At 39.8% G+C, this 72,089-nt stretch overlaps 1 pseudogene; it reads right to left on the reverse strand.

The window, feature by feature from the left end:
* Positions 1-25,398: 25,398 nt before the first annotated feature.
* LOC132373756 (thymidylate synthase-like) lies at positions 25,399-37,368 on the reverse strand (annotated as a pseudogene).
* Positions 37,369-72,089: the final 34,721 nt, after the last annotated feature.

The raw sequence follows: 72,089 nt of genomic DNA on the forward strand, positions 1-72,089 counted from the left end.
CAATTTCATTGGTACCTAAGTCATTAACTGCCTTGATTGGAGTCTAAATTCAGGGCAGTTTTCTCAGACAGTGAATAGAACTTCCTCAGGTTGTGGCCACACAATGACAGGCAAGTCTCTTGTGTGATCCCCTGACTCCATGTGGGAAAAAGGAACAGAAGGAGGTTGTTGTTCTCACAGTGTTGAGGAGTTAAGGTAAACAACTCCAGATAAGGTGCTGTTTCCATACAACTCTCCCTATACTCTTGGATGGATGGTCCCAAAGGGGGAGGTGTTTATTCCAGTGCCCAAGGTCACACCCTCCCACAACTGAGGGGAAATCAAATAACACTTCATAGTAGTTCTGCAGCCCCAAGCTCAGCATGGCCCATTGAGCCAAGGGTGCCTCTTCCCAACCTGAGGGGTTCCTGACCAAATGGTCCTTCAGCTGGTGGCTGTAAGACTCTTGATCTACAGATAGGAAGGCACTCAGAAATTAGATTTAGTAGGATAAGCCTGGGAGAATGTGTGGGCCAAATGAATCTGCTTGTTCCCTTTTATGGTTTTCTTTCACTAGGTACTGAACGTGTTTAGTGGGTCCTTGGCCATCTCCATTGTACCTCTCCTAGGCTATTTCACTGGACTACTCTGTATCCAAATGCTTTCTAGTCCTTCCATTAATACCGCCTTCCCTGGGCCTTTTTGACCAATGTTTTGATGGATGGATGCTGTGATGGTTAATTTTATATGTCAGCTTGGTTGGACCATGGTGCACAGATTTGTGGTCAAACATTATTCTGGATGTTTCTGTCAGAGTGCTTTTGGATGAGGTTAATATTTAAATCAGTAGACTTTGAGTAAAGCAGATTGCTCTTCATAGTGTGGGTGGGCCTCATCCAATCAGTTGAAGGCTTGGCAAAAGACTGACCTCCCTCTGTCAGCAGGTGACCTTTGGCTGTGAACTGCAACATTCCTGGATCTCTAGCCTGATGGCCTTGAACTGCAATATTGACTCTTCCTGGGTCTCCAGGCTACCTGTCCACCCTGCAGATTTTGGACCTGGCAGCCTCCATAATGACAAGAACTAGTTCTTTAAAATCTCTTTCTATGCTATTGGTTCTTTTTCTCTGGATAACCCTGACTAGTACAAATGATGATAACTTAATGGCCTTAAAACAACTGCAGTTCATTGTAGGGGTTAAGAACATGGGCTCTGCATAAAAAAGAATGAAATAATGCCATTTGCAGCAACATGGATGGACCTAGAGATTATCATACTAAGTGAAGTAAGACAGACCGAGAAAGACCAATACCATATGATATCACTTATATGTGTAATCTAAAATATGATGCAAATGAATTTATTTACAAAACAGAAACAGACTCACAGACATAGAAAACAAATTTATGGTTACCAAAGGGGAAAGGGGGTGGGGTAGGATAAATTATGAGTTTGGGATTAGGAGATACAAACTACTACATATAAAATGGATAAAAAACAAGGTCCTACTATATAGCACAGGGAACTATATTCAATATCTTGTAATAAACCATAATGGAAGAGAATGTGGAAAAGAATATACAGTAAGTTCCTTACATACAAACCTTCAAGTTGTGAACTTTCAAAGATGCAAATGTGCATTTGCATGTCCAATCACGATAGTTCACATGTCTGGCGTACATTGTCACATGCGTGCATCCTCTAAAAGTAGTTGTGCTTTTGTGTACTTTACTGTACAGTACTGTATAGAGTACAGTAGTACAGTATCTTCATTTCAACCCCAGGATGTCCGGAAGCAAGCGTAAAAGCAGCAATTATGTAGCTGGTACTACTGTACTTTTCAAGGTACTGTAAGGTTAAAAATGTTTTCTTTATTTTTTGTGCTTGTTTTTTACGTATTATTTGTGTGAAAAGTATTATAAACCTATTACAGTACAGTACTGTAAGGCCGATTGTGTTAGTTGGGTACCTTGGCTAATTTTGTTGGACTTACAAACAAATTGGACTTACGAACGCGCTCTTGGAATGCAACTCATTCATATGTGGGGACTTACTGTATATATATGTATAACTGAATCACTTTGCTGTACACCAGGAACTAACACAACATTTGTAAATCAACTATACTTCAATAAAAGAAGAAAAAGAGAGAAAAAAGAACATGGGCTCTGAAATCAGATGCTGGTGTTCAGATCCCCGCTCTTCTGTGGGATCTAGAATAAGATATTCAACCTCTCTGTGTCCTCTGATGATTAACTGAGACAATACATGCAAGGCACTTAGCACATTGTTGGCAGATAGTAAGTGCTTAATAAATTACATAGCTGGTTAGTGGTGGAGCCAGAATTTGAACTCAGGCAATATGCTCCAGGATATATGCTCTGTCCCTTACATGATACCTCTTCTCTTATTATTGTGATATTATTATTCTTCCCTTGGGAACTTCTTGGTAACTTGAACTGGTTGGGGTCCACTTTCTCCTTACTCCCCTCAATTTCAGTAGTTCTATTTTAGTCTGCTTTGGATTTCCTAAAATATTTAATTTAAATAAAAGTTTCTGTGGCTAAAAATATTTGAAAAATGCTGGCATAAAATATTATCCTCTTAGATGACATAGTTGCATTTTAAATTTTTATCAGTTTTCCTGACTTCAGTTACCTCTATTGCAACCTATAAAATGTAAGACTCAGTGAGGCAGGTTAAGACCAATCAAGGCTGAACTTCCATGGGCTGAAACTTAAGGGCATTGCTGTGGATAAGCCCCCAGCTTTGCAGGCATGGAGCACCTTTTCTATCCCTATGCCAATCAAATAAATAAAAGAAATTTGTTATTATATAACAATACATGTTCTTTATAGGAAAACCAAAAACAGAAACATTTGCAAAAATCTCACTAACACTAATATTTTGGCATGTATCTTTCCAGACTTTTTAATTTAAAAAATGGAATCATACTATATATGCTGTTTTGAGACTCACTTTTTCACTTAATAGCTTATAACCATCCTCCAAAATCAATAAACACAGGTCTTCATAATCATTTTAATATCTTTATGGTATTCGGTTACATAGGTGTTCCATACTTTATTAAACAAATGCCCTTTTGGGAAATTTAGATGGTTTCATTTTTGTTATTAATTAGGACAATTTAAGGATGTACATTGGCTGTTACTTTTCCATCTCCTTTCCTAGCTTTTCCATTTCTAACTAGCCTCTAATTACTGGAGACTCCTGATCCTTGGTCTTGCTCTTCTTTCTTTTCTCTCTATATCCCTCCCTTGGGAAGAAAGTGGGAGAAGTTTTAGCATAAACTATAATTATTTTGGCGCCAATAAAACACGGAACAGAGGTTAAGTAAGAAAGGCCATTTTCAACCATAACAGTAATATACAGAAGTAGAAAGTCAGTGTGTTTTAGCAAGAATAAATTATTTTGTATGGAATTTAAAATATGGACTATAATGCATAAAAGTATCCAAATCACTGAATGTTTGTGAGGAATCCATTGCACCTGGAAATTGAACTAGGTTCTCTGCATTTAAAAGTAGAGTAACCACTAAACAGGCTAAAAATATTATCCTGGCCCCCTGCCTTCTGTTAGTCTTACATGAAGCTTTTAAGGAATAGTCAACTGCACAAAAGCAACATCTGCCTGACAGATTTCCTTTTATCCTGGAGCCCACTATCCTGTTCTCTCCCATTGAGCATGTTTATCTGAAAGTATGAGTGAATTCCATAGGAAACACAGATGCATTTATTTAACCGGAGGCTTGCTTCTTTGGACTTGCCTGTTCAGATGAAGGCAACCATCTAGGACTGGACATGATGTGTGGCAATGTCCACTTGGGGGACATGTTGAATGATGGATAAAGCAACAGCTGCAATGAGTATTTGGCAGAATGGGAAATATTCTAGATTTAACTCTCTTGCATGCAAGGCCAGATTATGATCGGCACTTCAGCATGATGAGGTCAGAAAGTCATTTTTAGCCAAAATACTCATGAAAGTCAGAAAGTTAATTTTTGTTAGTCATTGTGATTTTAAGGGCTGCACAGGTGTTTGGTTTTTCCTTTTGAAGGTCACTTTCTGAATTCATGGATTTCTAATTGTGTATATGGCCCAAGATAATGGATTTTAGTGAAAATCAAGAAGTTTACATTTTAAAAAAGACATTTATTGATTTTTTTCAGTAACTATATCAATTGTTACGGCTCTTTTCTTCTCCCAAATTAGCAGCATCTATTAGGTTAAACATACATAATTGCCAATATTTGACCATTTTGACCTTAAAAAGGCAATTTTTTAAAAAAAAATTTATTTTTATTTTATTTATTTTATTTTTGGCTGTGTTGGGTTTTCGTTGCTGTGTGCGGGTTTTCTCTAGTTGCGGCGAGCGGGGGCTACTCTTGTTGCAGCACGTGGGCTTCTCGTTGCGGGGCCTCTCTTGTTGCGGAGCACGGGCTCTAGAGCGCAGGCTCAGTAGTTGTGGTGCACGGGCTTAATTGCTCCATGGCATGTGGGATCTTTCCGGACCAGGGCTCGAACCTGTGTCCCCTGCATTGGCAGGTGGATTCTTAACCAGTACGCCACCAGGAAAGCCCAAAAAAGCAATTTTATACGGTTCAATTGAATATATACTAGATTTCAATTCAATTGAATACCTTAACAAATATTTACTAAGTTTCTACTGAGGCACTATGCTATGTGTTGAAGTTACAAGGATGAACAAAATAGTCATGTATTTTGTCCTCACAAAGCTTACAGTCTAGAGGGGGTGGCAGACAATTAAACCACAGCTTTGATAAGGGAACAACAGTTTCAAATTTAGAGCAAAGGAATTTAATCCATTCTAGAAAGGTCAGAAAAATCTTCCCAGCAGAATGAAAGCTAAGGTGAACCTGAAGGGTGAGTAAGAGTTAGGTGAGTGGGACGGGAATGAAGAGATTTAAGGTAAAGGTCATAGCAGGCTATGGAGTAAGAGCAGGATGCAGTGGGTGTGTGTGGTGTGTCAAAAACCGAGCGACATTCGGTGCGGCTGAAGCCAAGAGTGGAGGGAAGCTGTGTAGACAGATGACGCTGGAGGGGGAGGAAGGACGACCGCGGTGAAGAGAAGAATCTGGTAATTCTATGGTAGAAGTTTAACCTTTTTAATAAGAAACTGTTGCGCAGGGAGTGACATGATCATAACGGTGCTGTATAAAAAAGACCACACACAAAGGATTACTTCCAGTGGAAAATAGACTGGAATCTGGGAAATCCCTTAGGAGACTGTTCTTGGAATCCAGGTGATAAAGGTGGTGGCTTGTACTGAGGCAGTGAGTATGGGGATGAAATGTGGAAGACGGAAGACTCTGAGAGCTGTTTAGGAAGCAAATCGACAGGTCTTGGTTATTGGGGGGTTGACCGAGAGGTGGGAGGGAGGATTGCCCTTCCATATGAATGTAGGACTGCTTTTGGGACACTGGATTTTCACTGGCCTCACCGTCCATTTCACTGAACGACCCAGTGGGCTGCAGTATCACAGTTTGCCAGCAGGTGCCGCTCTCTAACATCTTCTGAATCCTAGCTTAAAAGTCTCCAAGGTTTCAGGCTATGTAATAGCTATTAGCTTTTTAGCTTTATCAATTCAAAAAGGTGTGTTGGAGTGTACTTAACGCTGAGGAATACCAGCAGAGTTTTTTTTTAAACTTAAAACTTGATGATACAAGTTTCAGTTTATAGTTCAGTCCTATGGACGTGGTAAGACTTTGTTGGATTTTTAACTCAGTTCTATTCTGCTTCGGCATAGTCTGGACTTAATTCAGTAAAGACAGGCAAGGGGTGCAGCTGGTCCATTAAAAAGTTCTGGATTTTCATTTCACCAGTATCAGCTCAATTGCATCACTGCGTTCAAGATGGGTATTTCCCCTAGACAGGGAGGATACATGAAGTGAACATTCACTTATTGAGTGCCCCCCTCCCCCTACCCCACTTTATTGTCATCTCTGCTATACCCCACACTCACTGCATGTAATCATGAAAGACACATGATTAAAAGGAAGCTTTTTGATAACCAAAAAGATTTAGATGTCAGTCAGCTATCTTCTAAGACAGTCATTTAATCACTTATGGTAGCTATCTTAAGTAAGATTAATAGATTCATGTTGATAATAATCTTGATAAATGAGTTGATAAAAGCATACTATTTCAACTTAAGATATTTTGAAGAGGTTATTTGCATGCTTTAATGGATAAAAACCTACCGTTAGTATAAGACCTTTTTTGGGGCCTTGCTACGCAGAGCAGATGGAACCTCATCAATGCAGCTTTCAGACAATGATAATTTGGCCACCAGAGATAAAGGAGCAATGCTTACATTCATAATATAGTGGATGTAGGCATAATATATTGCTATAGGGCCACTGAATGGAAGCTTGGAGGAGGAAAATCTGCCGTTTGCTCTTGTGGCAAAGGTGATTATTTGAAAATGCTTGCAAGGAAAATCCACCTCTAATTCATTTGGAAGCTATCATGCTGTAGCAAGGGAAGGAAAAGGTGCTGGAGTCATTTGGGCCTCTTGAAAAAAGAGACTGGGACATGGCTACCATTTTCAATTCCTTACATAGACAGATAACTATAATAAAGTTCACAGAATCAGGAAAAGATGATATAGTTATAACAAGTAAGACAAAAGAGACTTTAAGAGAAAGAGTATTATTAGAGATGAAGAGTGTTGCCACATAGGGACTTCCCTGGTGGTCCAGTGGTAAAGAATCTGCCTTTCAATGCAGGGGACGCGAGTTTGATCCCTGGTCGGGGAACTAAGAGCCCACAGGCCGCGGGGCAACTAAGCCTGCGCGACAACTACTGAGCCCGCTCGCCACAGCTAGAGAGAAGCCCGTATGCCACAACTAGAGAGAAGCCTGCGCGCCGCAGCAAAGAGCCTGTGTGCTGCAATGAAAGATCCCACATGCCACAACAAAGATCCCGCATGCCTCAACTAAGACCTGATGCAGCCAAGAATAAAATAAAAACAAAATAAATAAAATAAATATTAAAAAAAATTGTATTAGTTTAAAAAAAAGAGTGTTGCCACATAATGACAAAGGTTCAATTCACCATGGAGATATGAAAATTCTAAGCTGGTATACACTAATAACACACTTTAAAATATATAAAGCAATAATTGACAGAGATGCAAAGAGACAAGAGGTGGAGCTTCCAGGCATATCTGGTAGCTGAGTGGGAGATTTTAACCTATCTCTCCCAGTAATCAATAAATTAAGCAGATAAAAAAAATCAAAAGGATATAGCAGATTTTAGTAACATAATTGACAATCTTGGTCTAATGGACATAGGTAGAATACTGTACCCACAATATTAGAAAAATTTAAAACATAAATCTAAATCTAAATAAATCTAAAAAAATTAATACATCTAAAAAACTTATGGGGCTTCCCTGGTGGCGCAGTGGTTGAGAATCTGCCTGCCAATGCAGGGGACACGGGTTCGAGCCCTGGTCTGGGAAGATCCCACATGCCGCGGAGCAACGAGGCCCGTGAGCCACAACTACTGAGCCTGCGCGTCTGGAGCTTGTGCTCCGCAACAAGAGAGGCCGCGATAGTGAAGAGGCCCGTGCACCGCGATGAAGAGTGGCCCCCACTTGCCGCAACTAGAGAAAGCCCTTGCACAGAAACGAAGACCCAACACAGCCAAAAATAAATTAAAAAAAAAAATAAATAAATAAAAATAAAGGAATTCCTTTAAAAAAAAAGTTATGGATTAAAGAAGACATTATAATAAAATAAAAATGCTAAACAATAATATAAAGCAAATAATTTGTTAAGATGAAGCCAAAATAATACTTTGAGGAAAGTATATAGTCATGAATGCACACATGCTTTAAAAATATAGCGTATAGCATGTATTAATGAAACAGAAAACAAAGATATCATAGAAAGTATCAAAAGAGACAAAAGTTGTGCTTTTGAAAGATTAACAAAATTGACAAGCCTTTAAGAAGAATGTTAAAATAGGAGAGAAGGCACAAATAGCAATTATTTGAAAGGAAAAAAGAGACCATCACCACAGATGACGTAGAGATTAAAAAGAAAATTTAAGAATATGATGAACAACACTTTGCCTACAAATTTTTTAGCAGAAATAAACACATTTCTTGAAAAATACAAATTCCCAAAAGAGTCTCATGAGAAGATAGAAAACCTAAATGATCTTATAATGATTTAAGAAATTAAATCAGTAGTTTAACATTGTCCCTTAAAGAAAACACCATGCCAGGTGGCTTCACTGGCAAGTTCTACTGAACATTCAAGTAAAAGATTACTAATCATATTCAGACTATTCTAGGAATAGAAAAAGAGAGAATATTCTCAACTCATTTTATAAAGCTTGTATATCTTAATACCTCTGAGTGAAGCCACCTTCTGGCTCATAGGGGGTCCATACAGCCAGTGATTGTGAGGTGGTGCTGCAGAACTAGTGCTTTGCTCTCTGAGGGGGCACCCTGGGGTTTGGTGCTTGAGCTGTCAAAAGTCTTAGGTAGGGGCTTCCCTGGTGGCGCAGTGGTTGAGAATCTGCCTGCCAATGCAGGGGACGCGGGTTCGAGCCCTGGTCTGGGAAGATCCCACATGCCGCGGAGCAACTCGGCCCGTGAGCCACAATTACTGAGCCTGCGCGTCTGGAGCCTGTGCTCGGCAACGAGAGGCCGCAATAGTGAGAGGCCCGCGCACCGCGATGAAGAGTGGCCCCCGCTTGCCACAACTAGAGAAAGCCCTCGCACAGAAACGAAGACCCAACACAGCCATACATACATACGTACATACATACATACATAAAAAGAATGTAAGCAGACAAGAATAGCATTAAAAAATTTAAAAAAAAAAAAAAAAAAAAAAAAAAAAAAAAAAGTCTTAGGTAGATGAAGCTGTTTGTCTCTGTATGAGGAATGTCAATAGGAGGTAGAAAACAGGAAGTCCCATCTCCCCTTCTCTTGCCTTCCAATCTCCCATCAGTACCTTTCATTGGCAGAATCTAAGAAGAAGCTGGTATCTGGGAAATGTAATATGTAGGTTCCCAGCCTTGGCATCACAAAGCAGAGTATGAAGGGGTGGATCTGGTGAAGAACTGACACAATATTTAATGATGAATGGTTAAAAACATTCTGGTTAAAAGACAAGAATTATGCTATTACACTTCTACTCACCTTTGTACTAGATATATTATCCAGTATAACAGGCCAAGAAAAAGAAATGGAAAATACAAAATTTGAAAGGATGTAGGAAAATTGTAATTATTTTCAAATGATATGAATTTTTAACCTCCAAGAATCTATGGAAAATTATTCGAGTTAAGAGAGTTTTATAAGTTTGCTGGATATAAAACTATTATACAAAAATCATATGTGTTTCTAGACAACAGCAGCAAACAGTTAAAAACCAAAGTTTTAACATCTAACATTTATATTAGCTAATAACAAAATAAAATGTACCTAGATATGAACCTCACCGAAGATATGTGGGACTTTTATGGAGAAAATCATAAAACTTTATTGAAAGACATTTAAAAATGGAGAGTCATATTATTGTCTAGAAGGAATATCATTAAAATGTAATTTATCCCCAAATTGATCAATAGATTCAATAAAATTCCAGTAAAAAACCTAAAAGGAATTTATGTGAACCTTGAAAAACTTACTCTAAAATTTAAATTGAGAAGCAAAGAGTCAGGAATGGCCAAAATATTCCTGAAGAACAATGAGCTGGGAACAGATTCTACTAAAAATCTTATTGTGCAATGTATAGTATTTAGACAATGTGGCATTGGTGCATGTGCAGATAAATAGGTTAATGAAACATAAAAGAGAGTCCAGAAACAGACCCATCCATACATGGAAGGATATAACAGAAATGATATATTTCAGATCCATAGTGAAAAATGGAGTATTCAAAAGAAAGTGTTTGGAAATTGGCTGTCTTTATTGGAAAAAACTGGATCACTACTCATATCATACACAAAAAATCAATTCTAGAAGAATTAAGGACTTAAACGTTGAAGGTAAAAGTTTAAAACTTTAGAAGAAAATATTGGAGAATGTCTTTATGTCTTCAGATTTGGAAAGGATTTTAAAACAAGACACAAAGAGCATATACTACAAAGGAAAAGACTGATAAATTCAACTCCCTTAAAATAACTTCTGTTTATCAAAAAGCACATAAATAACATGAAAAGATAAGCCACAGCCTGGGAGAAGATAATTTCAATTCTGTATAACTGATAAAGGCTTAGTTTCCAGAACATATATAGAATTCCTAAAATCAATAAGAAAAAGACAAACATAGGGCCCAGCTCATTCAATGGTTCTGGAAATGTCCTTGGCAGGCCCCATATACATAAATACTAGAGCAGACTTTGGGTTTCTGAACAAAGCTCTGCCATCCTCTCCAGATCACTATTCCTTGTGAGAAATACCTTCTGGCCTGCTAGTCAACTGTAATAGAGACTGAACAGTGAACATGACCTGAGGTGCCCAGCATGAACACTATAAGGAAGAGGCTGCACTTTTGCCATTTCTGTTATTTTTTTCCTGGCAAGCATGGTCCTGTGGGTGGAATTTTTTCCCTCATGGTAGCTGTAGTGGAGACTCTTCCCAAACTTGGTGGGTGTTGAGAAGCAGGATGCGGTGGCTTAGATGGGTGGTTCTTTGAACACAGCTGTTGAGGTGGGGTCTACCCAATTCCCTGACTTCCTGATCGTGGCAGCTGCGTTCCTTTTGGTGGACCACTTCTGTTGCGTCGCTCTGGGAGCTGTTCCTGGAGGCCCAGAGAGTCAGTTCAGGTAGGCTGGGAAGCAGATGTCAAGATGGAGTTAAATGTGTCAGAGATTTACTGGGGGAAGTGCTTGTGAAGAACCAAGGGTGAGGCAGCCGGAGTGGGCAGGGAGAGCTTCAGACCATGATGAAGTTCTGACATCTAGAGGGAAGGAAGGAGGAGCTTTAGACTGCAGCATAGCTCTGAGAGAGTCTCGGCCAGGCCGATGGGGAGTCCCTGAGCAAAGACCGCTCATTAGAGGAACCAGCACCAGGCAGGAGGAGCCTAGTCTAGAACCCCACTGGGCTCAGTCAGGGGCTGGGAGCAGCCTGGAGAATGTGTGGCCTCCTGTGCACACTGTGGTGGACCCTGCAAGTGGCAGCTGTCGGCTAACTACGCTCCTCGAAGTCAGTTTTTCTCAAAGAGAGATCTGAGCACACACTCCCTTGGCTGCCTTGCTCAGCCTGGAGATTTGCTCCAGCCTTGCTCTCTTGTCTTTCCAATGATGTTTTAGCGGAGCATCTAAATTCTTTTAAAAATTATTCTCTGTTTAAACTAGCTGGTATAATTTCTGTTATCTGCAGTTGTATACCCTGACCAATACAACCCCCAAGCTTATCAGAGTATCTGGCATATTGTAGATGATCAGTACGTATTTCTTTATGAATAAATTTAAGTGGAGTGGCTAATAGTCTTTTAAGAACAGGATATTTAATATTTAATAGCCGACTGTTTGGGTTATTGCAAACAATACTTTCAGCAAAATGTGACAGACTTGTAGAACCAGGTTGAGGGGTGATGCGAGGGAACAAAGGGGTGGGCAGCAAAGGGAGATGTCCCACTCCCCAGCCCACTGCTGCTGTGTTGAGCAGCAGGAGAGGTTGAAGTCCAGGGGTGCAGGCTGTGTCTGGCAGTGAGTGACAGTTGCTCCTGGTGTACAGAGGAGCTGCAGCTTGAATTCCATGCAGGAGCCCATGAAAGGAAAATTATACTGGAGGGAGGTCACTTTTGAGCGGGTGGGCGGGTGGCAGAGACTGATATCTGGGTTTATATGCAAACCCATGAATTCCGCATATATCTAAGTGTATAGCTCTTCCTCTGAGATTTAAAAAACCAACTATAAGAGCCACCCTCTTTTCTCTCTCTTGCTGCCATCCCAAGGGATCTTCCACTTCTTATTACAGCTGAGCAGCCCCCTTAAAAGGAACGATTAGGGAAATCACCCCAATTCAGTCTGCCCTTGGGAAGGCTTGATGTGTTTATAAAATCTCAGCTATTTCTTGAGAACTAGGTTTAGTAAACTTTGACATCTACTCTCAAATTCCCAAAGAACAGGGAATATCACACAGAAAAATATTTCTGAAAGAGGAAGATGTCAATGATGTTTTGCTGAAAAATTCCTGAAGAAAGGAGAAAACATACTTAAAACACTGAGACTTCTAAAATTAAAATTTAGTCAGCACTTCCCTAAAAACACTCACCTTTTTTGCTGAGAAAAACCACAAGAGACTTAGGGGGAAGTTGTAATTTGTCCAGATAATAAACACTTAAGAACAGGAGTGGTAATCGAAGTTTCTCCTCAACCATATCTCAGGCTAATGGAACAGAGTGTTTTCTATTTGGACATTCTTCACTCCTGCATACCTGGAACCACCCAGGCTGATGAAAGAAACCTATCTAGTATTTAGCTTTGCCAAGTGTTTAATATTTCAACTGGAGAGCTGTGGAATCTCACTGGAAGAGGAGGACAATTTTAAGCCGGTGTCTAATTCTCAACCTTCCTGTTTTCTTTTCCTTATGGTGACCAGGTGCTCCCTGCAGGCCAGGGCTTTTGTTCATTACTGCGTCTAATTACCACAATTCAGGGACTGTGCCCTCTGTAGAAAAACACTTAATTTAAACACTTAGGAAGATGCCATTAATATACTTCAATAGAAGTATTATACATATAAAATTTGGACTTTTAATTATTTATTTATTTTAAAGTTAACATTAAAAAAAATCATAAGATATCCCATGAGTGTTAAAACCCAATTATCTCTTAAATCCTATAGGATTTTTAGTCTTACAGTTTGTTCAAATCAGGATCTAAATAAGGTCCACGCATTGCAATTGGTTGATTTGTCTTTAAGGCTCTTTTTATCCACAGATTCCCCCCATCCCTCTCTGTCTGTGTCTTTCTTTGCAACCTATTTGTTGAAGAAATGAAATCATTTGTTCTGTAGATCTTCCATTGTCTGGATCTTGCTGATTGCACCCCTGTGATCTATCTCAGCCTATTCCTCTGCTCTTTATTTTCCTATAAATTGGTTGTTGGATGGAGGTTTGATCACATTCACAGCTGCCTTTTGGCAAGACTCACTCATGGATGGACTTATGCTTCCACCAGGACGTGTATGATATCCAATCATCTGTCTTTTTGTGATGTTAGCAGCCACTGGGGATCCCTGACTAAATTCATTAATTCATTAGGTGGACCCTGAGTTTTATTTTGAAATAATTATAAACAGAAAGTTGCAAAAATAGTATAGAGAGTCACATGTATCCTTTATCCAACTTCCCTTAGCTATTTAAGTAACATATAAACCTAGTTCAATATCAAAACTGAGATATTGACACCACCACAATAATAATACACTTTTAAATGTGCTCTAATAAGAACATTTTCCTTTTAAAAGTCTAGTGAAAGAATCAAAATCAAAACTGTTCATGATCTGGTTAATTATATATGAGTTTCACAGTTTTGTTTCAGCTCAAAATACAGGTTTTTCTCTGAAAGTTAATTTATGAACCTAGGTTAAAAATACATCAAAGCTAGCTTTATTTTGGGCTGAAGATAGCATTGGCACTGTCTGATCCTGTTCCAGGAGATTTATTTGTAATTCAGCAGTATAAATTTGGATTTTGGGTCTCCAGGAAAAAAATACCAAAGGCCCACTTTCTTTTCATTAGATGCAAAAGAAACAGCTTTTCAGAGGTGAGATCACCTTCCTTTCCCTTGAAATTCAGGGAATGCACTTATATAATGACTTCATGGAAAAACAGCACACACTTAACAGGAATGACAGAAACGTTTTTTAGTGCTTTCTAATTTACAAAGGACTTTAGTTAAATAAAGCTACACCTTAATTAGGTGTCGGAGTTTAAGAGTCAGTGGAGGGCATATCTTGCTTGGAATCTGGATCCTTAAGTGATGGCAAAAGAAAACTTGGCAATTTTGACATGTTCACAGTGCTGCTTACAATAGTTTAAACATCACTATTTGTTGGGACATTTCTGAGGACTCTTTCTTCTCTACTTTGGCAATTTAAAAGTATTCTTCAGATTCATAACTTGCAAGAGTTGGGAGAAATTTTAGAGATCACGCGGGCTACCTAGTCATGTTATAGATGAAGGACTGAGGCCCGGAGGGGTGAAGTGATTCCCTCAAGCTCACCCATAGCCATTGCCTGGGTCAGCCAATGACCCAGGGCAGATGAGGAAGCAGGTGTGGAGGTAGAGAGGCCAAGGAGAGCGTGCTTCTTTCAGGCTCCTGCAAGGGCACTCTAAGTTCCGTGAGGACTGGGCCATGCCCTCTGGTTCACCCCTGTGTCTCTGCGGCTCACTACAGCATTTGACCCAGCAAAGGTGCACATGGTTCTCAGAGTTAGAATACGTGTCTAGGATAGGATTTGTGTGTAGGGAGTGACGGGACATGATACCAAAAAGCCTGGCAGAAACAGATCATCACACACCTTGTTCACCATGTTAAAGGGTTTGAACTTTGTGTTGGCAGATAATAGCACTGAAGAATTTTAATATAACATAATCAAATGGCCATTTTAGAAAGGGCATTCAGAAGTAGTAGAAAGATGGACAGCTAGAGGCTGATGAGACTGGAGCAGAGACACCACAGAATGCTATTGCTAAGGATCTGAACAAAGGCAGCAACCAGGACCATGGAGTTTGCAGAGTGGCAGTTGAAAGATGCTCAGTAGGTAGAATTGGTCAAACGGGGACTCACTGTAGAGAAGTGAAGGCTGACTCCCCTGTTTCTGGTGAGGGTAAAGTGGCTGTTGGTGTTTTATTTGCTAAGATAAGGAAGGCAGATTTGCTGGGCGAAGATGAGAAGATTAGCTCTGGTGATGATGGATGTAGGTCTGGAGCTCAGTAGAGAAGTGCCAGCCCCGCAGGAAAGAGATAGTATAGTGGAAATTCACAAATTTAACTTAATGCTTTTAAAAAGTATTTTGTCTACATATTATGGACTTCAGTGTGTTTCTGGCCTTAACAAGAAACTCACTTAGTTTGCAGTTCCTTTGTAGCAATGATTAAAATAAAAGTGCTTCTCAGCAAAAGAAACCATAAACAAAATGAAAAGACAACCTACATACAGAATGGGAGAAAATATTTGTAAACTATGTGACCAACAAGGGTTTAATTTCCAAAATATACAAACAGCTCAAAAAAACAACCCAATCGAAAAATGGGCAGAACTAAATAAACATTTCTCCAAAGAAGACATGCAGATGGCCAACAAGCACACAAAAAGATGCTCAACTTCGCTAATTATTAGAGAAATGCAAATCAAAACTACAATGAGATACCGCCTCACACCAGTCAGAATGGCCATAATTAAAAAGTCTACAAATAACAAATGCTGGAGAGGGTGTGGAGAAAAGGGAACCCTTTTCTCTTTCGGTGGGAATGCAAATTGATGAAGCCACTATGGAAAACAGTAGGGAGGTTCCCCAAAAAACTAAAAATAGAGTTGCCATATGATCCAGTAATCCCACTCCTGGGCATATATCTGGACAAAACTATAATTAAAAAAGATACCTGCACCCCTATGTTCATAGCAGCACTATTCACAATAGCTAAGACATGGAAACAACCTAAATGTCCATCAACACATGAATGGATAAAGAAAATGTGAGATGTATATGTATATATACACACATGCACACACACACACACACACACAATAGAATACAGCCATAAAAAAGAACAAAATCGTGCTATTTGCAGCAACATGGATGGCACTAGAGATTATCATACCAAGTGAGATTATCATACCAAGTGAGATTATCATACCAAGTGAGGTAAGTCAGAAAGAGAAAGACAAATATCATATGATATCACTTATATGTGGAATCTAAAATATGACACAAATGAACTTATCTAGGAAACTGAAACAGACGCACAGACATGAAGAACAGACTTGTGGTTGCCAAGGGGGAGGGGGTTGGGGGAGGGATGGAGTGGGAGTTTCGGGTTAGCAGATGCAAACTACTATATATAAGATGGATAAACAACAAGGTCCTACTGTATAGCACAGGGAACCATATTCAATATCCTGTGGTAAACCATAATGGAACAGAATATAAAAAAAGAATGTATATATATGTATAACTGAATCACTTTGCTGTACAGCAGAAACTAACACAACATTGTCAATCAATTATACTTCAGAAAAAAATAAATAAACCAAAGTGCTTCTACGACAACTCTCTCTCCTGATGCTTTGTTCCCATGGTTTGGAGGAGAGGCTGAGCTGCACAGAGAGGAGAGCAAAAGGCAGGACCACCAGGGGACAACACCTTCAATCACACACACCACTGAAGGAGACCGCAGCGCGGGTTGGGGGTGGTTGGCAACCCACCACCTGCCCCCAGTCAAGTTGCTTGCTCCAGTTCTCATCTCCTTCTTTGCCTGCCCCCCTTACTCTCCCCAAGTCTGTCTTCCAACCTTACATACTAACCTTGAGAGGAGTTCTGGAAAATACAGTTTTCTGTCTCATTACATTTCCACTCTTTTAAAGCTGGTTATCCATTTGATTAAATTCATCTATTTTTACTTCTGTATCTCTTACCGAATTACAAGCTTTTTGTGGGGAGGAAGTGCAACTTACTCATCTTTTTGGAACCCAGCTTCCAGTTTCGTTCCTAGTTCATCTCTTAATAAATGGAATTGAAATGAAAAGTATTTTATAGTTTCACGTTTATAATTTTTTTTCTAAAATAAATAAGTTTCTATAAGAATTATTTTAAGGACTTTTATAAAAGAAACAAGTTCCCTACTCTTTCTCATTTATTTCATATAGAAAATTTTCTTACATTGTAAAGAATGCTCAGAATATAGAAACACGTTCTATAAAAGCTATTTTTTGAACTATACTGTCTATTTTTCCAGTGATCTTTAGATTTGGTAACATCTTTGATTTTATACACATGGTTTTTAAAATAAAGAATGATTGCATTTGAGGCAGATTGAATTTATACAAAAGTGCCTAGGTCTCCCATGGGTGTTGGCAAGGGTTTGTATAAGAGAATGCATTTACAACAAACAATTCAAACAATAAATAAGCTGGTCTCTGAGTTGCCCAGTTAGGAAGGCTGAGGTGTATGGAGATCAATGCTGGGTAGTCTAACATTCTTAATGAAACTTGTTAACAAGAGAAATAGGACTTTACAAGGGATTTCAGTTTTAAAGGCATGGCAATGGCCAAACAAAGCATCTTGTCTGAGTGGTTTTGTTTTCTTCTTAGGAGCCAGAAATTGATTGGATTATAGAGAAAAATCTTTTTTTCCCTCCCTTTGAATGAAAAAGGACCTTCTTCTAGCTCATCTTCTCTTTCACTGTTCAGTTCTCTCACTTATACAGCTTTTATTTTTTTATGAAAAGTAAATTTTTAAAGAAGTAATCCATAAATTATTGTGTGTTCTTACGAATTCAAACGATACAGAAATTAAGTTCATAGAGCAACTAGAGAAGGTCCTTTTTAACACAACCTCTTCCTAAACCACCTCTTCCTCAGCAGTGACTGCTATGAAAGAGTTTGATGTATATTTTCCAGACCCTTTTCTGTGTATTTACGTATATACGTACGCACCCAAACTTGAATTTCTTATTTTTTAAACAAGTGAGAATGTTATATGTATTGTTTTGCCATTTGCTATTCTTTTTGAATGATCATCTTAAATTTTTTTTCATGTTACTACATATAAATCTACCTTATTCTATTTGACCTTTGCCCAGTATTACAGAACATGTGTGGTAGACAACACAGTTATACACGCTTTGCCAGTAACCCCTTGATTTGTCCATGTAGAGGGCAGATATCTCTTGATCTCAGGGAAGGTAGGCCTTTTCTCCAGCCAGTCTTGGTCCCCTTGGCAGGTATTTACTTCCCACCCTTTGTAATAGCTAGAGTGACCATGTGACACTGTCTAGACTATAAAATGTAAGAGGAAGTTGACGGAGAGGCTTCTGGGAAATCTCTTTATTCCTTGATAAAAAACAAGAGCAACACAAGGAGGTTACTCTCTGCTCTGGCCACTCTTCTCACATTCCCAACTTCCTGCTTTGAAGACAACTGCAATTTCTGCAGCTTGAAACTAACTTGAGACCACAAGACCACGGGCATAAGGATGGAAAGTCAACATGCCAAGTTTATTAGTTAATTTTTCTGTCTAACAAACAACCTTGAAATCTCAGTGGATTACAGGGATAAATATTTGTTTTCTTGCTCATAGGTATGCGAGGTATCTCTGGCTCTGCTGGGCTCCTCTGAGATCGGCTGGGCGTGGCTCCAAGCTGTGTGTTAGGTTCAGGTCTGTTCCATGCATTTCCTCATTTTTCTTGCATCACTGGCTCTCTAAGGTAGTTCTTCTTATCATGGATCACAGGAGTGCAAGAGAGTGAGCAGAAACACGAGATAACTCTTACGACCTTAGCTTAGAACTAGCACACACAGAGTTACTTCCACCCACATTCAATTGGCTGATCCAGGTTGCAAGGCCAAGTCCTACATCAGCCCTTTCTAGCATACTGCAAGGTTATACTGCAGAGGAAGAGAGTGAAGAGCTGAGAACAATAATCCAATCAACACTCAAAGATGGAGGAGCAGAGGGATGAAAAGACGCTGGGCCCTTGGTGACAACATGGTGCAGCTGAGCAAACAATGGCATGAGTTTTATTCAGAGCTTGTTATGTGATTAAAAAAAGAGCCCCTATTTATTTAAGGCACAATTTCTGCTTGTACCTGAAGACATTCCAAAATGATAAAATGCAGTTGTGTTCTAAATAAACTATTTCTTTATTGATGGGCATTTAAGCTGTTTTCAATTTTCCATTATTACAAATAATGCTACAGTGAACATTTTTTAAAAAATTATTATTTATTTATTTTGGCTGTGTTGGATCTTCGTTTCTGTGCGAGGGCTTCCTCTAGCTGGGGCAAGCGGGGGCCACTCTTCATCGCGGTGCACGGGCCTCTCACTATCACGGCCTCTCTTGTTGCGGAGCACAGGCTCCAGACGCGCAGGCTCAGTAGTTGTGGCGTACGGGCCTAGTTGCTCCGCGGCATGTGGGATCTTCCCAGACCAGGGCTCGAACACGTGTCCCCTGCATTAGCAGGCAGATTCTCAACCACTGCGCCACCAGGGAAGCCCCTACAGTGAACATTTTATATACAACGTGACCAAAATGTATGTGTATTTCTATCAGATAGGTTCTTAGATACAGAATTGCTGAGCAGAAGAGTATTTACATTTAAAATTTTGATAGATAATATCAGATTGCCCTCCAAAAGACTTTGTCAGTTCATTCTTCATACCTTACTAATCCTGCTATTATCACATTTTAAAAAATGCTTCTAGTTTGATGGGTGAAATATAGTTCTGTTTCATTTGCACTGATTAGTGAAGTTAAATGTCTTTGCGTATATTTATTGGCCATTTGTATTTCTTATTGTGTGATCTGCATGTTCTTATCCTTTGCTCATTTTTCTATTGTGTTTTCATTTTCTCTTAGTAATTAGTAGAGGACCATTTTATTTTGTTTTTTTAATTTTTTCTGTTTTACACAGAAAATATCTATCTGTGATAGATATTTTCTGTCATTTATTTGTCTTTTCATCTTTAAAATTTTTTAAATTAAATATTTCAGAGATATAAAACAGTATATATGAAATATGTTTAAATGCCAAAGAATGACAATAGAATAACTTCCCATGAATTCATGACCCAGTTAAAAAACTTGTACTTTCTCATTACTCATGAGGTCTCCTGTGTGTCCCTTTGGTTCCACCCCCTTCTCTCCACATTCAGAGGGATCACAACCCTGAACTTTGAGTTTATCATTCCCTTGTTTTTCTTTATTTTTTTAAATTCTATAAAATCCTTTTTTAAAGAAAAATTTTTCATTGGAGCATAGTTGATTTACAATGTTGTGTTAGTTTCAGGTGTACAGCAAAATGAATCAGTTATACATATACATATATCCAGTCTTTTTTTTTTTTTTAAGATTCTTTTCCTATATAGGATGTTACAGAGTATTGAGTAGAGCTCCCTTTGCTATACAGCAGGTTCTTATTAGTTATCTATTTTATATATGGTAGTGTGTATATGTCAGTCCCAATCTCCCAATTTATCCCTCCCCACCCTTATCTCCTGGTAACCATAAGTTTGTTTTCTACATCTGTGATTCTACTTCTGTTTTGTAAATAAGTTCATTTGTACTCCCCCCTTTTTATGATTCCACATATAAGTGATATCATATGATATTTGTCTTTATGTGACAGACTTACTTCACTCAGTATCACAATCTCTAGGTCCATTTTTTGTGGTTTTACTACATAAATCTCTGTCCACAAATAATATACTATTTAGTTTACATGTTTCTGACTTTTATATAAATGGAATCATAAGGGTAAGCATTCTCTGATGACTTCTTACATTCAACATGTTTTTAAAGTTCATCCATTTTTTTGCACATAGCTGTAGTTCATGACAGCACAGAATTCCATTACATGAAATAGCATAATTTATCCATTCCTCTGCTGATGCCCATTTGAGTTATTTCTGGCTTATCCCTCAGCAAACAGTGGTTCTCTGAACATTCTCGTATGTGTTACTTGGTGCCCATGTGCAAGAGTTTCTCAAGTTTATCTAGGAATGATGTTGATAGGTCCTATGTTGTGTACACCTTCAGACAAACTAGGTAATGCCACAGTGATTTTTTACCAATATACACTCCTACCAGCAGATATAACTGTTTCTGTTATCCCACATCTTTGCCAACACTTGATAACATGATCTTTAAATTTTTGCAAATCTAGCAGGAGTAAAGTCATATATTATGGCTCTAATTTGCATTTTCCTAATTACTAAAGAGATTGGTATCTTTTCCTGTGCTTGTTGAAGGTTCTTATCTTCCTCTTCCACGAAACCTCTGTTCATATCTTTGCCTATTTTTCTATCAGATTGTTTGTCTTTTTCTTATTTATTTGCAATAGTTCTATATATAGTCTAGATCTGAGCACTTTGACATTTTGTCAGTTTCTTACTCTGTGCCTTGCCTTTTCACTCTCTTAGCGGTATCTTTTGGTGAACAGAAGTTCTTAATTTTAATGTACTCAAACGTATCTATCTTTATGGTTAGATGTGGGTGTGTGTGTGTATGTGTGTGTATACAGGTGTATGTGTACTTTACTTAAGAAATCCTTCCCTACCCTAAAGTCATAAAGATAATCTTTGAGACTTTCACCTAAACATTTCATGGTTTTGCCTTTTACATTTAATTTTTTAATCCATGTAGAATTGAGTTTTGTGGGTGTGGTGAGATTCCTCACCCCCTTTTTTTTAATTTTAATTTTTATTTTTGTTTAATTTTTATATATTTTTTAACTTTGGGTTTATTTATTTATTTATGGCTGTGTTGGGTCTTCGTTTCTGTGCGAGGGCTTTCTCTAGTTGCGGCAAGTGGGGGCCATTCTTCATCGCGGTGCGCAGGCCTCTCATTATCACGGCCTTGTTGCGGAGCACAGGCTCCAGACGCGCAGGCTCAGTAATTGTGGCTCACGGGCCTAGTTGCTCCGCGGCATGTGGGATCTTCCCAGACCAGGGCTCGAACCCGTGTCCCCTGCATTGGCAGGCAGATTCTCAACCACTGCGCCACCAGGGAAGCCCCTCACCCCCTTTTAAAACTAATTGTGGCGGCATAATCCAAAAGAAGTCCAGCTTTCTCACACTGCCCTGTGCCTCCGCACCTCTGCTATAAATCACATTCCAAACACATGGGGTTGTTTCTGGGTTTCTATCCTGTTCTAGTGGTATATTTGTCTATTCCAACACAAATGCCACAATATATCAATTAATATAGCTTTATATGTAACTTAAAAAACAACTTCTCCCACCCAGTTCTTCAGGCATACCTGAGGCTTTATGGGCTGTTTTCTCTTCCATATGTATTTTAGAATCAGCTTGTCAAGACTCATAAGACTCTCCAGAGTTTTGACTGACTTGAATCTATAAATTATATTGAGGAGAATTGACACCATTATAATAATGATTCTCTTTATACATTAACATGGTCTCAATTTATTTAAGTATTTTCAATGTCTATTAATAAAGTTTATAATTTTTTCTCATAAAGATCTTTTGGTATACTTATTCCTAGGTTCGTCACATTTAAAAAAAAATAAATTTATTCATTTTTGGCTGCACTGGGTCTTCGTTACAGCGTGCAGGCTTTCTCTAGTTACCGCGAGCGGGGGCTACTCTTCGTTGCGGTGCCTGGGCTTCTCGTTGTGGTGGCTTCTCTTGTTGTGGAGCACGGGCTCAGTAGTTGTGGCGCACGGGCTTAGTTGCTCCGCGGCATGTGGGATCTTCCCAGGCCAGGGCTCGAACCAGTGTCCCCTGCATTGGCAGGCGGATTCTTAGCCACTGCACCACTGGGGAAGTCCTATTCACCTTTTTAAAATGCCATAAGTGATACCTTTTTCAAAAAGTACCCTTTTTAACTCTTTGCTGTTGTTGGTTTAGAAGGACAACTGATTTTACATTCAGATCCTATGTTAAGCTCTACTATTTATTCAAAAAATCTATTGACATTTTTAAAGAGAGGTTTCTGTATAGATAATATATCATACGCAAATAAAGTTATGTTTCTTCCTTTCTAGTACTTAAATTTATTTCTTTTTCTTGCCTTACTTCACTGGCTTAGATCTCCCATTGTATCTCACTTTATCCTCTTTGTTTTTTTAACAACTGTTTCATATTTTCACTTTCTTTGTCTCTCTGTTCTACATTCTCACTAATTTCTTCAGCATTATAGTCCATTTCATGAATTCTCTTTTCAGTGGGTCTAGTCATGTAGTAAACTTGTTCACTGAGTTTTAAATTTTAATTATGATATTTTTAATTTCTAAGGATTCTATTAAAATTTTTTCTAAAGTCTTTTTCTTCTTTTTTTTTGAATGCAGAACACTTTTTTATTATAGCAAGATATAAAACAAATATAACTTTAAATGTTCATAACCACACTAGGCATTATCATGACTGACGGTGTTATTTGGCTTGCTCAAATCTGGGGGAATAGTTATATATAACTCTTTTTTTTTTTAAATTTATTTATTTATGGCTGTGTTGGGTCTTCGTTTCTGTGCGAGGGCCTTCTCCAGTTGCGGCAAGTGGGGACCACTCTTCATCGTGGTGCGCGGGCCTCTCACTATCGCGGCCTCTCTTGTTGCGGAGCACAGGCTCCAGACGTGCAGGCTCAGCAACTGTGGCTCACGGGCCTAGTCGCTCCGCGGCATGTGGGATCTTCCCAGACCAGGGCTCGAACCCGTGTCCCCTGCATTGGCAGGCAGACTCTCAACCACTGTGCCACCAGGAAAGCCCTATATAACTCTTGAAAGTCACTGACCATCATCATAGAAACATTATGAATTTAGAAGTTTGAGTATGGTATTGAAATGCATGTACATGTTTTTGTTAAGATATATAAATTTTCTCTTTCCTGACTTTATTCACAATCTTGACATTTTCATACATCCTCAGTGAATTAACCAAACTCAAGGCCTTTTATTACTAAGAAAACCAGCACAGTTCTATGTGCCAGTGGCAACATCCTTAAAGGTTAATCAATAACAATTGATAGGTCACCAACAGGTTTTGACCTAGTTCCTCTTTCCTTTAGAGCAAAGTAAACTTTTACCTGGGTGTAAATATCCTTCAAACAACTCCTTTAAAAGCACTCTAAAATAGCATTGACATATACACACTACCAAATGTAAAATAGATAGCTAGTCGGAAGCAGCTGCATTGCACAGGGAGATCATCTCCGTGCCTTGTGACCACCTAGAGGGGTGGGATAGGGAAGGTGGGAGGGGGACACAGGAGGGAGGGGATATGGGGATATATGTATACATATAGCTGATTCACTTCGTTATACAGTAGAAACTAACACAACATTGTAAAGCAATTATACTCCAATAAAGATGTTAAAAAAAAAAAGCACTCTAAAAAACAAACAACCCAATCAAAAAATGGCCAGAAGGCCCAAATAGACACTTCTCCAAAGAAGACATACAGATGGCCAACAGGCACGTGAAAAGATGCTCAACTTCGCTAATTACTAGAGAAACGCAAATTAAAACTACAATGAGGTACTACCTCACACCAGTCAGAACGGCCATCATCAAAAAGTCTACAGAGAATAAATGCTGGAGAGAGTGTGGAGAAAAGGCAATCCTCCTATATTGTTGGTGGGAATGCAAATTGGTGCAGCCAGTAGGGAGAACAGTATGGAAGTTCCTTAAAAAATCTAAGAATAGAGTTACCATATGATCCAGCAATTCCACTCCTGGGTGTATATCTGGAAAAGATGAAAACTCTAATTCAAAAAGATACATGCACCCCATTTTCATATCAGCACTATTTACAATGGCCAAGACATGGAAGCAACCTAAAGGTCCATTGACAGATGAATGGGTAAAGAAGGTGTGGTATATATACAATGGAATATTACTCAGCTATAAAAAGAATGAAATAATGCCATTTGCAGCAATATGGATGCAACTAGAGATTATCATACTAAGTGAAGTAAGTCAGAAACAGAAAGACAAGTACCATATGATATCACTTATATGTGGAATCTAAAAAAGTTATACAACTGAACTTACTCACAGAACAGAGGGGAGTTCCCTGGTGGTGCAGTGGTTAAGAATCCGCCTGCCAATACAGGGGACATGGGTTCGAGCCCTGGTCTGGGAAGAGCCCACATGCCACGGAGCAACTAAGCCCATGCGCCACAACTACTGAGCCTGCACTCTAGAGCCCGCGAGCCACAACTACTGAGACCGCGTGCCACAACCACTGAAGCCCGCACGCCTAGAGACCATGCTGCGCAACAAAAGAGAAGCCACTGCAATGAGAAGCCCGTGCACCGCAACTAAGAGTAGTCCCTGCTTGCTGCAACTAGAGAAAGCCTGCATGCAACAACGAAGACCCAACACAGACAAAAATAAATAAATAAATAAATAAATAAATTTATTAAAAACAAACAAAAAAACCAGAAATAGACTCACACACATAGAAAACAAATTTATGGTTACCAAAGGGGAAAGGTGGGGGAGGGATAAATTAGGAATTTGGGACCAACAGATACAAACCACTATATACAACATAGATAAACAACAAGGGCTCACTGCACAGCATAGGGAACCATATTCAACATCCTGCAACAACCTTCAATGGAAAAGAATCTGAAAAAGTATACACAACCAAATCACCCTGCTGTACACCTCAAACACTGCAAATCAACTATACCTCAATAAAAAAAAAATAGCACTCTAAACAGCCATTTCCATTTTAATAGTGGGATGGGGACTGTAGCCTTCAATCTGAAAGTCTTCAGCCTTGAAGTCATCGATTTTCTCAACTTTTCCAAGGATTTTGAGCTTTAGGAAAGGCCTTGATTCTCCCTGAAGCTGCATTTTCAGCAGCTCAATGTGATCCAGGTAAATGTGTGCATCTCCCAAAGTGTGTACAGAGTCACCTGGCTTCAGGCCTGTGATGTGTGCGATCATGTAGGTGAGCAGGGCATAGCTGGTGACGTTGAAGGACACACCCAGGCCCCTGTCTCCTGACCTCTGGTACAGCTGCAGGACAGCTCATGGTTCACCACGTAGAAGTGGCAAAGGGCATGGCACAGGGGCAGGGTGGCAGGGTATGAGAGGAAGATCTTTTGATTCCAAGCACATAGAATGATTCTTCTGTCTTCAGGGTTGGTTTTGATTGTGTCAATCACCTTTTGCAGTTGGTCTACTCCTTGACGTGAATACATTTAAATCCACATCTTTGTATTCAGCCACCAAAAGCCTCCACTGAAAGCTATAAACTGGGCCTAAATCCCCTTCTTCTCTGGTGGAGAGTACCAGGCTGTCCAAGAAGTCTCGGGACCCGTGGGCGTCCCAGATTTTCACTCCCTTGGAAGACAGCTCCTTAGCATTTGTGGAGCCCTTGATCAACCACAGCTTGTCCCAAAAACCCTTCCAGAAAACACTTTTCTGTCAGCAGACGAAATTCATCTCTCAGGCTGTAGTGCGCCTGTGAGAGGAGCATCTTCAGGGAGCCGGTGCGGGTGTGGTCATCCTTCCGAAGCCGCAGCGGAGGATGTGCTAAATCTGACCCCGGTACTGCAGCTCCCTGGGGGTGGGGATGGCAGCAACTCGGAGCCTGGGGGATGCCGGGACCGACGGCGACGGCGGCGGGCGAGGTGGCCCTGCCCCTTCCGGTGCTTCTTTTCCCGCCGTCTCTCAGGAGACCCCGGCTCTTCCTGTGACCACTAAAGTCTTTTTCTTCTTAGTCACAGTTTCAATCTCCCCTTTTATTTCTTAAACATAGTAAACATGCTTGTAGGTTTCTTCCAATATCTGAAGTTTATAGGTTAGTTCATGTCATCTGCTGTTTCTGCTGACTCTTTCACGGTGAGTTAAATCCTTCCCGAGGTTTGGGATTTTTAACTCTGACTTCATAATTTTTACCCATGGGAATTTTTGAGGCCTACGTTGAAGGTGGGTTCTTTCAGGATTTTCATTTGTTTCTGCCAAATGTCTGGGGCATTACCAATGTGGGACCGCTTTATCCTGAAGTATTTCTTTAAGGTTTCTCAGTCCAAGGTATTATGTGTTTGGGCTACAAACTTTCGAAAGAATCAGCTTGTGTTAAGAATTCTCGAGGGAGATTTTTTTCCCCCCTCTATCTAGTGACAACATTTAGGGCCGGGCAGGCAATATTATTTGCTGCCTCCTTTGGCTGTGGCTGGCTGATTTCTTGTTCACCCTGACATTGTGAGCGTGGCTTTTTGTGGTTCCACTTTATGGAGGGAGGGGATCTCCTATAGGACGTCCGACTTTAGATTGACCCTTATGATCTTTAAGGTCAGAAAATGAAGTTCAAGGACTCTGGAGTTGGGCAAATGCCCTCAGAGTAAATGTCAACTTTGGGGCTCTACTTCCCTGTGTTTCCGCTTTCTCTTGAATTTTGGGTTTTGAGGATTCTTAATTTTCTTGGTGAGCCCATAAACGCCTTAAAAAAGATGTTTTCAGTATTCCACCCAGAGTTTTTAATTGCTGTGGGCAAAGCACTGTTGGCAGAGGTAGGCTGGGCTGCTTCCACTTACTTTGGTCAGCCTTAGCAGATAAGAATTTCTTCCTTCTGGCCCTGAGTTATTTTCCTTGACAAACTGACAAATCTCAGTGTAACATTTACATCTCCTCTGTGAATGTACGTATTATCTCCTCTGATTATGAACTTTTTTCAATGCCTTTTAAATGTTTTTTAAATTTTACAATATGCCTCAGTGGAACTGACCTTACTTGGGGCTACAGCAGAATGTGTAAATGGCTTCTCTTTGGGCTATTTGGAATGCCTAAATATACTATCCTAAATGGACATTTCCCAGTGAAGCTGATTTATGAACAGAAATCAGTGTTGAGAAATGATGGCATATGAAATAAAATTTGGGGGAAATTTCATGCATATTTCTACTATGGAGAACAGCACCCTTGATTAAAATATAGGTTATCCCTTTCTATTTATCATCTTCCATAGGATGGATACACTAGTCTTAGTAGAAAGAGATAATCCCCCATTTCAATCCTTGACATAACCGTTCTGGAAACTGTCTGCCATCTTGGCTGGACTGGGCAGGGGCTGAGAAGAATACGAGAGTTTGAGGGGCTTTCAAATGTCTTGAAAATCTTTGGAATAATAAAGTCACGTGGGAGAGGAGCTTCAAGATGGCGGAACAGTAAGACGTGGAGATCGCCTTCCTCCCCACAAATACATCAGAAATACCTCTACATGTGGAACAACCCCTGCAGAACACCTACTGAGCGCTGGCAGAAGACCTCAGACCTCCCAAAAGGCAAGAAACTCCCCACGTACCTGGGTAGGGCAAAAGAAAAAAGAAAAAACAGAGACAAAGAATAGGGACGGGACCTGCACCAGTGGGAGGGAGCTGTGAAGGAGGAAAGGTTTCCACACACTAGGAAGCCCCTTCGCGGGTGGAGACGGGGGTGGGGGTGACGGGGTGAAGCTTTGGAGCCACGGGGAGAGCGCAGCAACAGGGGTGTGGAGGGTAAAGCGGAGTGATTCCCGCACGGAGGAGCGGTGCCGACCAGCACTCACCAGCCCGAGAGGCTTGTCTGCTCACCCGCCTGGGGCGGGTGGGGGCTGGGAGCTGAGGCTTGGGCTTTGGTCAGATCGCAGGGAGAGGACTGGGGTTGGCGGCGTGAACACAGCCTGAAGGGGTTAGTGCGCCACGGCTAGCTGAGAGGGAGTCCGGGAAAAAGTCTGGAGCTGCCGAAGAGGCAAGAGACTTTTTCTTGCCTCTTTGTTTCCTGGTGCGCGAGGAGAGGGGATTAAGAGCGCCGCTTAAACGAGCTCCAGAGACCGGCGCGAGCCGCGGCTATCAGCTCGGACCCCAGAGATGGGCCTGAGATGCTAAGGCTGCTGCTGCCGCCACAAAGAAGCCTGTGTGCGAGCACAGGTCACTCTCCACACCGCCCCTCCCGGGAGCCTGTGCAGCCCGCCTCTGCCAGGGTCCCGTGATCCAGGGACAACTTCCCCGGGAGAACGCACGGCACGCCTCAGGCTGCTGCAATGTCACGCCGGCCTCTGCCGCCACAGGCTCGCCCCGCATCCGTACCCATCCCTCCCCCCGGCCTGAGTGAGCCAGAGCCCCCGAAGCAGCTGCTCCTTTAACCCCGTCCTGTCTGAGCGGGAACAGATGCCCTCAGGCGACCTACACGCAGAGGCGGGGCCAAATCCAAAGCTGAACTCCAGGAGCTGTGCGAACAAAGAAGAGAAAGGGAACTCTCTCCCAGCAGCCTCAGGAGCAGCGGATTAAAGCTCCACAATCAACTTGGTGTACCCTGCATCTGTGGAATACCTGAATAGACAACGAATCATTCCAAATTGAGGCAGTGGACTTTGGGAGCAATGATATATATATATTTTTCCCTTTTTCTCTTTTTCTGTATGGATGACAGGGTCTTGGTGCTTCAACCTGGCATCAGGCCTGTGCCTCTGAGGTGGGAGAGCCGAGTTTAGGACACTGGTCCACAAGTGACCTACCAGCTCCACGTAATATCAAACAGCGAAATCTACCAGAGATCTCCATCTCAAGGCCAAGACCCACCTCCACTCCGTGACCAGCAAGCTCCAGTGCTGGACACCCTATGCCAAACAACTAGCAAGACAGGAACACAACCACACCCATTAGCAGAGAGGCTGCCTAAAATCATAATAAGGTCACAGAAACCCCAAAACACACCACCAGATGTGGACCTGCCCACCAGAAAGACAGCCTCATCCACCAGAACACAGGCACTAGTCCCCTCCACCAGGAAGCCTACACAACCCGCTGAACCAACCTTAGCCAATGGGGGCAGACACCAAAAACAATGGGAACTACGAACCTGAATCCTATGAAAAGCGACCAAACACAGTAAGTTAAGCAAAATGAGAAGACAGAGACGAACACAGCAGGTGAAGGAGCAAGGTAAAAATCAACCAGACCAAAAACATGAAGAAGAAATAGGCAGTCTACCTGAAAAAGAATTCAGCATAATGATAGTAAAGATGATCCAAAATCTCTGAAATATAATGGAGAAAATACAAGAAACGTTTAACAAAGACCTAGAAGAACTAAAGAGCAAACAAACAATGATGAACAGCACAATAAATGCAATTAAATGTTCTCTAGAAGGAATCAATAGCAGAGTAACTGAGGCAGAAGAACGGATAAGTGACCTGGAAGATAAAATAGTGGAGATAACAATGGCAGAGCAGAATAAAGGAAAAAGAATGAAAAGAATTGAGGGCAGTCTCAGAGACCTCCGGGACAACATTAAATGCACCAACATTTGAATTATAGGGGTCCCAGAAGAAGAAGAGAAAAAGAAAGGGACTGAGAAAATACTTGAAGACACTATAGTTGAAAACTTCCCTAATATGGGAAAGGAAATAGTTAATCAAGTCCAGGAAGTGCAGAGAGTCCCATACAGGATAAATCCAAGGAGAAACACTCCAAGACACATATTAATCAAATTATCAAAAATTAAACACAAAGAAAAAATATTAAAAGGAACAAGGGAAAAACAACAAATAGCATACAAGGGAATCCCCATAAGGTTAACAGCTGATCTTTCAGCAGAAACTCTGCAAGCCAGAAGGGAGTGGCAGGACATATTTAAAGTGATGAAAGGGAAAAACCTACAGCCAAGGTTACTCTACCCAGCAAGGATCTCATTCAGATTTGATGGAGAAATTAAAACCTTTACAGACAAGCAAAAGTTAAGAGAATTCAGCAGCACCAAACCAGCTTTACAACAAATGCTAAAGGAACTTCTCTAGGCAGGAAACACAAGAGAAGGAAAAGACCTACAAAAACAAACCCCAAACAATTAAGAAAATGGTAACAGGAACATACATATCGATAATTACCTTAAATATAAATGTATTAAATGCTCCCACCAAAAGACATAGACTAGCTGAATGAATACAAAAACAAGACCTGTATATATGCTGTCTACAAGAGAAACACTTCAGGCCTAGGGACACATTACAGACTGAAAATGAGGGGATGGAAAAAGATACTCCATGCAAATGGAAATCAAAAGAAAGCTGGAGTAGCAATTCTCATATCAGACAAAATAGACTTTAAAACAAATACTATTACAAGAGACAAAGAAGGACACTACATAATGATTAAAGGATCAATCCAAGAAGAAGACATAACAATTGTAAATATTTATGCACCCAACATAGGAGCACCTCAATACATAAGGCAAATACTAACAGCCATAAAAGGGGAAATCGACAGTAACACAATCATAGTAGGAAACTTTAAAACCCCACTTTCACCAATGGACAGATCATCCAAAATGAAAATAAATAAGGAAACTCAAGCTTTAAATGATACATTAAACAAGATGGACTTAATTGATATTTATAGGACATTCCATCCAAAAACAACAGAATACACTTTCTTCTCAAGTGCTCATGGAACATTCTCCAGGATAGATCATATCTTTGGTCACAGATCAAGCCTTGGTAACTTTAAGAAAATTGAAATCGTATCAAGCGTATTTTCCGACCACAATGCTATGAGACTAGATATCAATTACAGGAAAAAATCTGTAAAAAATACAAACACATGGAGGCTAAACAATACACTGCTTAATAACCAAGATTTCACTGAATAAATCAAAGAGGAAATCAAAAAATACCTAGAAACAAATGACAATGAAAACACGATGACCTAAAACCTATGGGATGCAGCAAAAGCACTTCTAAGAGGGAAGTTTACAGCAATACAATCCTACCTTAAGAAACAAGGAACATCTCAAATAAACAACCTAACCTTACACGTAAAGAAATTTGAGAAAGAAGATCAAAAACCCCCAAAGTTAACAGAAGGAAAGAAATCATAAATATCAGATCAAAAATAAATGAAAAAGAAATGAAGGAAAAATAGCAAAGATCAATAAATCTAAAAGCTGGTTCTTTGAGAAGATAAACAAAATTGATAAACCATTAGGCAGACTCATCAAGAAAAAAAGGGAGAAGACTCAAATCAATAGACTTAGAAATGAAAAAGGAGAAGTAACAACTGATGCTGCAGAAATTCAAAGGATCATGAGAGATTACTACAAGCAACTCCGTGCCAATAAGATGCACAACCTGGAAGAAATGGACCAATTCTTAGAAATGCACAACCTTCTGAGACTGAACCAGGAAGAAATAGAAAATATGAACAGACCAATCACAAGCACTGAAATTGAAACTGTGATTAAAAATATTCCAACAAACAAAAGCCCAGGACCAGATGGCTTCACAGGCGAATTCTATCAAATATTTAGAGAAGAGCTAACACCTATCCTTCTCAAACTCTTCCAAAATATAGCAGAGGGAGGACACTCCCAAACTCATTCCACGAGGCCACCACCACCCTGATACCAAAACCAGACAAAGATGTTACAAAGAAGTAAAACTACAGGCCAATATCACTGGTGAACATAGATGCAAAAATCCTCAACAAAATACTAGCAAACAGAATCCAACAGCACATTAAAAGGATACACCACGATCAAGTGGGGTTTATCCCAGGAATGCAGGATTCTTCAATGTATGCAAATCAATCAATGTGATACACCATATTAACAAATTCAAGAATAAAAACCATATGATCGTCTCAATAGATGCAGAAAAATTTTTGACAAAATTCAACACCCATTTATGATAAAAACCCTCCAGAAAGTAGGCATAGAGGGAACTTACCTCAACAGAATAAAGGCCATATATGACAAACCCACAGCCAACATCCTCCTCAATGGTGAAAAACTGAAACCATTTCCACTAAGATCAGGAACAAGACAAGGTTGCCCACTCTCACCGCTATTATTCAACATAGCTTTGGAAGTTTTAGCCACAGCAATCAGAGAAGAAAAAGAAATAAAAGGAATCCAAATTGGAAAAGAAGAAGTAAAACTGTCACTGTTTGCAGATGACATAACACTATACATAGAGAACCCTAAAGATGCTACTAGAAAACTACTAGAGCTAATCAATGAATTTGGTAAAGTAGCAGGATACAAAATTAATGTATAGAAATCTCTTGCATTCCTATACACTAATGATGAAAAATCTGAAAGTGGAATTAAGGAAACACTCCCATTTACCACTGCAACAAAAAGAATAAAATATCTAGGAATAAACCTACCTAAGGAGACAGAAGACCTGTATGCAGAAAACTACAAGACACTGATGAAAGAAATTAAAGATGATACAAATAGATGGAGAGATATACAATTTTCTTGGATTGGAAGAATCAACATTGTGAAAATGAGTATACTACCCAAAGCAATCTACAGATTAATGCAATCCCTATCAAACTACCACTGGCATTTTTCACAGAACTAGAACAAACAATCTCACAGTTTGTATGGAAACACAAAAGACACCGAATAGCCAAAGTAATCTTGAGAAAGAAAAATGGAGCTGGAGGAATCAGGCTCTCTGACTTCAGACTACACTACAAAGCTACAGTAATCAAGGCAGTATGGTACTGGCACAAAAAGAGAGATATAGACAAATGGAACAGGATAGAAAGCCCAGAGATAAACCCACGCACATATGGCCACCTTATTTTTGATAAAGGAGGCAAGAATATACAATGGGGAAAAGACAGCCTCTTCAGTAAGTGGTGGTGGGAAAACTGGACAGCTAGATGTAAAAGAATGAAATTAGAACATTCCCTAACACCATACACAAAAATAAACTCAAAATGGATTAAAGACCTAAATGTAAGGCCAGACACTATCAAACTCTTAGAGGAAAACATAGGCAGAACACTCTATGACATCAATCACAGCATGATCCTTTTTGACCCATCTCCTAGAGAAATGGAAATAAAAACAAAAATAAACAAATGGGACCTAATGAAACTTAAAAGCTTTTGCACAGCAAAGGAACCCATAAACAAGACGAAAAGACAACCTTCAGAGTGGGAGAAAATATTTGCAAATGAAGCAACTGACAAAGGATTAATCTCCAAAATATACAAGCAGCTCATGGAGCTCAATATCAAAAAAACAAACAACCCAATCCAAAAATGGGCAGAAGACCTAAATAGACATTTCTCCAAAGAAGATATACAGATTGCCAACAAACACATGAAAGAATGCTCAACATCATTAATCATTAGAGAAATGCACATCAAAACTACAATGAGACATCATCTCACACCAGTCTGAATGGCCATCATCAAAAAATCTAGAAACAATAAATGCTGGAGAGGGTGTGGAGAAAAGGGAACCCTCTTGCACTTTTGGTGGGAATGTAAATTGATACAGCCACTATGGAGAACACTATGGAGGTTCCTTAAAAAACTACAAATAGAACTACCATACGACCCAGCAATCCCACTCCTGGGCATATACCCTGAGAAAACCATAATTCAAAAAGAGTCATGTACCACAATGTTCATTGCAGCTCTACTTACAATAGCCAGGACATGGAAGCAACCTAAGTGTCCATTGACAGATGAATGGGTAAAGAAGATGTGGCACATATTTACAATGAAATATTACTCAGCCATAAAAAGAAATGAAATTGAGTTATTTGTAGTGAGGTGGATGGACCTAGAGCCTGTCATACAGAGTGAAGTAAGTCAGAAAGAGAAAAACAAATACCATATGCTAACACATATATATGGAATCTAAAAAAAAAAAAAAAAAGGTCATGAAGAGCCTAGGGGCAGGATGGGAATAAAGCCGCAGACCTACTAGAGAATGGACTTGAGGACACGGGGAGGGGGAAGGGTGAGCAGGGAGAAAGTGAGAGAGTGACATGGACATGTATACACTACCAAATGTAAAACTGATAGCTAGTGGGAATCAGCCGCATAGCATAGGGTGATCAGCTTGGTGCTTTTTGACCACCTAGAGGGGTGGGATAGGGAGGGTGGGAGGGAGGGAGATGCAAGAAGGAAGAGTTATGGGGATATATGTATATGTATAGCTGATTCACTTTGTTATAAAGCAGAAACTAACACACCTTTGTAAAGCAATTATACTCCAGTAAAGATGTTAAAAAAAAAAAAAAAGTCAAATGGGAGGACCGAACTCAGCTCTCAGGTCCAGTGATGGCGAATGACGCTGACACACGGTTGCCCTAGAGTTGAATTTGTTGAGAGGGGATACAGGAGTTTAGATCTCAGACATTTCAGAAACTTTCTTTCCTTTTTTCAGATTTAAAAGCCCAAACTATATAAATTGGGGAAATTTTCTGCCTCGAGAACTGATCAAGGCTATTTTAAATGGTGGGTTAGATCCAAGGCAATTTGCTTAATATTGTCATTATCTGTATGAATTGCTGGTCTTTCTTCTGTAGTTTAAGTTCCTGTTACTTTTGAATGTTAATTATTGAGATTGCTTCAGTTTGTGTATGTGAATGCATATGTTAGATACGTACGTGTGTGTATTATTTTGGGATGGTATCCATTCTGCCCTCCTATATTTCTTTCTTAATCTTGATTACAACCTGCAAGACAGATCACCTGGAAGCAGTTTCCATCAATCTTCCTCTGGTTCATTCATTCGAAAAATATTTGAGTGCCTCCTTTGAGCCCAGTGCTGTGCTATGTGCTCATTCAAATTTATTTAGGTCAATAATTATTGTGCACTCTATATTTGCTAGATACTACCTGGATGAATAATGCACCCTCCCTGGATCCAAGAAAATCAGTTTTGTTAGATAGAAACATTTAAATTTTAGGAAAAATCATTTGGCAGTTTTGCATCGATAAAAGATGGATATAGCTTCTTTAACTTGCTGCTTGTGAAAACCTCACCTTGTGTATTTATAGATTCTATTTAATCCAGGTGAACTAGGAAAATGTTACTTTTTTGCATTCTCTTTTTTATTTTACCTCTTTCTGAAACACTTTAGGATCTAATGTCTCCTTTCCCTTTAGCATTTAGCAAATAAAACATAAGTATGATTTACCATATACATAAATGATCCATGCCAAAAACAAAGGAATTTTATCTTGTGTCCTCATAGTGGGGAATGTTGCAGGTAGTCATATTTTCCAAGATCCTGTAAGGATTTGACAGGACATAAAGGAACAAGGCCCAGGTATTTGCTGGGTAGCTTAGGTTTACTTTAAATATGGAAGAATACCACCAATAGAAAATAAGTGGGGAAAACTGAAATCTAGAATTTTTTTTTTTTTTTAGGACTGCAGTGTTCTTATTTTCAAAAATACTTAGTAATGTGAATGAGGCAACATGATACTGCCTGCTAGAGATTGTAAGGAAATCTGCTGGAGTGATCGAGATAGAACTATGAGTAGTTCATAACTTATTCGTTTTAAAAAAAGGATGCTTTCAGATTATAATACTAATAGTAATAATAAGTTGTACCACTGAGTGTTTAGTGTGTGCCAGGAACTTCTCTAAGTATATTGTTAACTCTAATCTTCATGGCAATCTACTGTGAAGTGTGTATTATTATGATCTGCATTTTACAGATAGGAAAATGGAGGCACAGTAAGGTTAAGTAATTTGTCCAGATCACAACAATGGTGAGACAAGATTCGAACCCAGAAGGACTGACTCTATAAAGTCCGTGGTCCTAAGCTTTACTACCTCCTGTTTGCCTTTTGATTACAACAGTATGAACATTTGCACTATCCATCTTGTTTTCCATAATATTTTTAATCTTTTAATTCACTTAGAAAATCTTATTTTTCTTATAGATTGTGAAAATGCCACCCAAGACATTGCCCAATATATTAAAAGATTAGTGGAGTCCAAATTTACAAATTGCAAGATGGGATGTTTTTATTGATGGTGATTTGCATTCTGAAATAGTTATACTGTTTGCACATATCTAAAAAGTATTATTAAAAAAGGGGAGAGAGAGAGAGAGAGAGGGCTTTACATACACACAAAACTCCACAGTGATAAATTGGATAATTCACAGTGTTGTCTAATCTTCTTAGGGAATGGACTGTTTTCTTCTAGTCTTTGAATGTTCATACTGATATTTAGAGTAGTATATCCTCATTAACCCCTTCCATTAGATGGTGGTCTAAAATTATGCTTCCGTTGTGCTTCTGTCCTCCCTCGGGAAGCGAAAGATGATGAATTCAACATAAAGCTGGACCTCACTGTATAAGTAAGTAGCCTGACTCCTGGGCACATCAGGATAACTTTCATGATACATAGAGGTAACACAATGGAAATCACAGTTTAGAAATCCAATTTATCTTGCTGTGAATAGAATTGCCTCCAATCCGGATGACAATTAGTTTTGTTCCATTACACTGTTATAGAAATGTGACATTGAAAAACTATTTGTATTCTACTGAAGCATTTGTCTACCATGAGTTCATGCCATGGAGGGAAAAAATCCCCATATAAGTGTTAATTCCACTTATGTGAAAAAACATAAAAGGGTTTTTCACAAAGAGCGGCCACAAGGTCAGGGTATGACTGCTGAGGTAATGAAGTGAAGGCTTCGCTGAAACTTTTAGTTGCTTATACATTCTATTAAAGCTGCAAAATTCTGCTGATTCTTTTTCCTCAAAATCACTGGGGTTGTGGCTCAGTCACATTATGGATTAAGCGGGGAGTGATGCCAGCCTTTAATGTTTCCTGGAACTGCATAGAGCCTGCCACTGATGCTCTTGGCTGGCCTTGACTTTCCTCTTTGGTTCCAGCATCCTCTTCCTCTTCTTCCGACATTGCCGGTCAAGTCCATTCAGTACTTATACTATTGTATCGAAAATCCTCAAATTGCACTTTCACATTCACTGTGAGAATAAAACGCCCCCTGGTATAGAGTACTCTAGAAAAAAAAACAACCCTGAAATATGGGTAACTTATTTTTCCACCCTCTGTAGGCAAACACGCATCAAAAGAAAAATCTGTAGTTTGATAAGATTGGACTCAGACATCTTGCAATTCAACTGTATGTGTGTTTATTGATCACTACAGGAGCTTGGAGAGATCTGGAGCAGGGCTGACCTGGGTGGGAATCCAAGTGCCACCATTTACCAGTTGTGTGGACTGGTGCATATACTTATTTGGCAAATATTTCTGAATTTGAGCTTCTTCATTGGTAAATGGGGGATAATAGCTATCTTGCATGGTTATTGTGGAATTAGATGTTATGTATACAGTGTGCTTAGTATATCCTAAGTGTTAAGTGCTAGCTGTTATTATCAGGCTATGTGACTTTGTTCCCACCCTTAAGGAGATTGTTCTGGAAGAAGAGAGAAAGCATGCGCATAAATATCTATGCTTCAAGGCAGAAGGGATGAAGGCCATGAAGGAGCCTCAAAATGTCTTGATGTGGGTGCTATAGAGAGAGCCTATTGGCTGGGATATGGCAACAACCTCTTAACTGGTCTCCCTGACTCTTGTCTTGCCCCCTCCAATTTACTCTTCATAAAACAGCCAACGTGTCCTTTCTTTTTTTTTTTTTTTTTTTTTTTTTTTATAAATTTATTTATTTATTTATTTTTGGCTGTGTTGGGTCTTCGTTTCTGTGCAAGGGCTTTCTCCAGTTGAGGCGAGCGGGGGCCACTCTTCATCGCGGTGCGCGGGCCTCTCACTATCGCGGCCTCTCCCGTTGCGGAGCACAGGCTCCAGACGCGCAGGCTCAGTAGTTGTGGCTCACGGGCCTAGCCGCTCCGCGGCATGTGGGATCTTCCCGGACCGGGGCACGAACCCGTGTCCCCTGCATTGGCAGGCGGACTCCCAACCACTGCGCCACCAGGGAAGCCCCAACGTGTCCTTTCTTAAATGCAAATCCTCCCATGGTTTCACATTCCCTTTGAGATAAAGTGTTCAGTATATGAACTCTGCTTAATTCTCCAACCTAGTCTCTTTCCCTCTACCTTTCTCATTCCCAAACATACATTTCATGTGCTAGCTCTACTAAGTTTTTTTTTAGGTCTGTATTAGTCAGCGTTCTCCAGAGAAACAGAACCAAATATGTATATGCACATGCTCACACACATTTATTTTTATATAGACACACATACATGCAACATACAGTTGACCTTGAACAATGCGGAGTTAGGGGCGCCAACCCTTGCACAGTCAAAAATCCAAGTACAACTTCACAGTCAGTCCCCTGTATCCTTAGTGCCAAATCCCCAATTCAAGCAACCTCGGACTGTTTAGTGCTATAGTATTCATTGAAAAAAAATCCCCATATAAGTGGACCCATGCTGTTCAAACTCATGTTGTTCAAGGGTCAGTTGTGTATGTATGTGTGTATATATATATAAATATACATATATATAATAAATTTTGATGATGATGATGATGAATTGGCTCACATAATTATAGAGGCTGAGAAGTCCTCACATCTGCAGTCATCAAGCTGGAGATCCAGGAGAAACAGTGCTACAGTTTCGGTCTGAATCAAAGGCTGGGGAACTAGGGTAGCTGATGGTGAAAGTTCCAGTCTGAGGGCAGGAAAAGACTAATGTCCCAGCTCAAAACATCAGCAAGTGAAATTCTCTTTTACTCAGCCCTTTTTGTTCTATTTAGGTCTTCAGTTGATTGGATGAGGCTCTCACACATTAGGGAGAGCAGTCTGCTTTACTCAGTCTATCAATTCAAATGTCAATCTCATCTAGAAACACCCTTACAAACACAGTAATGTTTGGCCAAATATCTGGGCACCTCATGGCCCAATCAAGTGGACACATAAAATTAACTATCACAAGTTTTAAGAACATGGCTTGTTTTCATTTACTGCTGTTCTTTTGCGCTTGCTGTTCCCTATGCCTGGACTACGCTTGGTCTCCCAACCCCTAGCTCATTCCTACTGGATCTTCAGGTCTCAGTGCGCAAGTCACTCCTTCCAGACTGGGGTAGGTCCCTCTCCTGTGGTACTCTCCAGCTTCCCTATCATAGCTTGCTTCTCTGTGCACTGTAATTTCCTGTTTACTTGTCTCTGTCACAGAGAACTTGTCAAGAGCTTGTCTTTATTGCTTCTCTAATGTATCTCCTGTGTCTAAAGCAGGATCCAGCACATTGAAGTCACCCAATAGTTGTTCATTGAATGAATGAGTAGATTTAGTGAAGGAGGTGGAAGTTGATGTGGGTCTTAAGGCAAGGAAGATTTCATAAGAAGCATAATGTCAAATTTGGGAAAAACAACTACAGGGAATACCAAAATATTCACCAGGGAACTAAGACTTCAGATGTTTGTAGAGAGATTCTGAAAGCCAGCAGTCATTTTCTATACCCAAAATAATTGTAGTCATCATAAAGTAGTCTCCAGGAGGCAAGGGGCTTTGTTTTTCATCATATTTTAAGAAACTTTATTCTTAAATTTTTATGTATGAAAAATTCGAAGATATAGAAGTTGAAAAATAGTATAATGAAGCTCTGTATACTCACCTTAAACAATTATTAACATTGCCACATTTGCTGCTGCTTCTTTTTTTTTGGCTGAAGAATTTTAAAGCAAAACCTGGACAATCTGATATTTTTTGCCCCTAAATATTTAAATGTATTTATAAATGTATTTATTTATTTATTTTTGGCTGCACTGGGTCTTCATTGCTGCACCCGGGCTTTCTCTAGTTGCGGCCAGCGGGGGGCTACTCTTCATTGTAGAGCACTGGCTTCTCACTGGGGTGGCTTCTCTTCTTGTGGAGCCTGGGCTCTAGAGCGCAGGCTCAGTACTTGTGACGCAGGGGCTTAGTTGCTCCGCGGCATGTGGGATCTTCCCGGACAAGGGCTCAAACCCGTGTCCTCTGCATTGGCAGGCGGATTCTTAACCACTGTGCCACCAGGGAAACCCTAAATGTATTTATATATCTTTAAAAACAAGAATATCTTCTTCTTTTTAAAAAATTAATTAATTAATTAATTTTTGGCTGCATTGGGTCTTCGTTGCTGTGCACAGGCTTTCTCTAGTTGCAGCGAGCTGGGGCTACTCTTCGTTGTAGTGCACGGGCTTCTCACTGCGGTGGCTTCTCTTGTTGTGGAGCCCGGGCTCTAGGCGCGGGCTTCAGTAGTAGTAGCACGTGGGCTTCAGTAGTTGTGGCTCGCGGGCTCTAGAGTGCAGGCTCAGTAGTTGTGGCGCATGGCCTTAGTTGCTCCGTGGCATGTGGGATCTTCCCGGACCAGGGCTCGAACCCGTGTCCCCTGCATCGACAGGTGGATTCTTAACCACTGTGCCACTGGGGAAGTCCCAAGAATATCTTCTTAACCACTGTATCACATAATAATGGCATATATAATGGCATTACAGCCCCCCCCCCCAAATTAGCAATATTTCCTTAGCGTCATTTAATATCCAGTCCATGTTTGAATTTCTCAAAAATGTCCTTTTTTATTTTAGCAATTGGTTTGTTTGAGGTAGAATGCAAATAAGGCACACACATCTGATTGTTATGTCTCTTGAGTCCTTTAAAATCTTTAACAGTATCCTTACCTACCCTTTTTACTCATGTCATTGACTTGTTGAAAAGTCCAGGTTAGTTGTCATGGAGAATAACCCTCATTCTGATTTGTCTGATTGTTTCTGAATGGTAGCTTTTAACCTGTTCTTCTTTCCCTTGAATTTTCCATAAACTGGAAGTTAAAGTCTTAAGTTCAGATTCAACATTTTGACAAGAATATGTCATAGGTGGAGTTGGGTACTTCATATTATATCAGGATGTACATATTGTCCTCTGGTTTTAGGGATGCTAAGAGTGATCATCTGATCCTTCTGTTGTAAAGTTGCATGTTCCCCCTCATAATCAGTGAGGTGTTACTTTGGTACCCCATGGATATCTGGTTATCATTATCCTTTTACCTAATTGTTTTGCCAACTATGGATGGTTGCCTGAACAATGATTCTATTAAGGATTGCAAATGGTGATTTTCTAATGCTGTAATTCCTGCTATATTTATTAGTTGGAATTCTTCTGAAAAGAAGAGCTTTCTCTCATCAATTAGAGCTATTTGGTATTCCAAAATAAAGTCTTTTTTTTTAAGACAGTCAAGATAAATTCTAAATTTATTCTCTTCAAAGGTCTTTTTAAAAAGTTTCATCATGGATTTTTATATATTCATTGTATTTCAACCAACTGCAATCATTATTCTCTTTGATGTTCACATTGTCCCATTTCTGGCCAGTTGGTTTCTGTGACTTGTTGACAAGTCCCTTTAAACTTTGATGGTTTCCTCGCTTTCTAGAGCAACAAAGTGTTCCAAATTCATCTTGTATTATTTCCTGCCCTAGGCCTGGAATCCGCTTTTTCTCCAAGGAGTCCTGGTTCTTTTTAGTGGTTTGTAATATTTGAGTCCCAAATATGGTCAATAGGGGTGCTCATTACTGGACTGTTGTGGCTTTCAAGCCTTTTCAGTAGACAAGAGCTGAGTAATGTGCATTGAAAAAGCCCATGAGTTCATTCTGAAATTTCCAATTCAAATTTAACTTTGTAGAGTTTTTACTTAAAAAATTACACATTTGGCTCTTTTCTGAAAACTTGATTCTTAATAACAGCAGTATACTTTTCTATAGCATTATCATACTACATATATGAATAGTTAAAAATAACTACACCAATATTACTACCAGCAATTAGATTACTAAATAGAGGTTAAGGGATTTTTTTCTTTTTGTCGTTAGAATATATTTCATTAAATAAGTATGGCCAAATACTGTGTTTTAAAGCCATTTAATTATTTACTTTCTCTGTGTGGTAAATTATCTTTTCTAATGACTTATGCACCGCTACTAATGAGTCTTCATTATACTTGAATTCTAATAGAATTAGTTCCTGGGGGGAGGGGCACTGGAGATTAGAGTTGCATTCTAAATCAATTAGTTAGAGCAACACAAAAGCAGAGAAAAAAATCTGTTATGTAAATATGTTGTGGTCACACAACAGATTCAATCTTACTGAGCCTTGTCAGGGAGTGGAGAACAGCAGATATAGAATTTTCCTGTCAATGTGAATTATTCGGCTTCCTGGGTAGTATCAGACTTCTGCAGGTTTCTTAATACACAGCAAACTATGGATACTACCAGATTTCCTTTCACCTACTTGGTTTCCAGGTCATGTTGGTGTAAGCATGTACTGAACAAAAGGTTGCGAATGTGGTTAGGTTAGAAGCAAAGAAGGCAGTTGTCTTTCACTAGTATTGAAAGTGGGAATGAAGAAGATGCCTGGTGATTTTGCTGCTTCAATGGTGTACCCTTTGAGTACAGTTAGGGTAGGAAGAGTGAGAGAGAAATCAGATTAATTTTAGGGAAAAAGAGATGGAAAGAAAGGAAGGAGGTGTAGGAAGATAAAAATTACAATAGTTCTTCTCTACTGTACCAGACACTGGCTAGACAGCTTAATAAATTAATTTAAGTAGTTCTCAGAACTCAGATCACTTTCACACTATCTCTTTAAAATGGACCAGAGGGTGTATATTGCCAATACCATTTTAGCAAAAGTTTTTAGCCTCTTCTTGGGTCTGGTATAACATAGTGATCTTTTGAATTAAACATTTTCTTAGACTAGATGTGTACTTTGGGTTGAGGCTGAGACCAAGTCTCTCATTCAGTGTTTTTGTAGAGAAATAATTAGGAACATCAGTATTATAATCACTTTCATTTTATTTTCCCAAGCCCCTAGTCTAGGGTCTGGCACATAATAAGTGCTCAATAAATGTTTGTTGAATGATTGAATTGCCCAAGTACTTTTCAAACCCTTCCAACCCCAGGATGGAAGGGGGAACTAAAAATATACTCATGAAAATTTTATCCAGGCACACAATTAGATAAGGAGATATACCGATGGGAAATGCCGTAAATGTTGAAATAAGTGTATGCTCTCTACTAAAGTAAAAGGAAATATCACAAAAATCTGTGGATAATATAATAAGCTTTCAGTGCTAAAAGGAGCCTTGGAAATCATCCAAATCCTCATTTTGTAGATAAGGACCCTGAGGATCAGACATGATTGTGACTTGTGCAGGGCCTCACCCTGGTAAGGGGCAGAGTCAGCTGGACCTGGTTTTCTGATTCCTCCGTTCAGGCACATACTCCAAACTAAGATCACGCCTAATGTCCAGGCGAGGACAGAGAGGAAGAACTGACTCTCACATTCGCTGAACTCCATATAATTAGTTTGAGAACACTTGGAGAAATCAGGCCATTTCCTGAGATGAGAATTAAGTCCATAAGTTATGCATTTCAGAAAATAAATGATAAAATTCAGCAGATCAAAATAAGCTGGTTTAAACTGAGAACCACATACAGAATAGTCTCTCAATAGACCAGATAGATCCTGCAATATTAGAGACATTTTTGCAACGATGACATAAAACTAATGGGATGTCTGGGAGAGAGTTAGTCTTCCATCCCACTAAGAGGTTGGATAGAATGACTGGTTCTATTTTCAGTTTCCCTCATTTTCATTATGTGTTTGGGATGGACAATCACAATCTTAATTATTTCTGTTTTGGATAAGGTTGGAGGACAAAACTAACGATGTCATCAGAGGAAGCACACAGAGAGTATTTACCATCCTGGAGCTCAGTCAACTGAAAAATTTGCTAGCACATCACTCCTAGGGTGATGAGCTTGGTGGGAGCTGAGAGTAGCAATGAGTTGTGCCAGCTACCCACTGAGGGTGACAGTTTAAAAACCATGGACTGAAAAATGTCATAAATTTGAAAAACAATGAACTGCCTGGTGTCAGGGTTTAGAGATTGATGGGACTGGTGCCTGGAAAGCCAGAAAGAAGGAGTGTAGAAATTCACACCAGTTTAACATTCAAAATGTCCCTTGCAAATGATTCACTAACAGCCATGTAGATATATATGTATGTATGTGTATATACACGTATACACACACACATATATTATTTATATTGTTTTCTATCTGTGTTTAAAATGCTCAGGAGCTGAAACTTGTTGGGAAGTGTTCAGTCAAGCGAAATGGTTCCTTTTGCAATATGCAGTTAGTTTTGGTAGCTCAAACTGCCTTTCACTTTCTTTTCCCTTTCTCCCTGTGTAATTAAAGGTGAAGGGCAAGCAGGAGAGAGAGGGTGTTAACTTATTGTGGTGCTGTCCCAGCGGTACTGCTGCATGTGGCCATAAAGGCTCTGCATTGCACGACATAGATTATGATGTGAATGGTGCTCCCACCCCTCAAAGTGGTGCAGTGGGGCTGCCAGTCTAATGTCACCAGAGGGGGATTTGGGGTTTGGAAGTGTATCAGTTAGCTATTGCTGCTTAATAACTCCAAACTTTGTGGTTTCAAACAAAAACCATTTATTATATTTCATGAATTTGGTGCTGCTGATCTTGAATATGGGATCAGCTGGTGGGTAGGCTGGTGGCTGGTGGGCCTAGGATGACCTTGACAGGGACAGTTCGTCTGTCCTTCCTGTGTTTGTCACATTCCTCCAGCAGGTTAGCTCAGGCTTGTTCTCATGTTAGTGGCACTTCATGTATAAGCGGTTTTTTAGCTTCTGCTCAGTCATATTTGCTGCTTTCTCATTCTCCAAAGCACATCACATGGCCAAGTCCAGAGTCAATGTGAGACGGCAACTACCAAAGGGTGTGGATACAGGGAGGTGTGAAAAATTGGGACTCGATGCAATCAGTCTAACGAAGTGAGTTAGCAAACAAAAGGCTCAGGAGAGACTATTATGGATGCCAACATTCATTAATGTTCAAGTCAGTCATGTTTTACTTTGGAGTTTGTGTTTATTCATTTATTCATCCATCCAACATTTATTAGGGGACTATCATGTTTAGACACTGTTCTAGAGGCTGGGACAAACTTTGTATTTAAAATGGTTACCTGACAGGACAGGATTTTCTTTGCACCTGTCACCTTCTATTTCTTTTCTCATCTTAGGTATGAAGGGGGTCTTTTGTAGATTGGAATAAAGAGGTAGAGATTTCATTAATGTAGTAATAAGTTTGCTCTAAGATATTGTCAATGTAAACCGAGGAAGATTTGAAGGTCCTGAAGCCTCTTTACACAGGAATATTGGCCCACTTGTGTGGAGCTGGGACTTGGAAGGAGGGGAAGGGGGTAGAAAAGGACCAATGAGATGCAGTGGGGCAGAGAGAGAGGGAAGAGGAAGGAAATCCAGAGAGAGAGAGTGGAACTTTAGATGCTTATCTGAGGTGGACTGAACTAACTGAAGGATGACATTATGGGAAAGCAAAGATATTTTGCATCTTCCTCTGGTTTCCGTGTGTGTGCATACTCAGCGAATGCTTTTCTGTTATGTGTTGTCTTAATGTGATCTCCCAGACCCTATGGGGATAACTAAGGCATTTCATTATGTGGGAATATTGAAGAGTTAATCATTTAGCTTGCTCTGTTCTTCCCCTCACATCCCCTTACACCTACCGAGACTTCCCTTTATCCTTATCACTTGCCAGTCACTGTCAACTTTCTTTGGCTTTAGGGGTCTCCCCCTTAACCAGGACCTTGATTATTAGTCATTTTAATTTGCCTCCTGTAGAATTATAGAATTCTCATCTACTTGATCTTTATTCTTCAACAATCTTCACACATCCTAGCTTCCAGCAGATTATCTTGATTCTGATTTCATTCTTTCATGGGACATTTAGGGAGCTCCAGTGATCATGTGAGGCAGGGTGGTTACAAACAATACTATGCAAATAATAACAATTGAGTGCTTATTATGTAAGCACTCAGTAAGCATTACTATTCTAAGCACTTTTGCTTGTATACACTCAACCTCACAGCAATGATGATTATCCTCATTATAGATGAGGAAATAGAAGCACAGAGAGGTCAGATAACTTGCTCGAAATAACAGAATTGGTGGCAGAGCTGGGATTTGAATCCAAGTGGTCAGGCACAACCACACTCGATAAATAAGGGCCACTCCTGACTGCAGGGAGTGACAGTGCCTTCATTTTCTCTTCCTTTCTTCTCTCACCGTAACCTCTCATTGCTTCAAACATTTTCTGCCTTCATCCATTCTTAAGAAAAGCTCCATTTATATATATGTTTTAATTCCTGTCTCTACCATTTCCTTCCCTCCTGTCCTCACTTCCTATGAGACCTCGCTCTTTTCATTATCTTGGCTTTTACTTCTATCTTCTCCCAATTCATCTCTGCTAGTTCCTTCCCCTCAGTCAGCAAATATACTTAGCATTAGAAAACAAACTATCCTCTAACTTGTTACTTTCTTGAATGACAAAATAAAAAAAATTGGACCTTTAATAATCCACCACTTGATGGAATCTCTCTCCTGGGGCCTCTGAAGATCACATCAAAGCTGACCATCTTTCCGCAGTCATGCTCCTCCTTCACGTCTCTGAATATACATTCCTACTTCTCTGATTGTGTTTTCCTGTTTCCATAACTGTTTTTATTCCTTCTCTTCTTACCTATCAGTGGACATTGCCCAATGTTCTGTGCTATGAGCTTTTCCCTAATCTTTTTACTTTCTCCCTCAGAGATAATGTGGTCATATAATTTATTGCCCAAACTGGGAAATTATTGTCTGGGACAAATGTGAAACTGGATGTGATGCCAGGGCAGTAGGAGCAAACCAGGATGGCAGCCTTTCCCCGGTCTCTCTCAGTTCCACATTTCCAGCCCCTTACTGCTGGTCTCTATGTATGTTCAGGGCTTCAAGCTCCACGTATCCTAAACCACACCCTTCATATTTTTCCCTCCTTTTCTAACCAACTATTCCTGATTTCCTTACTTTTGCCATCTTGCAATGACTGAGACTTGAGAACTTGGGTCATTTCTGAATGTTTCCCATACACACTGCCAATGACATCAGTGTCTAGGTCTACTGGTTTGGCTTTTATATTTCCCCCTCTTATTCCTTCCTTTCCATTTAATTAATTAATTAATTTATTTTTAATCAGTCATCAATTTTATACACATCACTGTATACATGTCAATCCCAATCGCCCAATTCAGCACACCACCATCCCCACCCCACCGCAGTTTTCCCCCCTTGGTGTCCATACGTTTGTTCTCTACATCTGTGTCTCAACTTCTGCCCTGCAACCCGCTTCATCTGTACCATTTTTCTAGGTTCCACATACATGCGTTAAAATACAATATTTGTTTTCCTCTTTCTGACTTACTTCACTCTGTATGACAGTCTCTAGATCCATCCACGTCTCAACAAATGACTCAATTTCGTTCCTTTTTATGGCTGAGTAATATTCCATTGTATATATGTACCACTTCTTCTTTATCCATTTGTCTGTCGATGGGCATTTAGGTTGCTTCCATGACCTGGCTATTGTAAATAGTGCTGCAATGAAAATTGGGGTGCATGTGTCTTTTTGAATTATGGTTTTCTCTGGGTATATGCCCAGTAGTGGGATTGTTGGGTCATATGGTAATTCTATTTTTAGTTTTTTAAGGAACCTCCATATTGTTCTCCATAGTGGCTGTATCAATTTACATTCCCACCAACAATGCAAGAGGGTTCCCTTTTCTCCACACCCTCTCCAGCATTTGTTGTTTGTAGATTTTCTGATGATGCCCATTCTAACTGGTGTGAGGTGATACCTCATTGGAGTTTTGATTTGCATTTCTCTAATAATTAGTGATGTTGAGCATCTTTTCATGTGCTTCGTGGCCGTCTGTATGTCTTCTTTGGAGAAATGTCTATTTAGGTCTTCTGCCCATTTTTGGATTGGGTTGTTTGTTTCTTTAATATTGAGCTGAGTGAGCTGTTTATATGTTTTGGAGATTAATCCTTTGTCCGTTGATTGGTTTGCAAATATTTTCTCCCATTCTGAGGGTTGTCTTTTCGTCTTGTTTATGGTTTACTTTGCTGTGCAAAAGCTTTGAAGTTTCATTAGGTCCCATTTGTTTATTTTTGTTTTTATTTCCATTACTCTAGGAGGTGGATCAAAAAAGATCTTGCTGTGATTTATGTCAAAGAGTGTTCTTCCTATGTTTTCCTCTAAGAGTTTTATAGTGTCCAGTGTTACATTTAGGTCTCTAATCCATTTTGAGTTTATTTTTGTGTATGGTGTTAGGGAGTGTTCTAATTTCATTCTTTTACATGTAGCTGTCCAGTTTTCCCAGCACCACTTATTGAAGAGAATGTCTTTTCTCCATTGTATATCTTTGCCTCCTTTGTCATAGATTAGTTGACCATAGGTTCGTGGGTTTATCTCTGGGCTTTCTATCTTGTTCCATTGATCTATGTTTCTGTTTTTGTGCCAGTACCATATTGTCTTGATTACTGTAGCTTTGTAGTATAGTCTGAAGTCAGGGAGTCTGATTCCTCCAGCTCCGTTTTTTTCCCTCAAGACTGCTTTGGCTATTCGGGGTCTTCTGTGTCTCCATAAAAATTTTAAGATGATTTGTTCTAGTTCCATAAAAAATGCCATTGGTAATTTGATAGGGATTGCATTGAATCTGTAGATGGCTTTGGGTAGTATAGTCATTTTCACAATATTGATTCTTCCAGTCCAAGAACATGGTATATCTCTCCATCTGTTGGTATCATCTTTAATTTCTTTCATCAGTGTCCTATAGTTTTCTGCATACAGGTCTTTTGTCTCCCTAGGTAGGTTTATTCTTAGGTATTTTATTCTTTTTGTTGCAATGGTAAATGGGAGTGTTTCCATAATTTCTCTTTCAGATTTTTCATCATTATTGTATAGGAATGCAAGAGATTTCTGTGCACTAATTTTGTATCCTGCAACATTACCAAATTCATTGATTAGCTCTAGTAGTTTTCTGGTGGCATATTTAGGATTCTCTCTGTATAGTACCATGTCATCTGCAAATAGTGACAGTTTTACTTCTTCTTTTCCAATTTGGATTCCTTTTATTTCTTTTTCGTCTCTGATTGCCGTGGCTAGGACTTCCAAAACTATGTTGAATAATAGTGGTGAGAGTGGACATCCTTGTCTCGTTCCTGATCTTAGAGGAAATGATTTCAGTTTTTCACCATTGAGAATGATGTTTGCTGTGGGTTTGTCGTATATGGCCTTTATTATGTTGAGGTAGGTTCCCTCTGTGCCCACCTTCTGGAGAGTTTTTATCATAAATGGGTGTTGAATTTTGTCAAAAGCTTTTTCTGCATCTACTGAGATGATCATATGGTTTTTATTCTTCAATTTGTTAATATGGTGTATCACATTGATTGATTTGCATATATTGAAGAATCCTTGCATCCTTGGGATAAATCCCACTTAATTGTGATGTATGATTCTTTTAATGTGTTGTTGGATTCTGTTTGCTAGTATTTTTTTTAAAATTATTTATTTATTTATTTATTTAATTTTATTTTTAGCTGTGTTGGGTCTTTGCTGCTGCACGCGTTCTTTCCCCAGTTGGCGGTGAGTGGGGGCTACTCCTCGTTGTGGCGCGCGGACTTCTCATTGCAGTGGCCTCTCTCATTGCAGAGCACAGGCTCTAGGCGCGCGGGCTTCAGTAGTTGCGGCACGCGGGCTCAGCAGTTGTGGCACACGAGCTCAGTTGCTCCGCGGCATGTGGGATCCTCCCGGACCAGGGATCGAACCCATGTCCCCTGCATTGGCAGGCGGATTCTCAACCACTGAGCCACCAGGGAAGCCCTGTTTGCTAGTATTTTGTTGAGGATTTTTGCATCTATATTCATCAGTGATATTGGTCTGTAAGTTTCTTTTTTTGTAGTATCTTTGTCTGGTTTTGGTATCAGGGTGATGGTGGTCTCATAGAATGAGTTTGGGAGTGTTCCTTCCTCTGCAATTTTTTGGAAGAGTTTGAGAAGGATGGGTGTTAGCTCTTCTCTAAATGTTTGATAGAATTCACCTGTGAAGCCATCTGGTCCTGGACTTTTGTTTGTTGGAAGATTTTTAATCACAGTTTCAATTTCATTACTTGTGATTGGTCTGTTCATAGTTTCTCTTTCTTCCTGGTTCAGTTTTGGAAGGTTATACCTTTCTAAGAATTTGTCCATTTCTTCCAGGTTGTCCATTTAATTGGCATAGAGTTGCTTGTAGTAGTCTCTTAGGATGCTTTGTGTTTCTGCGGTGTCTGTTGTAACTTCTCCTTTTTCATTTCTAATTTTATTGATTTGAGTCCTCTCCCTCTTTCTCTTGATGAGTCTGGCTAATGGCTTATCAATTTTGTTTATCTTCTCAAAGAAATAGCTTTTAGTTTTATTGATCTTTGCTACTGTTTTCTTTGTTTCTATTTCATTTATTTCCGCTCTGATCTTTATGATTTCTTTCCTTCTGCTAACTTTGGGTTTTGTTTGTTCTTCTTTCTCTAGTTTCTTTAGGTGTAAGGTTAGATTGTTTACTTGAGATTTTTCTTGTTTCTTTTTTTTTTTTTTTTTATTTTTATTTTTTTATTTATTTTATTTATTTATTTATGACTGTGTTGAGTCTTCGTTTCTGTGCGAGGGCTTTCTCTAGTTGCGGCAAGTGGGGACCACTCCTCATCGCGGTGCGCGGGCCTCTCACCATCGCGGCCTCTCTTGTTGCGGAGCACAGGCTCACAGGCTCCAGACGCGCAGGCTCAGTAATTGTGGCTCACGGGCCCAGTTGCTCCGTGGCATGTGGGATCTTCCCAGACCAGGGCTCGAACCCGTGTCCCCTGCACTGGCAGGCAGATTCTCAACCACTGCGCCACCAGGGAAGCCCTCTTGTTTCTTTAGATAGGCTTGTATAGCTATAAACTTCCTTCTTAGAACTGCTTTTGCTGCATCCCATAGGTTTTGGATCGTCGTGTTTTCATTGTCATTTGTCTCTAGGTATTTTTTGATTTCCTCTTTGATTTCTTCAGTGATCCCTTGGTTATTTAGTAACGTATTGTTTAGCCTCCATGTGTTTGTGTTTTTTACGTTTTTTTCCCTGTAATTGATTTCTAATCTCATAGCGTTGTGGTCAGAAAAGATGCTTGATATGATTTCAATTTTCTTAAATTTACTGAGGCTTGATTTGTGACCCAAGATGTGATCTATCCTGGAGAATGTTCTGTGCACACTTGAGAAGAAAGTGTAATCTGCTGTTTTTGGATGGAATGTCCTATAAATATCAGTTAAATCTATCTGGTCTATTGTGTCATTTAAAGCTTCTGTTTCCTTATTCATTTTCATTTTGGATGATCTGTCCATTGGTGTAAGTGAGGTGTTAAAGTCCCCCACTATTATTGTGTTACTGTCGATTTCCTCTTTTATAGCTGTTAGCAGTTGCCTTATGTATTGAAGTGCTCCTATGTTGGGTGCATATATATTTATAATTGTTATATCTTCTTCTTGGATTGATCCCTTGATCATTATGTAGTGTCCTTCCTTGTCTCTTGTAACATTCTTTATTTTCAAGTCTATTTTATCTGATATGAGTATAGCTGCTCCATCTTTCTTTTGATTTCCATTTGCATGGAATATCTTTTTCCATCCCCTCACTTTCAGTCTGTATGTGTCCCTAGGCCTGAAGTGGGTCTCTTGTAGGCAGCATATATATGGGTCTTGTTTTTGTATCCATTCAGCAAGCCTATGTCTTTTGGTTAGAGCATTTAATCCATTCACGTTTAAGGTAATTATCGATATGTATGTTCCTATGACCATTTTCTTAATTTGGGGGGGTTTGTTTTTGTAGGTCCTTTTCTTCTCTTGTGTTTCCCACTTAGAGAAGTTCCTTTAGCATTTGTTGTAGAGCCGGTTTGGTGGTGCTGAATTCTCTTAGCTTTTGCTTGTCTGTAAAGCTTTTGATTTCTCCATCAAATCTAAATGAGGCCTGGGGGGGTGGGATGGGGAGGGTGGGAGGGAGGGAGATGCGGGAGGGAGGAGATATGGGAACGTGTGTATATGTGTAGCTGATTCACTTTGTTATAAAGCAGAAAATAACACACCACTGTGAAGCAATTATACTTCAATAAAGATGTTTAAAAAAAAAATCTAAATGAGATCCTTGCTGGGTAGAGTAATCTTGGTTGTATGTTCTTCCCTTTCATCACTTTAAGTATATCATGCCACTCCCTTCTGGCTTGTAGAGTTTCTGCTGAGAAATCAGCTGTTAACCTTATGGGAGTTCCCTTGTATGTTATTTGTCGTTTTTCCCTTGTTGCTTTCAATAATTTTTCTTTGTCTTTAATTTTTGCCAATTTGACTACTATGTGTCTCGGCGTGTTTCTCCTTGGGTTTATCCTGTATGGGACTCTCTGTGCTTCCTGGACTTGGGTGGCTATTTCCTTTCCCATGTTAGGGACGTTTTCGACTACAATCTCTTCAAATATTTTCTCTGGTCCTTTCTCTCTCTCTTCTCCTTCTGGGACCCCTATAATGCGAATGTTGTTGTGTTTAATGTTGTCCCAGAGGTCTCTTAGGCTGTCTTCATTTCTTTTCATTCTTTTTTCTTTATTCTGTTCTGCAGCTATGAATTGTTCTTTAATTCTTCTGGGTCTTTGTTAAACATTTCTTGCATCTTGTCAATCTTTGCCTCCATTCTTTTTCTGAGGTCCTGGATCATCTTCACTATCATTATTCTGAATTCTTTTTCTGGAAGGTTGCCTATCTCCACTTCATTCAGTTGTTTTTCTGGGGTTTTATCTTGTTCCTTCATCTGGTACATATCCCTCTGCCTTTTCATCTTGTCTATCTTTCTGTGAATGTGGTTTTTGTCCACAAGCTGCAGAACTGTAGTTTTTCTTGCTTCTGCTGTCTGCCCTCTCTGTGTCATATTTTAGATTCCACAAATAAGTGATATCATATGGTATTTGTCTTTCTCTTTCTGACTTACTTCATTTAATATGATAATCTCTAGTTGCATCCATGTTGCTGCAAATGGCATTATTTTCTTTTTTATGGTTGAGTAGTATTCAATTGTATATATGTACCACACTTCTTTATCCATTCATCTGTCAATAGACATTTTGGTTGTTTCCATGTCTTGGCTATTTTGAGTAGTGCTGCTGTGGACATAGGTGTGCATGTATCTTTTTGAATTACAGTTTTGTGTGGATGTAAGTCCAGGAGTGAGATTGCTGGATCATATAGTAGTTCTACTGTTAGTTTTTTGAGGAAACTCCATACTGTTTTCCACAGTGGCTGCACCAACTTACATTCCCACCAACCATGTAGGAGGGGTTGCTTTTCTCCACACCCTTTCCAGCATTTATTATTTGTAGATTTTTAAATGATGGCCATTCTGACTGGTGTGAGGTGATACCTCATTGTAGTTTTATTTATTTATTTATTTGGCTGCATTGGGTCTTCATTGCTGCGTGTGGGCTTTCTGTAGTTGCAGTGAGCTAGGGCTACTCTTTGTTGCGGTGCATGAGCTTCTCATTGCGGTGGCTTCTCTTGTTGTGGAGCACGAGCTCTAGAGAGCAGGCTCAGTAGTTGTGGCACACGGGCTTAGTTGCTCCATGGCATGTCTGATCTTCCTGGACCAGTGATTATACCCATGTCCCCTACATTGGCAGGTTGGTTCTTAACCACTGCACCACCAGGGAAGTCCCTGTAGTTTTGATTTGCATTTCTCTAATAATTAGCAATGTTGAGCATCTTTTTATGTGTCTATTGGCCATCTGTATTTCTTCTTTGGAGAAATGTCTATTTAGGTCTTCTGCCCATTTCTCAGTTGGGTTGTTTGTTTTTTTTTTGTTGTTGTTGAGTTGTATGAGCTTTTTGTATATTTTGGAAATTAAGCCCTTGTCTGTTGCGTTGTTTGCAAATATTTTCTCCCATTCTGAGGGTTGTCTTTTCATCTTGTTTATGGTTTCCTTTGCTGTGCAAAAGCTTGGTAAGTTTGATTAGGTCCCATTTGTTTATTTTTGTTTTTATTTCTATTGCCTTGGGAAGCTGACCTAAGAAAACATTGGTACAATTTATGTTAGAGAATGTTTTGCCTATGTTGTCCTCTAGGAGTTTTATGGTGTCATGTCTTATGTCTCAGTCTTGAAACCATTTTGAGTTTATTTTTGTGTATGGTGGGAGAGAGTGTTCTAACTTCATTAATTTACATGCAGCTGTCCAACTTTCCCAACACCACTTGCTGAAAAGACCGTCTTTTTCCCATTGTATATTCTTTCCTCCTTTGTTGAAGATTAATTGACCATAGTTGTGTGGGTTTACTTCTGGGCTCTCTTTTCTGTTCCATTGGTCCATATGTCTGTTTTTGTTCCAATAGCATGCTGTTTTGATTACTGTAGCTTTGTAGTATTGTCAGACTCGATAATTTCAAGGCTTATTGACAAGGTCGTGGGTTCTTTCTTCTGTATACTCAAATATGCTAAATGCTTTACTGAATTTTTCATTTCAGTTATTGTACTTTTCAACTCAATAATTTCAACTTGGTTCTTTTTTATAATTTCTGTGTATTGATATTTTGTCTTTGGTGAGGACATTCTTCTTCTACTCTTCTTTAGTTCTGTAGATATATGTTCCTTTAGGTCTTTTAATGTCTTTATTTAAGTTAAAGTCTTTGTCTAGTAAGGCCAATACCCAGCTACCTTAGGAACAGTTGTTATTTATTGCTCCTTACCCCCCACATACTGTATAAGCCTTATTCATCTGTTTCTTTGCATGTCTCATAATTTTTTGTTAAAATTGGGACATTTAAAATAATGTAATATGGGAATTCTGGAAGTCAGATTCCACCCCGTACTCACCCTCACCTGGGTTTGTTATTGTCCTTTGTTTTTGGGCAAAAGCTGCTGCTTTTTTTTTTGGTTTGTTTGTTCAGTGACTTTCCTGAACTAATTTTGTAAAGTCTGTATTCTTTGTTGTGTGTGGCCACTGAAGTCTCTGCTCAGTTAGCTTAGTGGTCAGTTAATGATTGGACAGAGATTTCCTTAAATGCCTTGCACTGATAAGTCTTTCAGCCTCTGCTGATGGAGTGTATGTTTGCGTGTGTCAGGGAATGTCTTCAGTGCTGTGGCAGGCAGTTTACAACACTACATTAGCCTTCATTTCCTGCTTGTCCAGAGCTTCATGGTCACCAGAGGAGAGAATTATACTCAGCCCTGCAAAAGGCCTTCTAAATATCAAGAAAGAGTCCACAACCCTTCAAAGTACCCTGTTGACATCCTGTTCTCCAGCTTTTCCTTTTACGTTTTTTGGTTAGCTTCTCATTTGTCCCAGCTGTTATTGCTGCCTCAGGTAGCTAATATTAAACCATTGCTGCTGATTGTTTTTGAACAATGACTCAAGGGGAAAAGGTTTTTTTGCTGAATGAGCTCTGAGTCAGGAGAAATAAAGATGAACCTTGGAAGTGGGGGTTTTCAGGGAAGTGCCAGATAGGTTAAATAGTGGGATAGCACTTTTGGGGAACCCTAAATTCATTCTATCTCTTCTAGTGGTTGCTAGGCTGCTGGTGTTCATGACTATTGTGATTGCAAGGCTGTTTTTAAGATTACTGCAGAGCTTTGGAGAGAGGGATGGGAATAGGGCAAGTTAAACAAAACTCCCTGTTTCTTATGGAGATTCAGCTACTTTTTTGAATAAACACACCTTGGATTGTTAAAAGCCTTTGGCTAATTTTTAGAGTTCCAAAAAAGATGATTTTGACAATTTTTGCTAGTATTCTCATTGCTTTTATGGGAGGAATGGATTTTTAGAGTTCTTTACTCTGTCATTCAGAAGTCAGAATCCTTGCATAGAATGCTTTGAGTTTCAGTTTCCATGTAATGAAATTCTATTAATTCATTCTGAATTTCTAAACCTCTCCCTGACCATAGCAGCTGAAAGAGACTTTTTCTTTTTTAAATTTCTGCAGTACATTGCATATATCACTTATACCATTCTTCTGAAACTTTGGTGTTCATACAAAGAACTTCCAGAGATCTGGGTTCAGGAGAGTTAGAGAAAGACTAGAGCATCTACATTTTAAACAAGTCCTAGGGAATTGGGGTGCTCACTAGCTCATGGACCAAATTTTAAGGAACACTGATCTAAATGGCATTCTTAGTACTTAACATATATCAATATATATTTTATATATATTTATTATATTATTTTATTTTTTGCATATCTGTATCTCCTCTACTAAAATGAAAACTCTTTGTGTATAGTAACAATGTCCTGCACCCTCTGAATCCTCAAAGATTCAATATTATAGGCAACCTTCTAAAACTTTGCTGAATGAATCAATAAATAAGAGCATGTTATCATGGGCAATAAGCTCTTAATTCCACACTAGGACTGACCAAGTAAAACTACTGGAATTTGGAAACTCATTGGTAAATTGAAAATTGCCAGCAATTGCTTTCTTAATTAAGAAAGCAGTTAGTTTTGTAGAGATTTGAACTTAGAAAAATGACTCTAATTGTTTTCACAAATTATTTTCTTGAAAAGTGGTAAGTAGTAAAAGCCTAGTGAAATGTGTAAATGAAGAAACTTTCATCTTAGATGCTTTGGGAGAAAGGAGGGAAAACACTGAACTGCAGAAAGATATATGTGCTGTTAGTTATTCATTTCTTTTTCACTCGAGATGATGGTTTTAGGTGAAATGTCAGCAGCTTTGTCATCATTCATCTCTTGAGTCTCAAAGCTGATAATTTACAGACTTTCTACTTTCCCTGCCATATGACCATTTGCCTCTTGTGCATAAAACAGGCATGGGTTGCCAGGATTGGTGACTCTGGCTCAGACAGATGGTGAAGTTATCCCTGGTCTCAGATGGTCTTTGTGATCCAGTGGTGTGAGGTGGTTTCCTGGTTGGTAAATTGACATTCTCTTGCCCAGAGAAACTATGAGATGTTAAAGGAGTCTTGTGGGAGAGAAAGGTGCTATAGGATGTTAAAACATATGGGCACCACTCTAGTTCTCTGCCAGAGAGAAATAGATTAAGTGAGCTCAGCAAGTTTCCAGTAGAATTCAGTTAATTGTCCTGCCCCACATGAAAGAAGCTTATTAGAAATTTGTTAGGTGATCATAGATTCTCTTAGTGCATTGTATAAATAGAGATTAGTTTTGGCTTATTTAAAAAGAGGCCTTTTCCAAACTTGTTTAACTGTTGGACCATATTTTCTTGGAGCATCTCTTGGGGTTGGTGTTCCACAGACTACATGTTAGGAAATGCTGTGGTAGAGATACATGAAAACACAGAGTTTAGGTTGCTTTCTAGAACACTCCACCAAAAGCCTTTCAAGTCAAGATCCAGGAAATTTTCTTTTCCTCTTTATTTCCTTTTCTAATTTCCTTCTCTAATCATTCTTCAAGTCCTTGCCAAACAGAAATTCTGATTCAAGCACTTGATAAATACCATGACAGTTAAAGAGAAGTAAGACAAGTTATTTGTTTGGTCTGGGCCTCAGTTTATTCATGTGTAAAGCAAGAAGGTTGGATTATGATTATTAATATCTCTGCCAGCTCTTTAATTCTGTGCTTTTTTGATTCAGAAAGCACGATCCCTGACCCCAAGCTACTAACTGTCTAGCTTGGGATACAAGGCTAATGCAAATGACATAACTAGCAAGCAATTCAAAATGGCACATATCTCTGTGCCAAATAGTGTGGTGCAGATTAGAGGGGCTATACAAGTGCAGACAGGGGAAACCAGTGAGGCCAGAACACTTCTAACTCTCTCTGTTTTTTTCTTGCTACATTAGGCACTCAACAGAGCCCCTAAAACAATGATTTAATGAGAATGTATTTGGTTATGGAGATATAAAATGCATTTACTACATGGAAAGCCTTTGTTCCATGTCTACTTAGGCTCAATTAATAACAGTGCAGAGGTTAGCTACAATGTGAGATTAATGAATACACCTCTGTTGATAATTTAATACTTATTAAAACAATCATTAGGTCACCAATGCTTTTTGCAGAACCTGAAGACTTGAACTAAAAGATGTTCTAGGCTGAAGGCATGAATAGGATCCTAGAATGTTAGAGCTAGAAGAGTCCTGAGGGAGCACCAAGGTAAGGGGTCAGCAAACTTTGTCTGTGTAGGACCAGATAGTAAATGTTTTACACTTTGCAGGCTGTTAGATCACTGCTGCAACTATTCAACCATACTGTTGAAGTGCAAACAACCATAGACAATATGCAAATGATTGTGCATGGCTGCATTCTGATAAAACTTTATACACAAAAACAAGCCTGTGGGCTCTAGTTGAAGATGAAGACCAGAGTAGTTTGGCGTTTGATCGAGATCATATGGACTGAATTGTGTCCCCCACCCTCCAGTTCATATATGGAAGCCCTAACTGCCAATGTGACTGTATTTGGAGATAGGGACTACAGGGAAGTAATTAAGGTTAAATGAGGTCATAGGGTGGGTCCCTGACACAAAAAGTTTAGTGTCCTTGTAAGAAGAGACACCAGAGAGCTTGATCTCTTTCTCTCTCTTTCTCTCCACCATGTGAGGACACGGCGAAAAAGTAGCTGTGGAATAATAGAAAATATAGTTGTGTCTGCCCCTGGTTCCTGTCACAGAGCTCCTAATATGCCTTGGAATTTTTCCGGGTGATAGGAGCATCTTTTGTTCTAATGAGGCTACTCTTGGTGGGCTCCTGGATGGGGACTTGTCACCAGAAAGAGCAAGCCATGGTTAGAAGCTTGGAACTTTCAGACCCATCCCTCATTCTCTGGAGAGGGAAGAGGGACTGGAAATTGAGTTAATAAACGATCATGCCTATGTGATGAAGCCTCCATAAAAATCCCCAAAGTACTGGGTTCATAGAGCTTCCAGGCTGGTGAACACATCCACATGCTAGGAGGGTGGCACAGCCTGACTTCACAGGGAAAGACCTTTGCAGATCTCACCCATGTATCTCTTCATCTGACTGTTCATTTGTATCCTTTAAAATATCATTTGTAGTAAATTGGCAGTAGTAAGTAAACTGTTTTTGGAGTTCCGTGAGTTACTCTAGCAAATTCTCAAACCTGAGACGGGGGTCGTGGGAACTTCCGATTTATAGCCAAGTCAGACAGAGGTCGTGGGTAACTTGGGGACCTACTACTTGTGATTGACATCTGAGGTGGAAGGCAGTCTTGTAGGCCTGAGTCTTTATCCTGTGGGGTCAGTGCTAACTCCAGTTAGTGTCAGAATTGAATTGTATTGAACTGTAGGACACTCAGCTGGGGTTGGAAAATTGATCAGGGAAAAACCCCATGTATCTGGTATCTGAAATGTTGAGAACATGAGAGTAAAGGAAAAAACAGTGAATTTCCTTGACAGTGGCCATCTACAGGCCAGGAAGAGAGCTCCCACCAGAGCCTGACCATGCTGGCAACCTGATCTTGGACTTCCAGACTCCAGGACTGTGGGAAAATAAATTTCTGTTGTCTAAACCACTAGGTCTGAGTATTTTGTTATGGCAGCCTGAGCTGACTAACAGACACAGCAAGTTTGGAGCAGAGTGAGGGCTGGTGTTGAGATCTGATGGCATTCCAAGCAGCTCTGGGTAGAGAAGAAAGAATATATTGGCTTAGGTTTGAAAAGGAAAGTGATAATTGTTTTCCATTTCATCGTTTTATGCTTTGGTCCAATATACAAATCAATAGATTAAAGAATTAGATTTTCATTTTGGAAAGCTGAAGTGTTGAGTAGGATATAAAATCTCTTAGGAGATTGAAGAAAGCATGAATGAGGATTTAGACCACATTTCCTAACTTTGCCTCCGAATTAATCTCTCCCTTCTCTGGGTACTTCTGTTATTCATGTGCTTCTCATACCTTGTCTGTTACTACATGTCTGTTTTCATCTCCAAATCTTCTTGATGGTAGGGTCACATTTAGTTACTTTACATTACCATAGCACCTAGCTTGTGCTATGCATAGAATGTGAATGCAGTAGAATAACCATTGGTGTTACAACACATTCATTCAGTCAACAAATATTTGTTGGACATGTATTAGGTGCCCAGCTCAATATTAGATGATGACGGTGATGGTTAACTAAGAAGACACCACCCTTACCCTCATGGAGCTCGTAGACTGGTAGGAAAGCTTGATCCAATAATATAAGCATTCAATTTAAAATACATTCACAAACTTTGATGAATGATATAAAGGAAAGGTACCTTGTAGCAAAGCTATAAAATAGGGAAACCCCCTAAACTTGACAGCTATGTGCAAAAGAATCATACTGGACTACTTTCTCACACAAGGTACAAAAATAAACTCAAAATGGATTAAAGACTTAAATGTAAGACCTGAAACCATAAAACTCCAAGAGGAAAACATAGGCAGTATGCTCTTTGACATTGGTCTTAGCAATATTTTTTGGATCCATCTCCTCAGGCAAGGGAAACAAAAGCAAGTAAACAAATGGGACCATATCACAGTGAATAGCTTTTGCACAGTGAAGGAAACTATCAACAGAATGAAAAGGTAGCCTACTGAATAGGAGAAAATATTTGCAAACGATATATCTGATAAGGGTTAATATCCAAAATATACAAAGAATTCATATAACTCAACATCAAAAAAAACAAAGAACAAAAATCTTGATTAAAAAAATGGGCTGAGGACCTGAATAGATGTTTTTCCCAACATCCTTACAGATGGCCAACAGACACGTGAAAAGACACTCAACATCTCTAATCATCAGGGAAATGCAAATCAAAACCACAATGAGATATCACCTCACACCTGTCAGAATCTCTATCACCAAAAAAGACAACAAAAAGCAAGTCTTGGTGAGGATGTGGAGAAAAGGTAATCCTTGTGCATTGTTGGTGGGAAAATAAATTGGTGCAACCACTACGGAAAATAGTATGTAGTTTCCTCAAAAAATTAAAAATGAAACTACCACACGATCCACTGGGTATTTTTCTGAAGAAAAGAAAAACACTAATTCGAAACGATATGTGCACCCCTATGTTCATTGCAGCATTATGTACTATAGCCACGATATGGAAGCAACCTAAGTGTCCATTGATAAACAAGTGGATAAAGAAGACGTGGTACATATATATAATGGAATATTAGCCATAAAAAGGAATGAAATCTTGCCATTTGCAGCAACATGAGTGGACCTAGAAAGTAGTATGCTAAGTGAGACAGATAATAAGTCAGACAGAGGAGGGCAAATATGGTATGATTTCACTCATATGAGGAGTCTAAAAAATAAAACAAATGAACAAACATAACAAAACAGAAACAGAGTCATAGATACAGAGAACAAACAGGTGGTTGCCAAAGGGGAGGAGGGTAGGGGATGAAAAGAAAAAAAAAAGTAATTACGTGAGGTAATGAATGCTTGATCGTGGTGATCATTTCACAATGTATACTTATATGAAACTATCACATTGTACGCCTTCAATATATACAATTTTTGTCAATTATACCTCAATGAAGCTGAAAAAAGATTAAAAATTTTTTACAAAAAGGGAAAGAACTCCTGACATGTACTACAACATGGATGAACCTTGAAAACGTTATGCTAAGTGAAATAGCCAGTCACAAAAGGACTATAATATACTATCAAAAACCCTCTATGATTAGATTATATGAAGTACTTAGAGTAGCTAAATTCATAGAGACAGAAAGTAGAATGGTGGTTGCCAGGGACTTTGGGGAGGGGAAAATGAGGAGTTTGTGTTTAATGGGTATAGAGTTTCAGTTTTGCAAGATAAAAATAGTTCTGTGGATGTTTGGTGGTGATGGTTGCACAGCGATGTGAATGTAGTTAATGCCACAGAACTGTAAAAATGGTTAGTATGGTAAATTTTATGTTACATGTATTTTATCACAGTTAAAAAAAAGAAAGTTATACCTATGAATGAGGAAGCAGGGGGCACCCACAGCCCTAAGATATGGTGTGTCCCATGCAATATTTGGGATGTACTTATACTAAAAAATGATTTGTTATTTATCTGAGATTCAGATTTGATTGTCATGCACTTTTTATTTGCAAACTCTGGCAACCCTACCCAAGAAGCCACACTTTCCATTTGAACCAGAACTTGCTTTGACTGATGAAAGCTAGCAATAGCATTCTAAGAAATGTAAAATACCAGAGAACTCTATCTTGTCCTTTTTCACCTGTGTTACTTCTCTGCATTAGCCAGCTACTTACGCTGAGAATGATGACATACGTAAAAGGAAAGACCAGGCAACCTAGAGTTCCTATTCCTTTCAGTCCTTCCTTGGTCATCAGTTAGCCTAAGGTAGAGGGTTGGTTGCTAGAATATGCATGTATCAAGAAGTGAAATAAAAACAATTGAATTAGTTTTGTGCAGTGTTTCCACTGTTTTCATAAGAGCTAAATGAATATACAAACTATGAGAAAATAAAATAGGGAAACCCAAGAAAACTTTCCTAAGGAAGTGGTGTTTGTGGTGAGACCTGAAAAATGAGTAGGCATTAATCAGGTGAAGGAAAGATATGGGGTGTAAAAATAAGGGCAGAGACCTTAAGATGAAAGGAAGCATGATGATTTGAGGAATTGATTGGGGCCGGGATGGCTGGAGCACAGATATACAGAAGAGTCTGGAGTGAGTAACATGGCCTGGCCACTCAGAACCCCGTAGGCTGGATTAGTGGTTGTCCTAAGCATATCAAGAAGCCACTGCAGAGCTTTAAGCACCTTTAAGACTGTTCAGGCTGCAGTGTATTGCAGGAGAACAAAAGTGACTGTGAGAAGGCCAGTTCAGAGATACTTGCTGTACGATGGTGGTTTGAATCAAAGATCTCAGTGGTGGTTGAGCTGGAGAGAAGCAGATGGAATTGAGGGTTTTAGGAGGACTTGATGAGGGTTAAATAAGGAGCTGACAGTGTGCAAGGTGTTGGATAATTCCTAAGTACCTGGCTTGTGAAACTTGAGAAGTGAGGGTGTTGGTCCTTGGGTGGAGGACACTAGGAGAGAGCTGGGTTTCAGAGAGAACAGGTGGGAGTGGGTTGTGATTGAGTTTGGGGCACTCGTGGAGGTATTGGTTAGGCAGTTGGGAATGTGGACCTTGGTTACACTCTCCCTAACCACAATTAAAATTTGTGATATCTTTCAAAGGTAAAGGGAAAGCAAAAGTATTTTGGATGAAAAATGAATACAGAAGGACTAACTCACCTGCCTCTGATTCATGATCCTGGGCAGATACCCCCGGAGCTGTGTCTGATAGGAAATCCCAGTGCTGGGGGTGGCTTGAAGTAAAATGATATAGACCAGGATCATCCTTCGTAAGTTTTATAGATGAGATGGTGGCTTCTTCAGACTGTGATACCACATCCTTTGGTATCTTCCCATCCATGTTTAAAAATCTGTGCTTCCTTCTTACAAGATCTTGCATGACTTGGCCTCAGCCTACGTCTCTAATGTCATCTGGCTTTCCTCTCCCTAGGTTCTAGCCAGGCTGGCTTCTTGCTTGTTCCTTTCACGAACCAAACTTGCTCTGCCTCAGGTCTTTTGAACTTGAGTTCTCCTCTTGGTGTGCACCTCCCTTGCTCTATTGATGGCAGCTCCTTCTCTGCATGAGATTTAAGCTTAAATTCCTCCTCCTCAGTGGAGCCTTCCCTGTTCATCCAACCTAAACACTTGTGCTCATCACTTTCTATTCCATTGCCCTGTTTTATTTTCTTCATTTACCTCACACTCGCCGAAATTGGGTTTACGTATTTTCTCATCTATTTCTCCCTATCGAATGAACTCTTACGAGAATGGCAACTGGGTCTATCTTGTTCAGTGCCTTCAGACCTATCACAGTGTCTGTTAAGGTGGAGGTGCTCAATACACTTCTGCTTAGGGAATGAGTTCTATTAGGCATTGGGAAAACACAGATAAATGTTGAATAGGAATCTAAATCTTGAGGACTGCAAGTGTCAGACTTTGGAGAAACATTGGTGCTCTAGAGAAGGGTAGGGTGTGGGGGACAAGTTCTGTGCAGAGATACTAAGGCCAAATCGTTCTGAAAAGTCCACTAGAAACATTCTTAGCCCTCCTCAGACTCACTGACCTACTATATTAACCCAAATCCCCTTCCCTATGAAAACGTAGGGAAGCACCTCAAACACCACAGCTCGAAGGCTACTGTCTGGTACACCTGGTACTGCTGTTGCCAGCAGGTAAGTTGTATATAGAAACAATGTAAGCTCCCTCTTTGAGAAAGAAAATATAAAATCAGAAGCATGAGTCTCCTTTAAGAGGAAAATCATCTTTAATTAAAGGAAAACTAGTAAACAGTCTCCTTGGACCTAAAATTGCTTAGTTTCTGCATGCTATTAAATTGGATTTATGATCTAATAAAGTAAACAAAGGGCTTTGGTTAGCTGAACAATCAACTAAGATGAAAATTTTTGAGAAAGATTAAAATCGATTAAACCCTCTGTTCTCTACAATAAGGGACAGATTTCTTCGCTGGATTTTTCTTCCATGCAATATAAAAAGATAGGGACTGTCTTGCTGTCAAATTGTCTTGTTACAAGACTACACTTCTATGCTTATAAAGCTTATTTTAATCATTGCAGAAAATCATAAAACATGGCCGGTTTAGGGGATAATCACAGGTTAGAAATTTTACCCACTTAATCAACTCAGATATAACTGAACCTAAAATAAACTTTCTGGCAACAATGTAGAGAATGAACCCCCAAAATGAAGAGTTGGTTCTGATCTGAATCCTGAATAGCATCAGTCAGTGACAGCCCGTGCACTTGCCCCTAGTATCGGCTGGGGTCATCTCCAGAGTCGTACCCCAGATGGAACTTGGAAGGTCACTGCCAACGTCTGCCTCTCTGATCTTTTAGCTCATTTTATATATGCTTAAGTCCTTGATCAACCCTCTTATGATTGAGATATTCTTTTAAAAACACCATTATTTTTCTGAACATAAAAGTTACATGTATATATTGTAGGAAGTACAGAAAAATATAAAGGAGATAGAAATCCCTGTATCATATCATCAAAGGGAAAAAAAGGTTAATATTTTGGGGTATTTTTTTTTATTTTTTATTTTTATTTAATTAAATTAATTTATTTATTTATGGCTGTGTTGGGTCTTCGTTTCTGTGCGAGAGCTTTCTCTAGTTGCGGCAAGTGGGGGCCACTCTTCATTGCGATGCGCGGGCCTCTCATCATCGCGGCCTCTCTTGTTGCAGAGCACAGGCTCCAGACGCGCAGGCTCAGTAATTGTGGCTCACGGGCTCAGTAACTGTGGCTCACGGGCTCAGTAATTGTGGCTCACGGGCCCAGCCGCTCGGCGGCATGTGGGATCTTCCCAGACCAGGGCTCGAACCCGTGTTCTCTGCATTGGCAGGCAGATTCTCAACCACTGCGCCACCAGGGAAGCCCCATTTTGGGGTATTTTTACCTGGGTTAAGTTGTTTTATTTTTTTAGAAAATGTCTTATAATGTATTATTTCCTGCTTTTTCTTTTTACTTAACATATCATGAACATTTCCCCATGACATAAACTGTTTTTTTGTGAAAATAATTTTAATGGCCCCATAAATATTCCATTGTATAGATTACCATTCCCCTACTTTTATTTATTTATTTAATAAATTTATTTATTTATTTATTTATTTGGTGCCTTGGGTCTTTGTTGCTGCGCGCGGGCTTTCTCTAGTTGTGGCGAGTGGGGGCTACTCTTTGTTGTGATGTGCGGGCTTTTTACTGTGGTGGCTTCTCTTGTTGCAGAGCAAGGACTCTAGGCGCATGGGCTTCAGTAGTTGTGGCACACGGCTCAGTAGCTGTGGCTCACGGGTTCAGTAGCTGTGGCTTGCAGGTTCAGTAGCTGTGGCTCGCAGGCTCTAGAGCGCAGGCTCAGTAGTTGTGGTGCACGGGCTTAGTTGCTCCGTGGCATGTGGGATCTTCCTGGACCAGGGATCGAACCCGTGTCCCCTGCATTGGCAGGTGGATTCTTAACCATTGTGCCACCAGGGAAGTCCCTCCCCTACTTTTAGATGAGTGGATTGTTTCCAGTCTCTTCCCTCTCTATCTCGTTCCCTCCCTCCCTGCCTTCCTTGAATTTTGTAAACCTCAATTAAGCTGTTAATTCTTTTCAAGATGGCAGATTGAGTTATATATTTAAGTCATAACTTGATAATCTTTAGTAACATACTACATTTAATCATTAGTAGTCACAGAAAAATGAAAAAAATGTAGAGTTGGGAGAGATGGTTGAGTAAGTATTGCCAAATACCAAACTTTTATTTTCAGTGAAGGTAAGGTTTAGTTTTAGGACCAACATTATACAGAGAAAGGTTTCATTGTCATATAGACTAGTTTCCATTCAGACTACAAACTGCTTCCTGCTCTCTCACATAAAATGAGATGCATTTACGGAAACTTCTTCGTTTGCAGCTTCAAATCTGAGTTGCTCTTGGCATTTGTCTCCTTTCCTGCCAGGCGGAGGTGCTCTGCACAGTTTCTGCTCCACACCACTGGCTATGTGATTCTGTTCCTCTTGACATGTTATATTCTACATCAAGTTCTGGCAGCCCATGTGATTCTTTGCTTCCTTGTATTCTTTATCGTGGTGCCATTTTGGGCAAAAATCCTTCAAGACCGTGAGTAATATTTTTCTTATGGACATCAAGCAGATAGTGGGGCATCTGAACCGAGGCCTGTTACCTTTTCCCAATCAGCGAAATCCTGGATGTGCTTATCGAAGCGAGCTTCACTCATCTAGCTAGGTGAATAGTTGCCCACTGGATTTAGCAGCTGATTCTCCTAGAGATGATCCATATTCTTCTAGTTACAGCGATAAGCAACAGAATGCTGTGTTGGTGGAGAAGGTGGTTGCAGTAACAACGGGGATATTTTTGAGTAGAAAATACACGATAAACCCAGTGTAAAGCATGGAAGGTCTGCATTCCAGGTTTAGGATGAAACTGGGAAAAATTCTCAGGGTTCCCTCGTGAAGAACTTTTCTTCCATGTTCAGGAAGAGGTGATAAAGGATCAGATGTGATAGCCCCTTGGTCTTCTTTACTCCTTTTCCAGGGAGAGCTGTATTCTTCAGAGAAGGAGCTGAGTAGCAGTGGCAGAAAGTGCCAGGTAGGTCAAAATAGTGAGAGTCCCAGCAGGGAGTAGCCTCAGTGCACTGTGGTCCAGATGGCAGAACTAGTCAGCTGTACTGCTAAGAAGGTGGCTTCTAATTTGTTTTTATCAGTAATATTTTATGAACAGCTTTGTTGGGTTAGAGTTCTAGAAGTATTTGGGAAGATGTAAATGCTCAATCGTTTTTCGTATGAAAACTGTTTCTTTTCTGTTTTTTTTTAAATAATTTATTTATTTATTTTTGGCTGTGTTGGGTCTTCGTTTCTGTGCGAGGGCTTTCTCTAGTTGCGGCAAGTGGGGGCCACTCTTCATCGCGGTGCACAGACCTCTCATTATCGCGGCCTCTCTTCTTGTGGAGCACAGGCTCCAGACACGCAGGCTCAGTAATTGTGGCTCATGGGCCTAGTTGCTCCGCGGCATGTGGGATCTTCCCAGACCAGGGCTCGAACCCGTGTCCCCTGCATTGGCAGGCAGATTCTCAACCACTGCGCCACCAGGGAAGCCCCTCTGTTTCTTTTTTTAAACTGTGTTGGTAGAAGTCACACAGTAAGTCCTTGGAAGAGTCTGGGAGAGTTCAGGCCAGTGGCCGGAGTTCACAGAGTCTGTGAGGATGGCACTGGGGTCCAGGCTGCTTCTCTGTGTCAGTAGTGACATGCTAGGCTGAGGTCTCTGCTTGCACCTAACATTTCCCTTTAGAAAACATCTTGCCTCTCTCAGGATTTCAGGTCTCATTGCTGCGAGTTCAGGAAGAGGCGGTGTAGTCAGGGTGGAAACAGGTACTTGGGGTCACCGCAGGAGTGAGCAGGAGAGGGCTGTGTGTGTGGCTGCAGGTGGTGGCATCCTCACAGGATTGATTCTGTATACTGATGGGAGTCCTGGCTGACCACGTTATTATTCATGGCAACAATTTTAGGTAGTTAATTATTTATTACATCCTTTCGCCCTAAGGGATGTAATGGAACAAGAATCTTTATACCAGGGCTACACAAATGTTGTCCTTCTACCTTTTGTAATGGAAGGCACTTTTGCCAGTTTAAAGATAATTGCTATCATTAAATATTGATAGAGTCTTCTTTTTTTTTTTTTTAAGTTTCTAGAAGTAAAAATGAAGGGAACAACTCTGGGAAATATAATCCATGTGCCCTGGACTTTTCATCCAATGAGACCTGGACCTCAAGGAGGAAGAAAATTATTTGGAAGGAGGATGCCTTCCTATTTGTTTTTTAACAACAAACCTCCCAGGTTCTAATTATTGCCTGAGATGTGAGCGAAAGGAGACATTTTACAAGGCAGAATATAAGAAAGAACTAGCACTTTAATACTGATATCAAACCAGAGTATAACTGTGTGTCTTCTATATCCGAGGGCATGCTGCCCCGAAAAGAGTTCAGAGGGAAGTTGTAAGTGTAAATTGGCTTCAGCAATAGAAGCAAGGCTAATTAGAAGAAGGCAAAGGCCTCTGACATCACTATGCAGAATGGAGTCTCAGGCTTGAACAACTAAAACAATGGCAGGCTCTGGACAGATGAAAGCAGAGGAAATTGTGAGCGGGAATGGACCTTGTCTTTAGCAGTAGAAGGAACAGAGCAGTCAAACCCTGGAGCCCTGTCCTGTAGGGCTTTGGCTGCCTTGAGAAACGCACATGCTCTACCTTTTCCCTCCTGCCCCAGGTTACTCTCGAATGGTATTTATTTTTATACAAATAAAATGAAGTTGCTCATTCACTTCCTCTATCTAAAATGGATTTGAAGAAGTTAATGGAACATCAAGGGTGAACTCAAATGGAGGCAAATAACTTACAAATGGGTAATGTGGAGTCTCAAGCGGGAGATTGTGCCTGTGGGATGAGGGAGGGGATGGGTTTGCCTAGTAGCAGTGGTGATGGCATGCTATGGTGGCTGTGGGGAGCTGTTTAACAGAAGATTGCTGCGTGTGTGTGTGTGTGTGCGTGTGTGTGTGTGTGTATGTGTGTGCGCGCGCATGTGTATGTGTGTTTGTGTATGTGTAGGGTGGACATTTTAACCTCCTACTACTGGGTCAGCCTGCAGCCACTGTTTTGGAGGGGATGTGTGTTTCATTTGGGGAAATTTAAAGGTCTCCCTTAACATTTAGCCACCCCTGGAGCCCCCAGTCTGGTTATGAATGTTTCAGTGGGTGAATGGCAGAGCTCTTCGGCACTGGCAGTTGGAACCTTGCACACACACACTTCTTCCTTCCTCTGATTGTGTTAAGTCAGCGTAGCCCTCGGACCCCATGGCTGGCAGTCTGGGGACGTCCCTCCGTTGGTTTTGTCAGGGCAGTATTGGGATTTTTTGGTGGCATCTTTTACCAGCTCTCAAAATTTCCTCAGATACATCTTGATGAGATGAGACCTAGAAGAAAAAGGGAAATCTTATTGGGATTGAACAAAAAACACAACATTTGAAATAACATTTTGAAATAAAATTAGCTGTAGCTCGGAAAAGAAGAAGTAAAGCTGTCACTGTTTGCAGATGACATGATACTATACATAGAGAATCCTAAAGATGCTACCAGAAAACTCCTAGAGCTAATCAATGAATTTGGTAAAGTAGCAGGATACAAAATTAATGCACAGAAATCTCTTGCATTTCTATACACTAATGACGAAAAATCTGAAAGTGAAATTAAGAAAACACTCCCGTTTACCATTGCAACAAAAAGAATAAAATATCTAGGAATAAACCTACCTAAGGAGACAAAAGACCTGTATGCAGAAAATTATAAGACACTGATGAAAGAAATTAAAGATGATACAAATAGATGGAAAGATATACCATGTTCCTGGATTGGAAGAATCAACATTGTGAAAATGACTCTACTACCCAAAGCAATCTACAGATTCAATGCAATCCCTATCAAACTACCACTGGCATTTTTCACAGAACTAGAACAAAAAATTTCACAATTTGTATGGAAACACAAAAGACCCCGAATAGCCAAAGCAATCTTGAGAACGAAAAATGGAGCTGGGGGAATCAGGCTCCCTGACTTCAGACTATATTACAAAGCTACAGTAATCAAGACAGTTTGGTACTGGCACAAAAACAGAAATATTGATCAATGGAACAGGATAGAAAGCCCAGAGATAAACCCACGCACATATGGTCACCTTATCTTTGATAAAGGAGGCAAGCATATACAGTGGAGAAAAGACAGCCTCTTCAATAAGTGGTGCTGGGAAAATTGGACAGATACATGTAAAAGTATGAAATTAGAACACTCCCTGACACCATGCACAAAAATAAACTCAAAATGGATTAAAGACCTAAGTGTAAGACCAGACACTATCAAACTCTTAGAGGAAAACATAGGCAGAACATTCTATGACATACATCACAGCAAGATTCTTTTTGACCCAGCTCCCAGAGAAATGGAAATAAGAACACAAATAAACAAATGGGACCTAATGAAACTTAAAAGCTTTTGCACAGCAAAGGAAACCATAAACAAGACCAAAAGACAACCCTCAGAATGGGAGAAAATATTTGCAAATGAAGCAACTGACAAAGGATTAATCTCCAAGATTTACAAGCAGCTCATGCAGCTCAATAACAAAAAAACGAACAACCCAATCCAAAAATGGGCAGAAGACCTAAATAGACATTTCTCCAAAGAAGATATACAGATGGCCAACAGACACATGAAAGAATGCTCAACATCATTAATCATTAGAGAAATGCAAATCAAAACTACAATGAGATATCATCTCACACCGGTCAGAATGGCCATCATCAAAAAATCTAGAAACAATAAATGCTGGAGAGGGTGTGGAGGAAAGGGAACTCTCTTGCACTGTTGGTGGGAATGTAAATTGATACAGCCACTATGGAGAACAGTATGGAGGTTCTTTAAAAAACTACAAATAGAACTACCATACGATCCAGCAATCCCACTACTGGGCATATACCCTGAGAAAACCATAGGTCAAAAAGACTCTTGTACCAAAATGTTCATTGCAGCTCTATTTACAATAGCCAGGACATGGAAGCAACCTAAATGTCCATCGACAGATGAATGGATAAAGAAGATGTGGCACATATATACAATGGAATATTACTCAGCCATAAAAAGAAATGAAATGGAGGTATTTGTAATGAGGTGGATGGAGTTAGAGTCTGTCATACAGAGTGAAGTAAGTCAGAAAGAGAAAAACAAATACAGTATGCTAACACATATATATGGAATCTAAGGGAAAAAAAAAGCCATGAAGAACCTAGTGGCAAGACGGGAATAAAGACACAGACCTACTAGAGAATGGACTTGAGGATATGGGGAGGGGGTGGGGTGAGATGTGACAGGGTGAGAGAGTGTCATGGACATATATACACTACCAAATGTAAAATAGGTAGCTAGTGGGAAGCAGCCGCATAGCACAGGGAGATCAGCTCGGTGCTTTGTGACCACTTAGAGGGGTGGGATGGGGAGGGTGGGAGGGAGGGAGATGTAAGAGGGAAGAGATATGGGAACATATTGTATATGTATAACTGATTCACTTTGTTATAAAGCAGAAGCTAACACACCATTGTAAGGCAATTATACTTCAATAAAGATGTTTAAAAAAAAAAATTAGCTGTA

Source organism: Balaenoptera ricei, chromosome 10, assembly GCF_028023285.1.
Source record: "Balaenoptera ricei isolate mBalRic1 chromosome 10, mBalRic1.hap2, whole genome shotgun sequence".
Taxonomy (NCBI): Eukaryota; Metazoa; Chordata; class Mammalia; order Artiodactyla; family Balaenopteridae; genus Balaenoptera; species Balaenoptera ricei.